Source organism: Columba livia, unplaced genomic scaffold, assembly GCF_036013475.1.
Source record: "Columba livia isolate bColLiv1 breed racing homer unplaced genomic scaffold, bColLiv1.pat.W.v2 Scaffold_134, whole genome shotgun sequence".
Classification (NCBI taxonomy): Eukaryota; Metazoa; Chordata; class Aves; order Columbiformes; family Columbidae; genus Columba; species Columba livia.
In genome coordinates, this window is record NW_027043030.1 from 1,114,355 (window position 1) to 1,185,791 (window position 71,437).

Here is a 71,437-nt window from a genome sequence, read left to right on the forward strand (position 1 = left end):
CTCTATGGTCTCTGTGGTCTCTATGGTCTCTATGGTCTCTATGGTCTGTATGGTCTCTATGGTCTCTATGGTCTCTATGGTCTCTAAGGTCTCTATTGGTCTCTATGGTCTCCATGGTCTCTATGGGTCTCTATGGTCTCTATGGTCTCTGTGGGTCTCTGTGGGTCTCTATGGTCTCCATGCTCTCTATGGTCTCTATGGTCTCTGTGGGTCTCTATGGGTACCTATGGTCTCTGTGGTTCTCTATGGTCTCCATGGTCTCTATGGGTCTCTATGGGTCTCTATGGTCCCTATGGGTCTCTATGGGACTCTATGGTCTCCATGGTCCCTATAGGTCTCTATGATGTCTATGGTCTCTGAGGGTCTCTATGGTCTCTGTGGTCTCTATGGTCTCTGTGGGTCTCTATGGGTCTCTATGGTCTCTATGGTCTCTATGGGTCTCTATGGTCTCTATGGGTCTCTATGGTCTCTACAGTCTCTATGGTCCCTATGGGTCTCTATGGTCTCTGTGGGTCTCTGTGGGTCTCTATGGGTCTCTATGGTCTCTATGGGTCTCTATGGTCTCTATGGTCTCTATGGTCTCTCTGGGTCTCTATGGTCTCTGTGGTCTCTATGGTCTCTATGGTCTCTGTGGGTCTCTATGGTCTCTATGGTCTCTATGGTCTCTATGGGTCTCTATGGTATCCATGGTCGCTATAGGTCTCTATGGTCTCCATGGGTCTCTATGAGTCCCTATGGGTCCCTGTGTATCTCTATGGGTCTCTTTGGCCTTGGGCCTTGGGGAGCTTGGGTCAAAAGGAAGGACAGACTGGTGTGGGTATGGGATCTCTTAAGTGTCCTGGGATTGCTTTGCTAATCACTCTGTAACGGTTCCTGGGCTATTCAGTCCATAGGTGCCCAGAGAGGCAAAACAGTTCATGAACCAACTTTCCAATTAAGGTTTCCTTCTTACAAAAACACACTCTTCCATTTTCTCATTGGCAAAAGACTGAAAGTGGAAGCTGAAGCAGCATGTGCCTCTTGTGAAAACAGGTAACAACAGATGGTTCCACTCAGTCGATCCTTAATTTATTCCTGCACAAGAAAATGGTCCATTAATTTAATCTCTGGTGTCCAGGCAGGTGTCCAGGCTGATGTTCCTGTGTCGCAGCAAGTGTGTGCATGTCAGGCTTCCTGCAGGTTTGTGACTGAGTTTTCCATTTTCCCTAACAAGGACAATCTTGCTGTGTGCTCCTGAAGTCTCCCATAAGCTGGTGGTTGAGAGAAGGATGGGGAGCTCCAGTGAGCTCAGGGAGGACCAGGCAGCATCACAGGCAAAGCAGACGGGAACTCGACTGTGTGAACATTAATGGAATTTATTGATAGAAGAAACAGGAACGTCTGCCCCATCTCTGGGCGGATCACCGTGCACCCTGAAGCGATACAGGCAGGTGTAGCCCGGGTGGCCCCAGTTGCTCGGCACTTGCAGCCTGATGTAATTCACGACCCCAGGGAGCTCGTTCTGCAATGACAAGAAGAAATGAGTCGCCTTTTCCTCTCTGGCCCGTGAGCACTGACAGAAGTGCCACAGCGACGGCCTCGATCAGCAGCTTCCTTCCTGCTGCCCTGCGGGGGCTTTGACCTGTGGTGGTGCAGACGTTCTTATCCTGGCCCAGGATGTTGCATCTAGGATGTTGTATTTTGGATGCTATATCTAGGAGGGTGTACCTGGGATGCTGTACCATGGATGCTATATCTAGGATGCTGTATCTGGGATGCTGTATCTAGGACGTTGCATCTGTGATGCTGTATCTAGGATGTTGTATTTTGGATGCTATATCTAGGATGGTGAACCTGGGATGCTGTATCTAGGATGCTGTATCGGATATAGTGTATCTGGGTTGGTGTGTTTAGGATGCTGTATCTAGGATGCTGTATCAGGGATGCTGTATCTGGGATGCTGTATCCAGGCTGCTGTATCGGGGATCCTGTATCTGGGATGCTGTATCTAGGATGTTGTATCTGTGATGCTGTATCTAGGATGCTGTATCTGGGATGCTGTATCTGGGATGATGTATCTGGGATGCTGTATCTCAGAATCTGTATCTGGGATGTTCTATCTAGTAAGCTGTATACGGGATGCTTTATCTGGGATGCTCTACCTGGGATGCTGTGTCTAGTAAGCTGTATCTGGGATGCTGTATCTGGAATGCTGTATCTAAGATGCTTTATCTAGGTTATCTGTATAAATATGTGTACCCTGGACCAATAAAGTCAACTATGCTCTGTCACTCACATTGAGTCGTCTCAGCTTTTTCCTCCGCCGCTCGCAAGCTTTGGTTTGGAAGACATCAGATTTGGAACGTTAAGGAAGCTGTAACTGCCTTGGTGTTTGCTTCTCCCCGCAGTCGCATTTCTGGTTCTGTCTGTCGAGTCCTGCTCCTCTCCCGCACCAGGTGCTGATCGTGGGGCTCAGGGGGAGGGGGGGCAGGGAGGGCGGGGGGTCCGTGGGGTTCAATAAATTTTGTCTGGGGTTTTTCAATCGCCTCTGTTGACACGTCGTATAAAAACTGATTGCTGCAGTGCTAATGAATGAACAGGAGGATGAGCAACAGACTGCAGAAATTGTTTGGGTTTTGGTTTATTGAAAAATTATGATTTAACTCAAAAGCAATAAGATCTTGCAGTGGTCTTCTGATACCTAGTGACAGCTTTTTAATGTACCGGTTTGGAACTTTGAGATGATTTTTGATATGAAGCGGCTGTTCCATTGTGGAATAGTGCAGGAGTAAACTCTTGCATTTCAGCATTCCTGGCAGATCTGCAGCTTGATAAAGACCTCAGGCTGCTTGGTTTAATCAGACTTTTGTAGATCCCACCTTCACTGGTCAAAGCACCAGCTGCCAATGTGTTTTCTGGTGTTGTCACTTCTTTCTGAGCAAAGACGGCAGAGGCAGCAGCTCTGCTGGTGGTGTCTGTTTGATTGAAACATGGGTATCTGCAGGAACTTTAACCTGAAAGCTCAGAAAGCTGTGGTCGGTGGTATATCTGTGTAATGTTTGTAGATTCTTCTGCAGATGTTCTTATGCCAGCGAGCACGGAACGTTTGTGAGTGTGACCTGCTGTGCGGTTAGAAGGAAGAAAGATGTGTGAGCTGCAGCAGCAGGAAGGCTGCAGCCGTGTAAGCCGGGGTGCAAACGGCACGAAACGGGCTGCAGCGGCGGAGCCCTCGGTCCCGGGCCGTCCCGGGCGGGCGCAGCCCGAGCGCTCCCGGCCCCGCTGCCGCTGACCCGCCGGGGCCGGGGCCGCGCTGCGGGCGGACAGCGGGGAGACTGGACGGGGCCGCCCCGGTCCCGGCTGAGGGGGGAGGCTGGAGGGGGAGGGACGGGCTGGGTTCGGCAGGAGGAAGGCGAGGGGCAGCCAGCCGCAAGAGCGCGGCCCCGGGCCGGGCCGGGCAAGGGGCGAGGGGGAAACACGCGGGCGGCTGTGAGGGAAGGGAGCCCCGGGCTGAGCGCTGCGCGGGGCTCGGGCGGGGCCGTGGGGCGGAGGGGGGAGCCCGCGGTGCCGCAGGGCAGAGGGAGGAAAGCGAGCGGGAGGGCGCAGCGCCGGGTCGGGAGCGGCGCAGGCGGGGCCGGGGCCGCCGTGGGGGCGCCAGGGGGCGCGAGGGGCGGGGGCGGCGCTGCCGCGGGGAGGGGCCGGGAACGGGGGGAGCGGCGGGAGCGGCGGAGGAGCCTGAGGGCGGGACGGCGGGAAGGAGCTTGGGCGGGAAAGGCTGAGGGAGCTCAGGGAGGGGTGACATCGGGGAGGCTTTGGCGGGAAAGGCTGAGGGAGCTCAGGGAGGGGGTGAAATCGGGGAGGCTTTGGCGGGAAAGGCTGAGGGAGCTCAGGGAGGGGTGACATCGGGGAGGCTTTGGCGGGAAAGGCTGAGGGAGCTCAGGGAGGGGGGACATCGGGGAGGCTTTGGCGGGAAAGGCTGAGGGAGCTCAGGGAGGGGTGACATCGGGGAGGCTTTGGCGGCAAAGGCTGAGGGAGCTCAGGGAGGAGATGGCGTCGGGGAGGCTGCAGTGGGCAATGCTGAGGTAGCTCAGGACGGGATGGCACTCAGCTGTGGTTTCAAAGGGAAATGCTGAGGTACCTTGAGGAATGGACGCTGGGCTGGGAACTATGAACACATCAGGTTGGTTCAGAGAGTGTTCATGACAGAAATTTGTGCAGTGAAGGATTCCAGCAAAGAGAGGGAGAAGAGCCAAACTTAGATCAGGCCTCCTAGGCCGCCTGCAGGTTTGGGGACAGGGATGACGAGGTTGTTAATCCGGTCCTAACTGTTTCTTTCTCTGTCCCTCTCTTGCAGCACCTGACTGAATGGAGGAGCAAGTGGACGGGAAGCTCCTGCGCCACACACAGATCACATTTGTTATAAATAAGAGCCAATAAATCGATTCTGAGTCGATCAATCGATTTTATTTAGCAAGCGGTAATTAGGCAAAACAGCGCTGGGTGACCGGGGGAAGCTCAGTTCCGCCAACAGGCACACCACTCAACTTTTCGTGTGTGCTTATATATGTTATACGCTCGTTCACACGCTGGGAATTTCCGTCTCTGGAACTTTGTTACCTGTGGCCCCATCCGGGAGTCCTGTTACCTGTGGCACCATCCGGGAGTCCTGTTACCTGTGGCACCATCCGGGAGTCCTGTTACCTGTGGCACCATCCAGGCAATCCAGGCATTGGCTTAACTACTACTACAAGGTTCTACAAAACATACTCAAACTTGCACAAGCGCAGTTACTGCTTACAACAATATGCATAATATAATTGAATCCTACTCGATTTGTTCAACATTAACAATTTTGGCCATCACTTATTCCAAGGGTGACCGTGCTGTTCGACACGGGGTTGTTCTGCTGAACAGCTCTGGGGAGAACTGGAAGGTTCTTTTCCTTCCCCCCCCTCGCCTTGTGAGGTAAACCGTGGGGAGCCAGTGGTTTCTGCAGCCCCTGAACTGTTGGCAGCCAGCGGATCTTTCACCCGTTTCTCTTGCAGGACATGTTCCCTGTGGCCTCATCTGCCACCCCGACAGGGAGCACATCCTGTACCCCCTGGGCTGTACGGTGCTGATTCAGCACCTGGACACTAAGAAACAGAGTTTCTTGCACGGCCACGCCGATAACGTGTCCTGCGTTGTCGTGTCCAGGGATGGGATGTACGTCGCTTCAGGACAAGTCACCTGCATTGGATTCAAGGTGGGTAATGCTCTGATTTTAACCGCTTAGTATTGACCAGAGAAATTGGAGTTGGCTTGCCAGTGGTGGGAACACCTTGTGTTTATTTTTTCTTTTGTTGGAAAATAAATATCTGCAATGGGAAGATGTTGAAGGGAATGGGAAATTGTAGTTACTCCGTTGCTGGATGTGCCTTTATGTTTTTGTAAAACATGAAGCAGTCTCCCTAGGATTGAGGGATTTTTAGTTCCAGTCCTTTTTTTCCAAAGTGTTGTGGGCGTGTGGCAGCCAAAATCTCATTGGACATTAATTAATAAATGCTGGTTTATTTCAAGTGAGACCTGAGTTCCAGAGCTGCTTAGGACTTTCAAAAGCCCTTGACAGGTACCTACCTGCATTTTCAGACCTCTGAAGTTCTTTTCGTTTTATTTTTGCCTATTTGAAAGACCTCAAGACACTTGGAAGGGATCAGGTTTTAGTGCTTTCAGTATTTTAAAACCTAAGTCAAATACTCAGTGTCTCAGGGTAAATGTAGGTGCTGAAATGAAGCAGAGCTACTCAAGTGCTCAGCTGGAATAATGCTTCTTACAGCACCCAGTCTGAAGCCTCTTTGTGTCAGGGGTGCCCAGGGCTGCAGAGAAGCTTGGGCTGGGCTCCTTCGAACAACTTTCCTGCCAGAGAACGTTGTTCTCCCTGATCCTGCGAGTTACATCTCATGCTCTGCCATCCCCCCCTTCTGCTTTGCCCCGCAGGCAGACGTCATCCTCTGGGATTTCCCAAAGCAGGAGTTACTTGCTCGGCTCTCGCTGCACGAGGGCAAAGTCGAGGGACTCTCGTTCTCGCCCAGAGGCATTTATCTTGTGTCCCTGGGAGGCCAGGACGACGGCAGGTAAGGATTTCCGCTTCTTGGCACAAGATTTTTGACAAGAATCAGATTCTATGGGCGGCCTGAGACGTTTTTCCAGGGAGGGTGGTGAGAGCCTGTCCCGGGTTGGCCAGAGAGGTGGTGGCTGAACCATCCCTGGAGACATCCCAGGCCAGGCTGGACGGGGCTCTGAGCACCCTGAGCTGCTGAAGATGTCCCTGTCATGGCAGGGGGGCACTGGGGAGCTGGGAAGGTCCCTCCAACCCAAGCTGTTCTGTGATTCTGTATGATTTGAGTCGTGCTCCGCAGAAGGAATCTGATAAATCCACGTAGCCTTGCTTCAGGAGCAGGGGATGTAAACTGCAATTCCACACTTTGGTGACAAGTTTTTTCTTGGGTAGAATCTCTACAAAGTTACTTCTGTTGTGTGTCCTGGTAGGAACAGACTGCAGGACAATAGGCTTTGTCTTGCTTTTGTTTTTTAGTAATTGACTTCCAAGCAATGTCAAAAAGCGAAGCTGTTTCAAGGCTTTCTTCTCCTGCAGGGTGATGGTGTGGGACGTCAGTAAGAGAGAGGCTGTGTGCGGGAGCCCGGCCTCGCCGCGCAGCGCCGGCAATGCCAACGTCGTCATGTGCTCCAGCTGCAGGGACGAGGTGTTTGTCACTGCTGGAAAGTAAGGGTTTGTTGAGAGGAACGAGCAGAGCGAGAGAACCCCTGGCCCTATTTCCTTTGACAAAGAGTCTTTATTGAACTACAAGGAGACTTAAGCAACTGTGTGCTTGTGTTGTTTCTTTTTACTCTGAATGGACTCATGAATACCCGTCAGGTTGTAGCTTTAAGGCATTTCTGCTTGTTCTCCATGTAACAAGATGTTTTCAGAGCAGCACACAGGGGCCCACGTGCGTCACTTCTGCTCCTGATAGCAGGATTTTGTACTCAGCATTCCCCGTGCGGTGTTTAACATATTTAGTTGCCAGTGTTTACACAAGAAAAGCAGTCAATGAGTGCCCCTGAACAATGGCTAATTAATGTCGAAACAGTGATGTCTTGCCGGTCGTTGGATGATCTCCTGTCCTCACCAGATGTGATGTACAGTTGGTCACTGGCTTGTAACAAAAGTCGTACAAAACGTCGCGTTTTGCAAGGATTTGCGGCAGCGCCCATATATCCAGGCTGACGTTTAAACGCGTTGAGGGCCTGCACCTCCCTGTACATCAGGGACGGCTTTGGATGCTCTTGGCTGCACTCGCACTTATGAGTGCTCGCCTTTGCAATTTTAGCACTTTGGTAAATGTAAGGGTGACTCTGCTTAAAGATATGACATCGTCTCTGACATCGTCAATTAAATTGCACTAGAAAAGAGTTGAAAGTGTCCTCATGTGTTTTTGCTGAAGCCTTAAGATTTTTGATTTCCCCGGAAAAAGTTTCCATAAGAGACTTCTCTGATATTGTTCTTTTTCTCCGTATTGAAAGATCAGAATAATGGAGCCTTGTGAAGGCTTTTTACATCTTGTAGTACTGAAAAAACTTGGAGGTTTCTGCATCTGTGGGTTTGATCCCACTCTATTTGTTCTTAGAGTTTCACCATTCGAGTGTGGGAACTCGACACAGCAACTAAAACAATCCATCCATCTGAATGCTACGCGGGGCAACTGAGAGGAATCACCGTGTGTGTTCAGGTACGTTTCAGCCAAGATGACTTTGCTAAACTAAGAAACTCTGTACAGACTAGAGAAAAACCACGAGTTTCTCTAATAATGCTGGAAATGTTGGTCCCAAGCGCGTGACGGCAGTGAAGTTCCTCAGCATTGGCCATGGCCGTTGATCTCCCACGGCCTCTGGGAAAGAGTGTTCTGGATGCTCCTCAAGAGAAGCAGCACGTATTACGGTCACGGGCTCCGGCACCCGGATTTTTATGCTTCCAAATATGATCTAGATTTGGTTAGAAAGTGTCTGGCGTTCAGCAGTGTTCTGGATCTGTGCGTGTGATGGAACAGAAACATTGGCTGGGTTCCCCCAGGTGAACTCTTGGCAATCCACTGAACTAAAGCTGTTGATGCAGCCCAGTGTCAGGCGTGGGACACGGGTCTCAGTATCCAGACCGTGATCTCTTTTTCTTTATGCTTTCTTATAGATGACAGACGATGATGGTGATTTTCATCTTGGCACGACGAGTGGAGATGTCCTGAGAGTGAACACAAGCAGCAAGGTGCTGACTGCCTGTGGGCCCCAGAAGATGAAGTTGAGCATGGTGAGTAGCAGCTCTGTGACTCCAATTCTGTCCTTGTCCTGCTCTTTGTCAGTGACTGAAGGTAGAGCAACCTGCGGGAGAACCATCACAAAGCGGATTCTCAGACTAACGCTTTTCCTGCGCTGTCAGTTCCTTGTGTCTCGGTCTTGATGCTGAAGGCTGAGCCCATTGTCCCGCCTTCGTTGAGCTTCATTTGGCTCAGAATTTGGGTTTTACTTGAATCTCGTGTGTCATCCCACAAACTCTTGTACAATTAATCTGGTAAACGTCATAGGAAGTGAAAAGCAGTAATAAAAATGGAGTAGTTCCTGACTTTTTTGCTTCTTTTAAGAAGATACGAGCTGGAGTGAGACAGAGGACGTTCCTGGGAAGGCTGGTGGAAGCGCTTGTTTGAGAGGCTTTCCCGCACTTACTGCTGTAAGGTCCTATAGTCAGATCTCACAAATGTGTTAAACTGTCTGGACTGAACTTTTCTTTTTGTGATTGTTCCCCATCCCATTCCCCCACTTCCCTTCGTCTTTTTGCTGTTCTGATTCTGCCACTGATGAGGCAGAGATCTTACTGAAAAAGGCAGTATAAATCATGTAATTCAAGAGTTTATTGTAATGCGTATGCACAATTTGGACAAAACAAGGTTGCACAGGGTACATTGATTCTATTGCTTTTTAACTTCTGAGTTCTTGACTTCATAACCCCAAGGGTTTTTTTGACTGAGCTTTTTTTTGTCTCTAATTGGGACTCGTGGGTCTGAGCATCCTCAAACAGGAGTTATCTCCTGAATAAGGAGCTTCTGACCTGTGGTCGTACAAGAATTCTGCGTGCAGGCAGCTGTAATGATAAAACAATCGGCACCAGCTAGAACACTTGTTGTTGATTTCTCGTTATTTGGTGCTAGAAAAGGCTTCTTGTAGCGTCTCGGTCTATCCCTTGCCTAAGCTGGGATGTGTTTTGCGGCTGCGTCAGCAGCACGCCCAGCAGCGAGCAGCAGGGGCAGCGCTGCCGCGGGAGGGCCGGCTGTGCTGGTGGGGATGCCGCGGGGCTGCTGTCCTGCGGGGCAGCAGATCTGCTCTGAGAGCAGCACAAGCCCACAGGGGCTGTAAGAGCAGTTCAGCAGTCAGCCCCAAAGAAAACGCTCCTCTGGGCTTGTTTCTCTCAACCTCCTGAACTTTGCTTGGACAGGTGCATCCAAACCATGTACGTGCCCCTTCCAGATGAAATATTTATTGCGTTACAAATGCAGGCCCATGTCTCTGGGATAACTTGGACCCACTGAATCCTTTGAAATACAGTTCAATGTTGATCTGTTCCAGAAGGGTGGAGAAGTTATTACTTGTTTTTCCCACTTATATTGTAGGAATGCAAGTAGTTTTTCTCTGTGTCCCTCTTAAAGGACAGGAATGGATGTGTTTTGTTTCCTGCTGGCAATGGTAAGTTCGCTGCAGGTGTGTCCCCGTGTGGGGACACCCGCACTGGCCGCGGTTGAGCCCCTTGTCCGGCTGCCCCCCTGCAGGGCTTTGCGTCCACGCAGGACCCGTGGCTGCTCTGTGCTGTCTCTTAGGCCAAGGTCTTGGTGACTGTCACCTCCCCTTCCAATGCCTGCGTGCTTTGAGTCCTTCTCCATCTCGCAGCACGTGCACCTCGCCCAGAGCCCCTGGTTGAAGCCACCCGAGGGCCTGAACTCCCTTGTCCTCAGGGCTGAGGGAAAGGTGCCAAATGCACTTGAAACAAAACTTCACCAAAAATACACTTCTGAGAGCACTGCTAAAGAAGCCGTCAGGCAGGGTCACGAGCAGGATGCTGTGCCGTTTGGGGGTCCAAAAGAAAAAGCCAAGGCTCAAAGCCAGAGCACAGTCCAGTGCGTACTGTGAGGGGTTTTATCGTAAGGCAGATCCATAGGAACGGCAGTTTGTGGCAGAGACCTTTGGAGCATCATGAGCTTCAGCTGACATGGCTTCTGAGAGTGAAAAGCTGAGGGCAAACAGGCCCCTTGACTGTGCAAGAGGCTGACAAGGTGTTGAGGAGAAGGGAAGATCCAGAAGTGGGTCTCATCACAGCCGCCTGCCAGCCTTGTGGACGAGCCCTGAGCTGGTAGGCGCTAATCTGGCTTCAGCTTGGGTTTGTGACTGTAATGTGGTGGCAGCTTCTTAGGATGTGGCACTGGTCGTTGGGGGAGCCGGGAGAGAAAAGGAGACATTCCCGTTGGATGGAAATAGCGAGGAGTCCTCCCAGTCTCCTCCTTTCCCCTCCCGCTTCAAACAGGCGTTCCTGTTCACAGGCTTTTCGGTCAGACGCGCTCAGCCCCGTCAGCCCTTCTCCTCTTGCTCTCTCCCTCGCTCTTCCCAATGCGCTTCCCTTGTGCCCGAGGAGGGGAATTCACCAGGGCAAACCCGTGTTGCTGCCGTCACTGGGAAGGCGCTGGGACGTTTTTCTCTGCAGTTACTGTCAGTGCCTCGGCCACAGATCCCCTCTCATACTTTCCAGCTCTCTTTCCCAGCTCCGTGCTGTGATTCCCTTTCCGCCCACCCCCTGCACATCTCTGCACACAAATCACGCCTTGTCACTGGACTGTCAACAAGTGCTCGCTGGACACACGTAGGATCTCGTGTTTTACGGCAGAAATTTCCAGTTGTAGCCTCACCTCCAGTGCCGAAAGAGGTATTTTGCAGATGTTTTTTCGAGTCAAAACCACAGCGTTTATCAAAACAAAACTATTTGCATCCTTGTTTCCACACAATTTAGTCCATCTCGTTGCTAACCAAGACATCTTGTGTGTCTTTCTTGAAAATGTACCTTGCATTAGCACTTGTACCAAAACTTCTCCCCTCCGGAGCCACGCATTGCAATGCTGTCTGTGTTTGAGAACAAACCTCTGCAACCCATGTTCACCAGTTGCACCGGGGAATTACGATCCGGTGGCAAAGCATGAAACTGCAAACCTGGAGTCCACAGCCACCCCACGCCGAGCACATCTGTAAAGGGTTTAGATACTGCGGGGTGAGGAGGCGATTCTATTGAAAACAAGGTGGGGCACCCTTAAAGGAACTTTGCCTTTAGATACATAAGAACGTGTTGATTATATAGACACGATCTGAAGATCTCTTGGTTTCTGTTTTGAAGAGGAGTGGCAAAATAGTTTGTTATGATGAAGCAACTTGTTTTCCATCTACCTGGAATGAAGTTTAAGTGCCTGTCTCTAAGGTGTATAAAGACTGGAATAAACAGCAGCATTAATTTTGCTCCCTGCCGCGGGCCTGAGGAGCTGTAAGGCACCCGTTGGAATGTGAAGAGGGATGTACAATTGCAAACGCATTTTCAGAAGTAGTTGGAGTGATTTGCATTGTAAAAAGAAATAAATATTGACAGGAGATGCGCTGGAAGAGTTCACGGAGCGCTCAAGAACTTTGCAAGAGATCCGAGTGGGACAAAGAGCAGGAATCCCTGCAGGAAGGGACCGGGCAGGCTGCAGTTCTGATGGGGTTTTTATTTATAGTCGTACTTGAAAGCGCTGGTTTCTTTGGGTGAGCAGTCAATAATGAACGGAGATATTTTTAACCTCCTACGTTAGACTCTGCATTTCACCTACAAGAGCACTGGCAGCTGTAATCAGATAAACTCCGTAGTCATAGGTTGCATTTGTAATGCTGCCACCTGCCATAACGCTGAACCCAAAGGGCGTCTGAGGTGGAAGATTTTACAGGCAAAACCGCAGACCAGGAGCTCAGCAGCCAGGTGATGGGCCCGTGATAACAGGGGACTCGCCAAATGCTGCCAGCGCCTCGGAGGAAGTTTCCAGAAGCATTGCTCAGAAACCGCTCTGCTTGTGGATCGTCTTTCTAATGCAAAAGAATCCCTTTGTTCTTGTGCGTTTGCTGAGAATATTTGCACGAAACCCGGCGCCGCTGCCGCTGTGAGAATGTGGCAGAAGATCCTCTCCGCAGGTCGTGTTTGTCACCCATCAGGAGACTGCGGATGTGCTGCTGCTGGAGCCGGCGAACGGGGAGCTCAGTGCTGGTGAATCACAGAGCGGGAGAGCGTGTGTCAGGTTCTTTTCTGCAGCCCATGGTTATTTGATCCTCAAGTTAAATCGTCTTTAAGCCGATGCGTAGGTAGGTGTGAGGCTGCCTGCATTGCCAGCGCTGGAATGCACAGTAACGCTTATGGTGATTTGGGGTTTTTTCCTTTAAAACGTATAAGCAAGCCTTTAAAAACAACCAATTGCTTCTATTTGCATGGATAATAGAAGCAAAGTAATTTTCCCAGATTCATCAGACCTCGCCTGTGGCTTTTTCCGTGTCCTTTCTGGGTCTAAACAGCTCAGATGTCCATTTTGTTTTCTCTTCTTTCTTCACTTCTTCTCTCTCCTTCCTTAGACCTTCAGTCCTTTCCGCGAACAAAACCAACACTTTGTGGCTTTGGTTTTTCTAAACCCTCTGAAGGTGTTAAATGCTGAACATTTCCCGGGCTTAGGCCAGATTAATGCTTGAGAAGCACAGGAAGGCTGGGGGTGCTGCTTAGATGTCAGACTTTGAATCCTAAAGCAGCGACATCTGTGTGTGTTCCCCAGTCACAAGTCAAGCCCACGACAGGGGTTTCTTCCTGGGGAATAAATACAGAATTACTCTGAGTCGCCTCTTGGTCGCTCTTTGAGAATTGACTTCTTGGTGCTTTCACAACACTAAATGCTGGAGCTGGGCATTGTTTTTCCCCAAAGAGCCACCACCAAACAGAAATTGTTGTTTTCCCATAATGGCTCGGGCTTAAAGGAGAAACAATCTGAACGTTGCGAACCTGCTGGTGGGATCCCAAGGGCTGGCAATGGTGCTTATGAACCTGGGAGCGGCAAATGCTGCTGGAGTCTGGACTGTGACTTGCGGTGTCAGTCCAACAGCTCCTGCCCATCCCTGCGGGTCTGTCTGGGCGGAACAGCCGCCGGCCACAGGTTCTGCAGGCGCCTCTGGGACGGGAACTTCGTTTTCAGTTCCAGTTTGGTGGCACAAAGCTCCTTTATTTCATGGTTTTGTCCTTTCCATTTCACTCATGCAGAAGTTCGCCCAAGCTCGTAGGGATATTTTCCCAAGTTAGAATATCAGGAGAGTCCAGCGTAGGGCAACAAAGATGATGAAGGGAGTGGAGCACCTCCCTTATGAAGAAAGGCTGAGGGAGCTGGGTCTCTCTAGTTTGGAGAAGAGGAGACTAAGGGGTGACCTCATTAATGTTTATAAATATATAAAGGGTGAGTGCCATGAGGATGGAGCCAGGCTCTTCTCGGAGACAAACAATGATAGGACAAGGGGTAATGGGATCAAGTTGGAACACAAGAGGTTCCACTTAAATTTGAGAAGAAACTTCTTCTCAGTGAGGGTGCCAGAGCACTGAACAGGCTGCCCAGGGGGGTTGTGGAGTCTCCTTCCCTGGAGACATTCAAAACCCGCCTGGACATGTTCCTGTGCGACCTCACCTGGGCGTTCCTGCTCCATGGGGGGATTGGACTGGATGATCTTCTGAGGTCCCTTCCCATCCCAAACATACTGTGATACTGTGATACTGTGATTTAACCCCACAGAAGTCATTTCACTCCTCTGGCAGCCTATCTTGGAGTCTCTTGGTGATTTTCAAGAATTAATCTGTTGTACATGGAACAGTAATATTACTTCACCGGTGGCAGAACTGAAGCAGATCTGACTCTTCTTACACTTGTATTTTGTGGAAGGCTGAGGACTGTTTTCATTTGTTTGGGTGTTTTTTGTTGATGTTGTTGTCATGCATTTTTTTCCTGTAGCCTGGTACTTTATCCACCGAACAGCATTTCTCCTTTTCCAGTGGCTGGCCTCCCGTTGATCTGCTCTGCTCAGTAACAGCAGAAACCCGTGTTGACCATGGGCTGACTCATTTCCAAAGCTTTCCTGTGACAAACGTATTTGATTCCTAATAGGTGGGAGATGGGATTGCATCTTTCAGGCAGAGAGAGAGGCCTGAGACGCAGAGGATCATCCTAAAAAGAGCTGTAGGAAAGACCATTGAAGCTGAGTTGTATCCTCTGTTGTTTTCGTGGCTGTTGGATGAAGGACACGCGGAAGGAAAAGCGCGAGTGCCGCTCCACGATGTGGGTATCGCTTGCTGCGATGAGGTCAGGCTCTGTACGTGGTCCCAGCTGCTCTGAAGAATCCAAGATAATGCTGTTTGCTCGCTCCTCGTACTGTATTAGTTCATCTAGACCTGCAATTAATAACTCTTTTCTCCCTTCTCCCTCTAGAGAGCCACTCTTTAGCCCAGGTCAGTGGCAAAACACTGACAAAGCCATATTGGAGTGAGATAAGCACCGCCGTCGGGAGCCCGGTAGAGACTCCGTTGTGCTGTTCAGCGTGGCTGCAGCAGCAAGGAGCCTCTGCTCCCATCCGATTGCGTTTTCATCCTGTTTTCTCCTAGGGAGTCACAGCTTTGCTTTTGCCGAAGACAGGAGGTTTAATAGTCGGCACCGGAGAAGGGACTGTAGCTCTCTGTACAGGCTCAGACTGCCAAGTAAAGAAGTGAGTTTGTAGATGGAAGAATCAGGAGGGGAGAGGTGACAATTCCTCCAAAAGGGTCACGGTATGAGAACCAGTCATTTCTATGGAAAGGCATAATCCAAGTCAGTCTCAGTTTTTCAGTCCTGCAGACACAATACACGGTCTGGTTCCAGCGTCATGAGGTTGGAGCAAACTGAAAATGACTGCGTGCGTTTGCAGGGAAGTGCCCTCTGATCCTTCCTTGGAAATGACTGTTGTTTCCTTTGGAGCAGTAGGAGTCAGATCCTAAACTGATGCCAAGCCAGACAGATTTGTTGAAGTCAATAGAATGATGCTTATTTACGCCGGGTGAGAAAGAGTAGTAGTTGCCATCTCCAAAAGGGTTTGTTGGGGGTCATGGGATTGTAAAGCAGGGCTCTGCTAATTTTATAGGCACGTGTCTGGAAGTGCTGGAGTATTTGCAAGGCTTTTTTCTGCATACCAGATAGAAAGCTGCAGGCGTCATTTCCCCATACGTGATTTGAAAATTGGGCTCACACCTACTCATTTGGCATTGCTTGAATATCCCCTTCAAGTGTACAGTTCTGCAAGCTTAGCTTTGTACGACTGAAACTATTCCCAGAAGGTCTAAACTGTCTGGAAATATCCTTGAAAGTGGGATATTGAGGTGCACTTGAGCAAGAATATCAACAAAGCTGTTGTTACCTTAGGCCCTGGTGCAGGAAATCAAGTCTCCAAAGCGCTGCCTGTGCCAGCCCTGGCAGAGCAGCAGGTGGGACGGGCAAGATCATGGGAAGTAGGAAACGTGACTGGGAATGGAATGTTAGTCCTGCCCATGCTCTTGCGTCTTGATATCACAGCCTAGTGCGGAGCTTTTTGGGGAAACAGCGACAGTCGAATTCTCGAGAAGCTGGAAAATGAAAGTTCCTCGAGGTCAATGTCGGGCCAAACCTTTGCTTTCTTTGCACAGGAGAATGCGAGTTGAAGGTGCTGTCGCTTCCCTGATGTGTAGAGGTCGGGATGACCAGTTCTTTCTAGGGACAAATAAAGGCCAGATGCACCGCAGTGCCTACGCTACATTTAAAGAGGAGCTGGTCGCCGTCTGTCACACCGAAGCCGTCAACGACATTGTTTTTCCTGAGTGAGTATAACGGGCTGGGCTGTATTTGGCTGGTGCAGAAGCTTGAGGAGCTGCCGCTGAGGTCAGGGTGCCTGTGTGCGCAGCTTTTACCACAGGAACCCAGAGCCTGGTACCATCTGTTGGGATGATTGATACGGGCGATGCTGTCACCTGCCCAAAAAACGCCGGGGGGACGGTGAGCAGCTGCTTCAAAGCAGAAGGCAGCAGTTCAGTTGGAGCACTGGAAAAATCACTGATCTGCAGAAAGGATGATAAGTAAAAAGACCTGAATTATTGATGTTTGGGCACCGGCAGGGATGGCAGCCTCCCCCTTTTGTCCCAGGGTCGCTCTGCATTTGTCTTGTGAACGCACAGCAAATGTCCCCTTCCTGGGTAGTAGCATCGTGACTCTTTCTTTTGTATTTTTAAACCCACAGTGGATCATCTCTCCAGATGGAAAATGGGATTTTGATGCAAATGAACATTTTTGGCGTATTTTTATTGCTTCGCTTCTCGGCCCAGCACAAAGGATCAGATGTCACCGAGGTGCAGGGAGTGCAGGGTGCAGGAAGCGCTCCTCCCTGCCTGCCGCCAGCCTCAAACCCACATCTTCTCATCTAATGAGAAAATCAGGTGGAGCTTTAGGGTGATGTGCTGCTGATACCGCTGATTGACACGCCTGTGTCACAGCCATTAGTGCTGACTGTAAGGACTACAGGACTACATCCTTGCGTAGATGTTTGAACTTCTTATCTGTTGCCTGCTCTTGAACAAAGCCTATTGCTGATGGGGAAATACGGGCTTAATTTCCCTGCTCTGGCTTATTTCAGAATCCTTCACTTGCTGATGTTATCCTGGTTGATAAAGCACCCGTGCAAGCTGGGCTTGAAAGAGGCCACACTTGTGTTGTGCCGGTTTTCTCTGTCCTGGTTCATCTTTCTGGGCATTGATGGTGCTGTTGAACAAAAGCTCGCGGTACCTTTCTAGATGTCACTTTCTGTTGCATCCCCAGGACGAGTGGCTTAGAGCTTATTTCAAAGCACTGTGTCCCATGGCTTTTGAAATGCTGCAGGTCTTGTTTTATTCCAACATTTATAACAAGTGTATTATGAACAGACTTTGCCATCATTTCTATTGCCTTCAGCGCTGTTGAATGGGAATCATCCAGTAAGCAAGATAACAAATGACATCTTTACAATGTGAGGCTGCTCTTAGTGGCTGATGTTAAACCTGGGCAGTCAGCACTTTTACACCCACTTTTGTGTCTATTCTATAGAACACATGAAGTTGTTTAGAGATTGAATATGGGGAATAAACGTCACAGCTTCAGCAGAAAGAGTTCTTTTAGTTTAACTTTAACTGTTCCTTAAAATGAATCTTTGAAGAGAACCCAAACCAGGGGAATTCCATGTGAGAAAGGTGCTCCTCCAAAAAAGGCCTTTGTCTTAGCCATGGGGATCCCTGTGGGGCAGATCCCAGCTGCAGGTTAGCAAAGCCGAGCTTTGGAGGCCGATTTGAGCCGTGACAAAGCAAGGAGCGTTTCTGTGTGCCCCTCCTCGTTACCTCTCCTCTCTGAACTCTCCAGGGGACATTGGGACTTGTTCGTTACCTGCTCCACAAACGACATTCGAGTGCGGTACACGCCGGAACGTCTGGAGCGGCTGCGAATCACCGTCCCCAACGTCACCTGCCACGCGGTCGAGGTGACGAGGGACGGCATGGTCATCGTTTCAGGTAATGGTCAGTCCAAAGCCGTGGTTGCTCAACTTAATAAACATCAGTATGTTAAAACGAAGAGGAGATTAAATTGGGAAAGCGTTTAAATGGAGTTCATGGCGACACCCAAAGGCCTCTTTGCTTGCAGCTGGTCCGATGGACTTTGCTGGCAGCCCCGCTGTCCTGGTGCTGCAGTTGCGGTGAGGGTAGAAGGCAAGGGCTGGAGACCTTGCTTTGGATCAGTGAATTCCGGCAATCCAGAAAGCGGTTCAGTCTTATTTAAATTACCTAATTCTAAAATATCAACCTTGTTGTGTGCAGCAGCTTCACCTGTGATGTATGTAGAGCACATTTGCATAAAGCCGCCGTCCATCGCCATGTGCAAGTTGCTGACACAGGGACTCCTGCAGTCCTAGAGCAGCCGTGCAGCCTCCCCATGGTTACCAAACCACTTTGTCCACAGCCAGAGTCCAAAAGCAATTACATTTCAACAGTGTGTGTGGGACCGTAGCTCTGCGGGCTCATCTGCAGTACAGTGGTTTTCACGGGTATGCTGGTGATCTAACAGCGTGGGCCTTATGTGGGAACTTCTTTATAAAAAGGGGTTGGTTTGGAAAGGAAAGAGCGACAACAGTGTGAGGAAAGTCTGTGCGCCCGGGCAGTCTCTTTCTTTCTGTTCATCAGCTTGGAATGACGGGAAAATCCGCGCCTTTGTGCCCTACGGGAGAGCCAATGTACGAGATCAACAACGCCCATAACCTGGGAGTGACGGCAATTGCTGCGACCAGCGACTGCAAACAGATCATTAGCGGAGGAGGTGACGGGCAGGTAATTTGTGCTTCAAAACCTGGAGCAGCTTCGTGCGCTCATCACAGGGCCTGCGAATTGCCTGGAAGTGCTCAGTCAGAACGGGAGCTGTTCTGAGCTGCCGCTTGAGCCAAGGGCTGAGTTCAAAGATATCAGCTTTTGAGATGTGCTGTTGTTCTCAGAGGGCATCGTGTAAAACAGTGCCCCGATTTCTTCTGGCATGGCAGTTTTGGAAATCCTTCTAATGCAGAATATGCTCTTAATCCTTTTTGTTCATTTGTCCCTCCCCTCTATTTGGCTGCATTTGTGCAGCTGAGACAGAATTACAACTAAAGGTTGGTTAAGCAGAAAGGAGAACCGCAGGGGCGCACTTGCAGTACTCGTTGGGAACACAAAAAAGCTGCTCTGCGGTGCTAATGGTTCTGTCAGAATCAGTCCTCAGGAAGCTGTGACTTCAGGGTTGCTGAAGGGATCGGGATGCTCTGAGCTTTGAGCAAGTGGCAACTGGACATCCAGATCCCTTCGGGAACTCGGCATCAGCCTCGAAAGCGTGGAAGGTCAGCTCTTCTCTGCCTTTGATGCCCGTGTCGAAATGTCTAAATTTTCCCTGGGATTTGGCCTTAGTGGAATGTCGAGGTGAACAGACATTGCAATGTTTGGCACTAGTGGGACAGGACGTGCAAGGTGTGAAGGATCAAGGCCTCAAAGCAGAAAGGTTTTTGCTGTTACCAGCACAGGGAAAAGAGGTGCTTTCAGGCACGTGTTTCACATCGAAGCTTTAAAGAGCTGTTCTGTATTTCCTTCCTGGCATTCTCTGTAGGACAAATAGCGGGTAGCTCCTTTCTATTCCATTGCAGCAGCTTTGTGCTTTGATCTTGAAAGCACCACTGGCAATAGATCGTGGACTGGGTGGTTTTTCCTGATCAAGAGCTGTGTAAAATGAAGCATGGGAGAGCGGGCACTTGGCAAAACCAAGGCCTGGGGTTTATGGCCACGAATTCCTGAAGCAAGTGGATTACACTGTGGAGAACTCAGTTGAGCTTCACAGGTCAGCTGCACCAATAACCCACAGGCCAATGGAGACGGTTGGGACTGAGCTGCTGTACGTGTTGGCAGAGAAAGGCAGAGTTCAGGAAAGCTCCTCCTGAGCTCCGGCAGGACCAGCTGGTACCAGAGCAGATGTGTGTTGCTGATTTTCAGGTGAGGATCTGGAATATTGGTGAGAAAACCCAGAAGCTGAGGGAAGTTCTGAAGGAGCACAGAGGTGCCGTGTCCTGCATCAAGACTAATAAGAACGACAAAGAGGGTGTCACAGCCAGCCTGGACGGAACGTGCGTCATCTGGGATCTTGAGCAAGGCGACAGATTAGTATTGCGAAGGCACTTGGAGTGCTGGTGATATCTGTAGGGTCACTGTGCCCGGTTTGGGACACCACAGAGCGAGGAGGAGGGGAAAAAGAGCACGAAGAGATAAAAACTTCTAGAAAGAACAATCGGGTCAGGGAATGTAGAACCTCCAATTCGAGAAGCTTTTCAGAAAAGCTCAGACAAACCTTTGTCTGCGGTTGTTTTCCTGTGCGGGATCCTGCTTGGCCAAGGTGGAGCGGGTGAGTTCCCAAGTCTCCCACTAGCTCTGTTTTCCAGAACTTTGTGACTCGTGTCGAGCTCTTGCGGATCTGCAGACTTTCTGCACTGGGGTAAGGCCGAGGACACCTTGGCATAGGGAACAGCACCTGGAAAGCATTCTGGGTTTAAACATTTCATTTCGTACGACAGCAGATCAAGAGTCCTACAGGGCAGCTGTGATGGAAACAGAACTGATAGCCTAACGGGCTTCATGGAACCCTGAACTCAGAGCAGTGCCTGAGAATATCCAAGGAGAGAGATCTGATGTACAGCACAGGCAGAGACGTTCCAGGCAGGCAAAGTTTGGGTTTTGACGCTGTTGCTCTGTCTCCTTTTGGGGTGTTTTGCAGGCGTTACGTGAGAAAACAAATGATCCTAGACAACACATTGTTCAAATGCGTGTGTTACCATCGCGGAGAGTACCAGATAATCACCAGTGGAACAGACAGAAAGGTGAGCAAAGCTGCAGGAACTCTGCAGTGCACAACACACGGTCTGGCGCTGGTTCTGGGGTGAAACTCCTGTCCCTGCACAGCAGGTTGTGTCCCAGGGCGGTGCTGAAACCCGTGTGCTGCTCACGGCCAGCTGAGCGCCCCGCTCTGCTCTGCTCTCTAGATCGTGTACTGGGAAGTGCTCGATGGCTCCGCAATCAGAGAAGTGCAAGGCTCTCTGTCGAGCTCCATCAACGGGATGGACATCACATCGGACGGGGCGTCCTTTTTCACAGGTGAGTGCGTGGTTGGAGCTGGAGAAAGGAGGTCGTCTTAAGACCAGGAAAAGCAAGGCAGTGAACCAAGGATCTCAGTACAGTGCGAAAAAGCTGAAAAAAGGGGTCAGCTAAAGGGGAAAAGAACATGAATCACCGAAGAAAAATACTGTGGTTCAGGCTGTAGTTCAGACTGGGAAGATGCTGCTGTAGCTCACTGGGATCTGCTGGTGAAGGTCCTGAGCCCTTCACTGGACACTGACCCCAGCAGCACAGAAGCAGTTTTTGCCATAATGCCCAAGAAAACATATCCTGCTCTTCCTAGGAACACCGCAGCGTTCCCCTGCCTGGGAGCGGGGAACGAAAAGCAGCAGAACTCGGTGTATCACAGTATCACAGTATGTTTGGGATGGGAAGGGACCTCAGAAGATCATCCAGTCCAATCCCCCCATGGAGCAGGAACGCCCAGGTGAGGTCGCACAGGAACATGTCCAGGCGGGTTTTGAATGTCTGCAGAGAAGGAGACTCCACAGCCCCCTTGGCCGCCTGTTCAGTGCTCTGGCACCCTCACTGAGAAGAAGTTTCTTCTCAAATTTAAGTGGAACCTCTTGTGTTCCAGCTTGATCCCATTACCCCTTGTCCTGTCACTGTAATCGTTTGTTCTTCCTCTGTGCCTGACGCAGGTGGTGACGACCATCTGGTGAAGCTGTGGGACTATAAGGAGGGCACGGTGACTCACGTGGGAGTGGGCCACAGCGGCAACATCACCCGCCTCAAGATCTGCCCCGCGAACAAGTACATGGTGAGCGTGAGTGCGGACGGTGCCGTCCTCATCTGGAAACAGCCCAGCTCGGGCTGACAGCCGGTGCCGGAGCTGCTGGGCTGCTGCTTCCCCGGCCGGCCCTGGAAATGCTCTTTTCTTACCACTCAGTTTGTTGTCAATCGTTTGTTCTCTTAGAGTAAACAGTATATTTCTACTCCCTGGTATGCATTTACCAGGTCCTTAGATACCCTTTCTAGCTCAATTTTTTTCAGGGGAGCTAAGAATTTGCTGTTTGTTTTGGATTCATCACTTCCGAAAATCACCTTGGCAGTTGTTGTAACAGTTTGCGTTGTTCCTGCCGCCTTTCCTGCCCGTCTCAGCATCATCTGCCTTGTACGTCTACTCATTTGTGGGCTCTCTCTTGCTTTCACATGGTCTCTCTCTTCTCTGCACTCTCCTGTCTCTTATTTAATGAATAACTTGTTGTTTCAATTCAGTCTGTTGTGTTTAGTGCAGACAGCAGTGCAGGCAGTGGTGCAGGCAGCGCACAGGCAGCGGAGCAGAGAGCGGAGCACAGGCAGCGCACAGGCGGAGCACAGGCAGCGCACAGGCAGCGCACAGGCAGCGCACGGGCAGAGTACAGGCATCTCCCTCAGCCACCGGCATCTCCCTCAGCCACCGGCACCTCCCGCACCCACCGCACCCCCTGCCCCGCACATCCCACCTGCACCCTGTGCCCCCCACACTCACTGGGACCCCCTGCTGCTCCCAGCACCCCCAGCTCCCAGCACCCTCTCCTGTGCCACGTCCTCCCCATGGGCCTTGCTCTGCCCTGCCAAATGCCCCCAGCCCCGCTGTCCCTCCAGCCCCACTGCCGTCACCCACCTCCTGCCTTCAGCTGAGCTCTGACCTCCCTTGGGTGGGCGAACTCACTGTCCCGGCCACCCTCACGGAGCCCAAGAGTGAGCGCCGTGCTGGTCTTGGTGGCGCCACCAGGGGATGGTGCCACCAGGGGATGGTGCCACCAGGGGATGGTGCCATGGGAGCCCAACCCAGTGGCCTCAGGCCCTGTGGCTGAGTGCATGTCACATCCCTGCAGGGCACAGGCCAGTGTGCTGCGGACCTGCATCCATTTCAGGGACAAGGACAGGACAGCACTTTGATCCTGGCGTGGCAGCCCCCTGTGCTCAGGGACACACGCCTGTGGGGTGACATTTCCCCAGGGACTTGCTGCTGCAATTAAACTGCTGCTGCCATGAAACTTTGCAAAGCGCTCAGAGGAGCTGCTGAGGGGCTGGACCTGCCCTGGTCAGGGTTTCTGGCGCTGCTGGGGGAGCTCATTGCCTTTAATTTCCCTGTAGCAAAGTCCCCAGCTCTTGCAGCACTGCGCACAGGATTTCCATGCCCTCTGCTCCCAAACACGCAGGTTCCTTGGGCACAGAGAGGCAAACAAACCCGACCAAACAGAAAAAAACACCCCAAACTTGCAGCCTTTGCTTTGAATTTCCTCCCTTCAGGTGGTTTTCTGCATCTGCCATGAACTGCCACCTGATTTTAATTTTATTTAACCTGTCTAAACAAGATGTTAAAAATCAGAAGCGAGTGCGTGGCTCATGTTGTTTGAAGGCCATCGGGGGTGGCCTTGCTCCCTCTGCTGCCAGGAGAGCGGGGCTGGGACAGGCGAGGTGGTGGCCAGAGGGGTCTTGGCTCTGGGGGGTCCCGGGGGTGCTGGAGCTCTGAGCCCTGCCCTGACGTGCTGGTTTGTGCTTTCTCTGTTGGCTCTGAGCAGCTGCTGCCAGCCCAGGCTTGGAGACAGGTCCTTGGGGAGCCCAAGCTCTGCCTTTTGGGGAGCTCCATGGGGAGATGGGGGCAGAATGCTCTGGGGAACCCTGTCAGCAGCTGGGGACGCCCTGAGGGGCTGGGGGGAAGGAGGAGAGGGGACAAGGAGGGGGCAGCCTCGGGGAGGGGGAGCTGGCAGGGCTTTGGGTGGAGGGGCAGAGCTTGGCAGGGCAGGCAGCACCCCAGCACTGTGTGGCAGAATGCAAACCCCCCTCCCTCCTTCAGTACGGCACATCTCCCCCTTTTCTCTGCTACTTGAGGCTAACAGCTTCTTTTGTTTGGCCCGGAGCACCCTGGCTCCTGGGCCATTGGGAGAGGGGAGTGCCGAGCCGCTGGGCGCCAGCGGCCAGGGTAAGGCTTCAGGGGCACCCGCAGCCAGTGTGGGGGTGCAGAGAAGCTTCTAGAGTGCCTACAGTCAGATCTGATCAGATAAAAACGGGACGCTCGTCGAGACCCGGCCCCATTTTGTGTGGGGGTCTCTCGGAGTACGAGCTCAGCCACTGCCGCCAGGAGAGCCCCCTCCCTGGGATGGAGACTCCGCTTGCCTCGCCGCTGTTAGAGTTGAATTGAGTGTTGTGGGCTGGGCTGTGTTTCTGATTCTGCAGACCATATCCAGGATTCCTACCTTATCGTAAAAGCTATGCGAGTTGTATACGAGCTCATATTGTAGAGAACTGAAAATTAGTCCTGTTAGTTCTCAGTAAGTTCTTATCTTATCTTGAAAGTGCTGAGAAGGTACATTTGCTATCATCCAAGAATTTGTATAATTTTATACGAAGTGCGCATGTGCTGTGATGAAAGGTGGAAAGTACACTAGTGATGAAGACTACTTACTTCATCCTGAAGACCCCCTGAACGACCACCAGAGGACACTGCGCGTGCTTAGAGTAGTTCCAAGGTGTTGCAACTGATATTGTGAAATAATTGTGTAACCTAATGAATATGCAATATACACGTTGTAACTTCAATGAATATGTATGTAACCAAATTGTATAGAATGGTGAAGTTTGAATCAGTGGTCGGAACCAGCTTTGGGTGCGAGCCCCTGGTTTCCCAGCGCTGAAATAAAGCACCGCATATAACTACGCCCGTGGTTATGTGTCCTGAATGCTGACACCGCCACGGTGTAAGTAAAACTTCTCGCAGGGTTGCGAGTATATTTATACTTTCCGTGCACATATGCACGTATAACTTTCCGCGCTCCATTTGAGCGCGTATAAATTGACCCTCTCCGAATCGCGGGTGTATTTTCCTCCCGTGCACATATGCACGAGTAACTCTCCGTGACACACTGCCCTTGGGGGGCTGGTGGGAACCCCCTGGCACGTGGCTCCATCAGGGACACGTCTGGTCCACTCCCCGGTCTCAGCTGCTCCGCTTCAGTTGGAGAGTGCAGAGTGCCAGCTCTGCTGGGCTGAGCATCCCCGGTTTTGGGATGCAGGAGGTTTGCTCAGGGGCTTTCCTCCTGCCTGTGCAGGCAGGGCAGGCAGGGCTGGCAGCTCCCCTGCCCACGGGCCACACTTTTGCTTGGCTGTATGAACAGCCCTTGTCTCTTGTAGGGCCTTGGGTGGCTGGGCTGGCACCGCCGGCATCGCCTGGCTGGGGAAACTGAGCGCCCATCAACTCGAGCTGCCCGGTGCTTTCCTGCGACTGCAAAGCGCTGCGACACGGCGGCTGTGGGCACCCCGGGGCGGGGCACGAAGCTGCTGCGTCCCCCCAGTTCTGGATCCCCCGACCCAGAGCAAAGCGCTCCCCTCCTCCGGCTGCCGACAGCCAGCCCGGCTTCTTGCACAGCCCCCTGGTTCCCCCCTCACCCCATCCCCCCAGTTAGTGCCAGGGGGTGCTTCTGAAGCCCATGGACACCTCAGCCCCAGCCGGGGTGCAGGATGGGCCTCTGCTGGCTCTGCCCTGGTGCCCACTGGTTTGCTCCCCGTGCTCCCTCTGGGGACCCTGGATACCACTGGATCCACCTGGGCACCCCAAAGCGCCTTTTTAGCACTTATTTTTCTCCTGGAAAAGCAAACACAGGGGGCTTTCTGCCATCCTGCCCCAGGGACCCCCACTCAGACCACACCGGCGCTTGGTTGCCCATCGCCATTTAGTGCAGCCGCTGCCTGCTCAGCGCCCGGGGCGGTGGGACCGGGGCCGGGACCCCCGTCCTGCCCGGCTGTCAGGGGGTTGTTTCGCTGCGGGGGGGCTGGATGGGCGGCAGCAGCTTCGGTGCCTGGGTGAGGCGTCCAGGAGATGAGGCTGGTCGGCGCTTCAGCACAGCTAACAGCAGCGGGGAGGCGGTGCCTGGGGGCGAGGGGCAGGGTCAGCCACAGACACCCACCAACAGGGTCCTGCCCCCACCCTGAAGCACACAGGCTGTTGTCCCACACTGCCCAGCACCACCCCACATGTCCCCCCAGCTCCCTCCAGCTCCACCACAGGGACCGGCTGCCCCAGCAGCCAGTGCTGCCCCCACAGCCCAGCCCAGAGCCCAGACCCCCGTCCAACCCTGCCCAGCTGTGGGCACAGACCCATCCCCCCAGACAGCGGGGTGTCCTCTGCCCCCCGGTGCCCTGACAGGGCCATACTTTTCTGGCTCCTCGAGGTCGAGGTCTCTGGGGTGGCCGTTGGTGTTGTGGGCAGCTGAGAGCCCCCCATCATGGAGAGCTGCTCGTCCTGCCGCTTCCCATCAGTGCCGTCCTGGCCCGACAGCTGCATCGCGTCCTTCTGGGAAGGGGAGAGCGTGTGACCCAAACACGGGGCCCCGTTCCGCATCCCCCAGCAACCCTCCCCCAGCCAGCTCTCCCCGGGGAAACTGAGGCACAGATCCCCCCGCAGGCTCAGCATCCCCCTCCCCACCTCTGCCATCCCTACCTTGTTGGGGCGGCGGGCGCTGGATGGGGACGGCCGTGGGGTGCTGGGCGGTTGGGGCTGGAAGCGCGGGGGCGTGACGGTGTGTGGGCCCCCGCAGCTCCGCGGAACAGTGGGGTATCTGGACTCGCCCGTCCGCTCCCTGTGGGACAGGACATGGGGGTGCTCAGTGCCCGGCAGGTGGCACCCCATGTGTCACTCGACGCCAGGGAGGGGTCGGGGGGTGCTCCCTGTTCGGGGGGCAGTTACTCACGGTCCAGGCGCCAGCATGTTGAGGGGCCGGTCACAGGACAGGCAATGGAAACCAGGCAGCAGCTGCCTGGAGGGGGGAGAAAAGGGCTGGGGAGCTCCTGGGGGGCACAGCCCCACCTGCACACCAGCCACAAAAAGCCTCTGCACCCACCCCCCAAGACTGGTTCAGGAGGGCTCCTCCCACACGTGCCCCTCATTGTGCCGCCTCTATCGCTGCGAAGCTGCAGCTGGCAGGAGCACAAGGCACAGCCACTTGCTCAGCATCCCCAGGGGCGCTGCCCACATGGCTCCCACGCCAGGTACCACACCGGCACGAGCCGGGACAGCCAGCAGGAACAGGGCCAGCACTGCCAAAGCCGCCACTGTCCCCATCGCACTCACTTCCTAATCCCAGCGGCATTGTCACGCTCTGCCTGCAGCGCCTTCTCCTGGAGCTGCCCGCTGAGGCTCTTCCACCGCTCCTCCTGCTGCTTCCGGAACGCCCCCAGCTCCCGGCGGTCCAGCTGTGGACGGGTGACACCCTCAGCCAGCTACCCCAGGATGGGACATGGCGGTCCCCGGGGGCACAGCCGGGAGGGGGGACCCTCGCAAGGATGCTGCCTTAGGCTGCCAGGCCCCAAGGTGCCAGTGCTGCGTGGAGGGGACGAGCCCTCACCTTGCAGTCCATCTGTCTCTGCAGCTCTTTCTGGAACTGGAGCCAGCCGTTCTCCTGGCCCGTCACCCGGCTCGTCACCTCCTCCATCATCTTGGTCAGCCGCTCCACGCACGCCTCAAGCTGGCTGCGACTGACTTTGTCAGCCAGGGCGGCTTTGTCTGCTTTCTAGCAACAGGGAAAGGCAGGAGAGCGGTGGGGACAGGATGCAGAGACAACAGGAGAGGGGAAGTGGCTACGTGGTCCTGTTCACCCCATCACCCCCGTGGCGTTGGTCCCACCAGCCGAAGGGACTCGGGGTCACAGAGGGACCTGGCAAGGGACCTGCAGCCGGGCTAGAAATCCTCCCTCCCCCTGGCTGGTTCTGCCAGCCGGCACCCAAGGGACAAGGGGTGTTTGTCACCCTGCCCGGGACACCCTTGACTGGCACCGGGGCCCCTTGAGCCCGTACCTCATCGATTCCCAGCACCAGCAGCTCCTCCTTGTCTGCTTGCTTCTTCTCCAGCCTCCCCAGGGCCTGGGACAGAGCCTTCCAAGGCAGACAGCAGCCCGTGATGCCACGGCAGGGTCGGAGCTGCCCCCGGCCAGCCGAGCACCCCCTGCCTCCCCACCCCATCAGAAACCTCCAGGAAAGGCATGGGGAAGCTGTGCAGGGCTGCGAGCAGGGTGGCAGGGGGACAGACCCCTTGGGGTCCCAGCCTGGGCTCTGCCTGCGCGTTACAGCCACCCACCTTGACGTCATTCTGCTCCTGCTGGCGATCCTGCTGCAGGTTTGCAAGGTCCGAGCTGAACTTCGCGTAGCCTTTTTGGAGCTGCACGATGCTGGTCTGGAGGCACTTGAGCTGCTCGTCCTGCTGCAGGGACTAAGAGGACAAGGCGGTGCTGAGCAAGGGGGTGGCTGCCCCACGGGGGCAGACCCAGGGTATTTTGGCTGATGGCCACGGGCCCTCAGTGCAAGCAGGACATTTGCTCCAAGGCTTTAATTCCCTTCCGTGCTGCTGACTCCGACAAGCCAATTAGGGGGGCAGCGAGGGGCTCCCCCACGTTAGAGCAAAGCAGAAATGCCTGGGGGTTCCTGGCAGCTCAAGCCCCCTACACTGCATCTCCTTACCTGTCTCCTCCACTTTGGATAATTGTCCACCTTGCCGCCCGCCTTCTGGGCCAGGGACTCCACCTGCTCCTCGAGCTTCTCGCAGCGCTGGAGGAGCTTCCCCAGCAGCACCCTGGTGTCCAGGCTGCAGAAGTGGCACCCTGCGTGCTGGTGTCCCCCGCTCTGCACCGTCGCCCTCGGCTCGTCCACCTGCTGGCAGGGGAGGAGGAATCAGCTCTGAGCCGGGCTGGGTGCCGCCCACAAGCCCAGGTGCCGTGGAGGCTCCATGGCCCCATCCAGCCAGGGGACGTGGCCGGGACCCCGCCAGGACTCCCCCCGAGCCAGCGGGGGCTGGGAGCGCTGCCCCCGGGCCTCACCTCTGCCTGCAGCTGCTGCGCTGTCTCCATCACCAACTTATTCACGTACTTGGCCGCAAACTGCTCCAGCTCGGCCTGGGTCGGCTCCGGCTGCTTCCCCAGCTCCTTCCGCTCTGCCTTGACCTTCTGTCCCTTGGGCCTGGCCAGCGAGATGGGGGCAGGGGCAGGCTTAGCCTTCGTGGGGGTGTCCCTTGGCCCCCAAACTGGGATGCTCCCAGACCCCAGGATCCCTCGCAGCCCTGCGGGGTAGGAAACCCTCTCCCATCCTTTTACCGCGGCTGTCGGGTCATCTGGCCGCTGCCGGCTGCTTTTCTGCCGGCTCCAGCCCCCCTCGTCTTTCTGGGAGCATCCTCCACCTTGCTGATCTGGGAACGGCAGTGGGGGCAGTGAGGGCACAGCCCCCTGTGTCATTCCGGCACGGGGACCCTTCGGCTGCCCCCTCCCTGCCCAAACTGGCATCCCCGCAGCCCCTCGGGGACTGCTGCCGGCTCACCTTCTCCTCCTCCCCGTGCAGGGCCCTGGCCATGTCTTGTAGGAAGGACACCTGGCACCTGAGGTCAGCCAGGATGCTGGTGATGCTCTCCCGGCCTAGAGGGACATGGTGCAAGGGGATGTGCTGTCGGTGAGGGGGTCTCTGAGCATGACGAGCCCCTGACCCAGGGTGACCCCACGCCAAACAACCCCCGCCAGTCCTCCCGTGCTCTCACCTCCCTTCGGGAAGAGCCGCCGCAAGTTCTCAAGATCCGCATGTTCTGCTTTGGTAGATTTAAGCTGCTCCACCTGCTCCTTCAGACCAGTGCAGAGGTGGCCGAGCTGCCCAACCTGGGAGAGAACCTCCCGCATCTCCGACTCGTAGCTGGAGGTGCTGGTGGAGCCCCAGGGCTTGGCCGGCTCTTGGGCATCCCCTGGGATGGTGGCTTGGGAGCTGGAGGACCCAGGCTGCACCCCAGGGGTGCTGGTGTGGGTCCCAGGGGATCCTGGCTGCATCCCCGAGGTGCTGGCCTGGGCATCAGGGGCCCCTGGCTGTGTCCCCAGGCAGGTCCTGGCCCGGGTGCCCCGTGATCCTGGTTCCAGCCCCGAGGTGCTGGCCTGGGTGCCCCGGGATCCTGCCTGCATCCCCGGGGTGGTGGCGCCGGCACCAATAGACCTCGTGTGATCAGAGGGAGCGCCTGACAACTTCACAGGGGTTGCTGGTTCCCCCTGTGTCCCTGCTCGCATCCCCGGGGAGCCAGACCCTGCAGTCCCCTTGCCGGTCTCCATCGCAGGCCGTGTCCCACGTCCCTTCGGCCCCAGTGCTGAGCTCTTCCTGGCCTGGCTGTCCATGGCCACCTGGGTGGGCTCAGCAGGGGCAGACTGGCCCCCACCGCCCTCCTGGGAAGAAGAGGCAAAGGGCAGCAGGTTTAGTGGCAGCTGGGCAGCCGTGAGGACAGACCCCAGAACCCCCCGCCATGTCCCCAGTCCCTGTCCCCAAACCACCATCTCACAGGGCCAAACTCGTGTTGAACATGAGAGCCCAAATGCAAAGGGATCACGGGGTCAGCCCAGCCATGGAGCTGGGGGGATGGGACACCCAGGGATGGGACACCCAGGGATCACTGCCCAGCACCCCACCCCACAGGCTGTGCCCCGAGGCAGGAGGGCTGGTGTCCCCGAGGGAGCGGGGGACGCAGCCGCCTCCTGTCCCTGCGCAGCCCGGCAGCGTCCTGGGGCTTCCCCTGGAGCTGGGCGAGGAGAGGGACACCCGTTCAGATGTGGGAGCGGGATTTAAAGAGTATCCCCAAATGAACTGGGGCAGGAGACAGAGGGACGCTGGGCAGGGCTGTGCCTGGGGGCCGTGGCTGAATTGCACGGGCAGAGCTTTATCTCCCCTCCTTCCCCTCCCCTGGATCTGTTTTGAGGGCTCTCTAGTTCAAAAGTGCCTTAGCGACTCCTGGGACACCCTTCCCACTCTTCCCTCCTGCTGCCCTTCACGCTGCTGACACCGATGGCCGTGGGGCACGGGCACAGTGTGACAGGGCAGCAGGAGCGGGGAGGGACGAGGGCCCAGCTCCCTCCCGGGGCACCAGGGGATGCTCACCAGGCCAAGCGTCTCCTGGATCTCCTGGATGTCCTCGGCCAGGCCGGAATGCGCCTCCTGCAGGGCATGCATGTCCTCTGCCAGGCCGACATGCGCCTCCTTCATCTCCTGGATGTCCTGAGCCATTCCAGAATGCGCCTTCTGCATGGCCTCTTGCATCTCCCGCATGTCCTCTGCCATGCCAGAGTGCGCCTTCTGCATGGCCTCTTGCATCTCCCGCATGTCCTGTGCCATTCCAGAATGCACCTTCTGCATGGCCTCCTGCATCTCCCGCATGTCCTCTGCCATGCCAGAGTGCGCCTTCTGCATGGCCCGCACGTCCTCTGCCAGGCCGCACTGCGCCTCCTTAAACTTGTTGATCTCCTCCCACAGGTGCTGGAGCGAAGCCCTTTTCTGGGAGAGCGGGTGGGGGGTGAGCCCAGGGGAGGGTCCCTGGGGACCTGGGCCCCGCTGTGCTCTGCTGCGGGAGCTCGGGCTTAACCCAGCCCTTGGGCTGAGGGCGGCACGACGGCAGCGCGGAGCCCGGAGGAGGGGGCGTCTCGTGGGGGAGCACCCAGGGACCAGCAAGAGCATCTACCTTGGAGACGGCTCTCTCCTCCTCTTCGGTTGTTGTTGGCATCAGCTCCTTGGCCATGGAGGAGACCTCGGAGTTGCTCCCGGTCCCCTCCAGCTGCTCCTCTGGTTTCCAGAGCTGCTGCCCTGTGCCCAGGGCTCCGTCCTCCTCCTTCTCCTGGCCAGGCTGGTCCTTGCTGTCCTGGTCCTTTGCCAGGCCGGGGGCCGGGCTCTGCCCTGGCTCCAGGACAGACAGCTGCTGCTGGCCCAGCTGCCCGATGATGGCCTCGAGCAACTTGTGAAGCGCCACGAAGTCAACAACCCCCAAACTGGGTGTCCCGATGGCGGCGTTCAGCATCTCCAGCAGACCGAGTGTGGCCATCGCTGCTGCTCTGCCGGAAAACACGGAGCCTGATGTGGGAAGACGGGAGCTTTTCTGTCCGGAGGTGATCTTGGAGGGATGGGCAGCCAGCAGCCTTTCTCCTGCTCCTTCTTGCCACAGAAAGCGATCAGTCACCAAAACAGATCCAAGTGCCGAAAGCAATCCGAGTGATGAAAGCGATCCGAGTGCCGAAAGTGATCAAACCACCAAAAGCGGTTCAACCACCAAAAGCGGTTCAACCACCAAAAGCGATTCCACCACCAAAAGTGATCCCACCACCAGAAGTGATGCAACCACCAAAAGCGATCAAACCACCAAAAGTGATGCAACCACCAGTAGTGATCCCACCACCAAAAGCGATCCAACTGCCAAAATGAGTCCACCACCACAGTGATCCCACCACGGCAAGTGATCCCACCACGGCCAGTGACCAAATGGGCGAGGGGCACAGGTGACAGGGGACAATATAGTGTCTCTGTTGCCCGGCAACAGCCGCCCCAGGAGCCAGCGGGCGCCGCCCTGGTCCTTTGTGATGAAGTCACCCACGGGATGGGAGATGCTGAGGCTCCCTCCTGCCTTTCCCACTTTACCACCCACAATGCAGCTGGTGACACCTCAAATGTTGTGGCAGGTCACTGCAGCCCGTGCCCAGATTCAAAAGACAGTCGCACAGGTCATGGGGAATGAAATCTCATTTCACTGAATTAAACACCCTCAGTTTTAATTGCAGAGAGAATGGCTTTATCCGTGTTGTGCACTAAATCAAACTCTCCCGACGTTTCACCCTTTCCTTTCCCCACGGCACAGTTGGCCTCGGAGGCGATTCCCCTTGGTGGCAGATGTGCAGCGACTGGCTCACGAGTGCACCAGCACTGGGAACCTGGGCTGAAAACAAGGTCAAAGTGCCTGGTTTAGGACGCCTTTCCCTGCGGTTCATCAAGCAGAAGGATGTCTTTTGAGAGGGAGCTGTTCTGAAGGGATTTCTTCTGCCTCTCTTGACCGTTGGTACAAGCCAGCGGCTGCTGACGAGGAAATGTGCTCATCGCTTGCTCCCTCATGAACACTGGCCTGGCCTTTGCAGCTAGAACGACATAAACCAGAGTATGTTTCCTGTCGCCTCTGCAAGGAGGTGGTTCAAATGCAAAGGCTGATCTTGCCTGTAAGCAGCACGAACTGCTCTAGAGACAGCTCTTTGCTGGGGATGGAGCTGCGAGAGAGGTTCTCCAGCTGGCACGGCTGCCTCCCTTTTGAAACACGGGCCATCTTTTGCTGGCATTCCCGTCCCTCAGCCTGATGGCTCTGACATCTCCTCTGATGCTTCAGAAACGCTGCTGCTATCTACACAGCCATTGCAAGATCCTTTTGCACGGAGAACTGAAGCTGCTCCATAGCTGAAAGGGAGACCCCAACACAGAAAGCAGGGCTGCCATGATTCCTCTGAGAGTGAACCCCACATCCCAAAGAAAGCCGGTCCTTGGAGATGGCCAAGTTTGGAGCAGCGCTGTCACACGTGAGCTGCGAGTCACACAAGGAAGAGTTCCAGAGGACGGAGCGTGTCCCCAGATGGCTTTTGCCAGCGCTGACTGAGGAAGAGGCGTCCTGTCCAGGGACCTCTGCAGAGACATCTCCAGGCAGAGCAAGACACTGGGGGGCAACAGCCCCTCTCAAACCCCAGTTTTGCACCCCAAGTGGCCGCACGGCAATGGGCAAGCCTTCATCCCGGGCCAGAGATGCTGGATCCAGAAGTCATGGCTTGCTCCCGGGAGGGTCCTTTTGTGTCAGAACCTCCTGTGTTTCGCCACGCATTTTTCACGGTCAATGACTTTCATTTCTTTTCCCTCTACGCTCTCCTCCGGTTTTGCCGTGGAGAGCAGATGCCAACAGTCTATTCCAGCCTTACGGGATCTTGCAGACTTCTCCTTTGCTGTCTGTGGTGCTGGTGATTGCCTTCTGCTGCCCCTGGTTCATGTTGAAGACTAATTCCTGGCAGACGTGGTTGGTGCTGCTGAGCAACACTCTTGGCTTTGTGCTGGTGCTCAGTAGGACACCGACAAGAAAGCAGGTGTCAAAAACCTCTCGGTTCTTGTGTTGAATGGTGTAGTGTATCCAGGAGTCTATTCCAGCAACCTTAATTGCGGTTAATGTGGTTAAGAGTACTTGATAGGGTCCGTCCCAACGTTCTTTTAAAGTTCCTTTATTCCAAGTTCTTGTATACACCGTGTCTCCATGCTCTGTATCATGTACCGGATTCTCAAGTGCTAGTGGGCGATTCCACACTAGTGCGGATCTGAGTTGATTCAGTGTCCTGCCGAGAGGCAACACAGAATTGTAGAAATCCTGATTACCTTTTACATGTACACTTGGATCTGGATCCGGTGCTTCCTATGGCTTGCCATACAGAATTCCGTATGGACTTACTGACATTCCGCTCTTAGGTTTAATTCTAATACACAACACCACTATTGGCAAGGCCTGAGCCCATTGAATTTTTGCTTCCTGACAAATCTTGCTAAGTTGCCTTTTTAGGATCTATAGGGCATGCCTGAGCTTTGCATGCCTTGGACTACTGGATGTATTAACCGAATAAAGCACAGGATCATACACGGCACAAACAGTAAACCCAGAAATGCACATGCTATCACAAACCCTGTTTTCTTCCACCAGGCTACCATTTCGAGACCAATATCCATCAGGTGGACCTGGGTACCAAGTGGGAGCAATAGAGGTATTTGATGAATTTACCCGCGACACTAGCTTACAAGAGGTTCATCCGATGTATCAGTCATTTGAGACCCCCCACATATCCAGCATGAGGTGACATTTAATTCCTGGGCTATTTTCCATAAGATCTATAAGCAGGGTTTTCCCTCCTGTGGGTAATTGTAATCCCTTGTCTTTTTGCCTTATTTCTTCTCACCAATCTTTGCTTTTCTGTAGTGGCAGAGCCCCCCCGCCCCGGGGGGATGGGGCTGTCGCCAGCCTGGCTGAGAGGTGAGGCCAGAGACAAAAGAAACTAAAGGAGCGTTGTTGTAAGGCGCGTGGACAGGGCAGCTTTGCTATAGAGCCAGCCCGCTCCGGCAATAAAGCGAACTCTGTGAACATCACATTGCTGTGTCAGGTTCCGTGTCTCGCATGGAAAGAGCAACATTTTGGTGACCCCGACGTGATACTTCGTATCGAAGCAAGATCGCTGGGACGTGAAGACGCCAGGAAAGGCACCTGGAGGGCGAAGTTAGCCCTGCGCTTGAAGAATAGCGGAAAGCAGGCCTGCGGAGAAGCAGGTGGCGTGGGAAACACGGCATCCACGGAAGAAAAAATCATAATGCAAAGTATTCTGCAGCTGGCTGCACGAACAGGAAGGTATTTTGAAACAGACGCGTTAAAGCGCCTGCTGCGATTCGCCCAGCGGAAGGCGTGTGTCCCCTTCGACGACGGATTTTTTTCTCCCGGTACACAGGAGGACACAGGGACCGAACTGTGGGACGCGGTCACAAGGGGCAGCCGCGAGGCTTGCGACCTCGCCGGGCCGTGGCGGGAGGTCAGGCGGCTGATGCAGGAGGTCTCAGCGGAGCCGGAGCTGTGTGCCGTCCCCCCGGAGCCGCCCGCCGCCAGCTGCCCCCCCTCCGAGGACTCTGAACAATCGATACCGCTGGTATGTCCCGTGTCAGATTTGGATTGCTGGGGCGGAGAGCAAATTATACCCTCTGCGCCCTTTGAGCCATCGCCTGCCTGCGACGAGCAACGGCAGCAACCAGCAAGGTTCAACGAGCCTGGACAGGTTGATCTAGCTGAAGTGCCGTTGCCGGAGGACCCGGTGGAGCACGAGAATGCAGCACCGCAGAATCGCCCTGGCTTCCAGGAGGAGAGTGTGGGAAACTACAGCGGGTCTGTGGAATCCTTGTCAGAAAATATGGGAGCAGAGATCAGCCTTGAAGATATTAAGATTTACCCTTGAGAAGGATGGGAGTAAAGGAGTATCCGGAGATATGGAGTTGTACCCGTGAGAAAGGAGAGATGTACCCATGAGAGAGAAGGGGATAGAAGAATAACATGGATGATAGCAAAATTAACCAGTGAGATGTTAGTGCTGTAACTTGTAACCAATAGTGAAAAGACACATGAACTGGTAGAACTGTATAAAAATGCACTTATAGCAATCAATAGCATCCATTCCTTTCATCTTGAAAGAACTTGGTCCATGTCGCTTGTCCGTCTCAACCGCGACAGGAGAGCCACGTGCAGAGCCCGAAGGACTTACTGAGACGGCAGGAGAGCCAGATGCAAGAAGTTCTAGACGCCGTGAGGCGACTAGATGGCGGTAACAGTAAAACTTGGTGGTTAAGAGCATATCAAAAGGCGTCAGATGCGATGAAGGACGGGCTGGAGGCAACTGGCAGGGGATGTGAAAAACGGGGAAAACAGGAAAGGGAGGGGGTGGAATTAGACCTCACTCCTGAGGAGCTCCGTATTAAAAGGGAGCGAACACAAAAATGGGCTAGACAAGGTGTTGAAGGTGGGATGTGGTCCGTAAGAGGAGCAGATGAATATTTGAGATCGTGGTATGGAAAAGGGCTGGAGACTGGGTTAGATGGGTTTGCAAATATGCGTCGACTTACTGATCCACAGGGAAGCACAAGGGAATTGTATAGCAGTGATAGTAATGATAATCCAAGGGTTTTGCAGCAAACGCAAGGGCTTGCTCTGGCAGCAGTGAGTTACCCAATATAGGTAACCCTGTGCCACCCTATTCTACAATAAAGCAGGATCCTGGGGAACCATATATGAAGTTTGTGGACCGTTTAAAAGAAGCCATAGATGCTTCTCCTAACCTGATTCCAGAGGCAAAAGCTGCTGTGGGGAAAGATTTGGCCATGATGAATGCAAACACCCAATGCCAACAGATATGAGCCGCTTTGGGAAAAACTGCTTCTCTAGCAGAGATGGTGGAAGCTTGCACACGGGTACCGATCACGCAACAGGAGGTAGAAAAGGCAAAACTACATGCTCAAGCCCACGCTGCGGCCTTGGCTGCAGCACTTAAGCCTGCGATGAAAGGCCGAAGCCCTTCTGTCCTGGTTTTGTTAAAACCAGTTTCTCTTTTAGTGATTTTGCCTGTCAGCTAAAGCTTCATATTAACTGCATTTTCCTGGAGAACCAGACACATGTTTTGGTAAAACTAGCAATGGAATGCTTATTGATAAGCACGGATGGACATCTCGCAATGCATTGCTAATGCATTTTTCTCTGTTCCTGTAGCAGCAGAGTGCAGGCCGCAGTTCGCTTTCACCTGGAGGGGCATCCAGTACACGTGGAATCGCTTGCCCCAGGGGTGGAAACGCAGTCCTACCATCTGCCATGGGCTGATCCAGACCACGCTGGAGCAAGGTAAAGCTCCAGAACACCTGCAATATATTGAGGACGTCATCGTATGGGGCGACACAGCGAAAGAAGTCTTCGAGAAAGGTGAGAGAATAATTCACAGCGAAACAAGTCTTCGAGAAAGGTGAGAGAATAATTCACAGTGAAAGAAGTCTTTGAGAAAGGTGAGAGAATAATTCAGATTCTTTTGGATGCTGGTTTGGCCATAAAACGAAGCAAGGTCAAGGGACCTGCCCGAGAGATCCAGTTTTAGGAATAAAATGGCAAGACGGCCGTCGTCAGATCCCAATGGATGTGATCAACAGAACCGCAGCAATGTCTCCACCTACTAATAAAAAGGAGACACAGACTTTCTTGGGCGTTGTAGGTTTTTGGAGAATGCATATTCCTGACTACAGCCAGATTGTGAGCCCTCTCTATCGAGTGACTCGTAAAAAGAACCAGTTTGAGTGGGGCCATGAACAGCGACAAGCCTTTGAACAAATGAAGCGTGAGATAACTCATGCGGTGGCCCTTGGACCAGTTCGGACTGGACTAGATGTTAAAAATGTGCTCTACACCGCAGCCGGAGATAATGGACTTACCTGGAGCCTCAGAAAGCACCAGGAGAAACCCGAGGTCGACCCTTAGGTTTTTGGAGTCGAGGATACAAAGGATCTGAGGCCAACTATACTCCAACTGAAAAAGAGATACTAGCAGCATAGGAAGGAGTTCGAGCTGCTTCAGAAGTGATCGGTACTGAAGCACAGCTCCTCCTGGCACCTCGACTGCCGGTGCTGAGCTGCATGTTCAAAGGGACGGTTCCCTCTCCACATCACGCAACCGAAGTTACGTGGAGTAAATGGATTGCATTGATCACGCAACGAGCTCGAATTGGAAATCCCAATCGCCCAGGGAGCTTAGAAGTGATTACAGACTGGCCAGAAAGTAAAGACTTTGGGATGTCTCCAGATGAGGAGGAGGTAACACGTGCTGAACAAGCACCACCGTATAATACTCTGATAAGAGTATAATAGACTGATAAGCAGTGTGCACTGTTCACAGATGGATCCTGTCGTCTTGTAGGAAAACATCGAAGGTGGAAAGCTGCTGTGTGGAGTCCCACACGACAAGTTACAGAAGCCACTGAAGGACAAGGTGAATCTAGTCAATTTGCAGAAGTGAAAGCCATCCAGCTGGCTTTGGACATTGCTGAACGAGAGAAGTGGCCAATACTTTATCTCTATACTGACTCATGGATGGTGGCAAATGCCTTGTGGGGGTGGCTACAGCAATGGAAGAAAAGCAACTGGCAGCGCAGAGGTAAACCCATTTGGGCTGCCACACTGTGGCAAGACATTGCTGCTCGGCTAGAGAGCCTGCCTGTGAAAGTTCGGCACGTAGATGCTCATGTGCCTAAAGGTCGAGCCACCGAGGAACATCTAAACAACCAACAAGCGGATCAAGCTGCTAAGATTAAAGTAGCTGAGGTGGACTTGGACTGGCAACATAAAGGTGAACTTTTCCTAGCCCAATGGGCTCATGATGCTTCAGGGCATCAAGGTAGAGATGCAACATATAAATGGGCTCACGATCGAGGGGTGAATTTAACTATGGACACTATTTCACAGGTTATTCATGAATGTGAGACTTGCGCCGAAATCAAACAAGCGAAACGGTTAAAGCCTGTACGGTATGGGGGGCGATGGTTAAAGTATAAGTATGGAGAAGCTTGGCAGATTGATTATATTACACTTCCACAAACACGTCAAGGTAAGCGTTATGTACTTACAATGGTGGAAGCAACCACTGGATGGTTGGAAACATATGCCGTACCTCGTGCTACAGCCCGAAATACCATCTTGGGGCTTGAAAAGCAAGTCCTTGGCGACACGGTACGCCAGAAAGAATTGAATCAGACAATGGTACTCATTTCAAAAACAGTATTACAGACAATTGGGCCAAAGAACATGGTATTGAGTGGGTATATCATATTCCATATCATGCACCAGCTTCTGGGAAAATTGAAAGGTACAATGGTTTGCTAAAAACTACACTAAAGGCACTTGGTGGTGGAACCTTTAAAAACTGGGATTCACATTTAGCAAAAGCCACTTGGTTGGTCAACACCAGGGGATCAAACAATCGAGCCGGGCCTGCCCAATCAGAGATTCTACGGACTGTAGGAGATAAAGTCCCTGTAGTACACATGATATCATGTTAGGAAAGGCAGTCTGGGTTAATCCTGGCTCAGCAAAGTCAAGCCCATTCGCGGGATTGTTTTTGCCCAGGGACCTGGCAGCACCTGGTGGGTGATGCTTAAGGATGGAGAAGTTCGGTGTGCACCCCAAGGGGATTTGAGTTTAGGTGAAAATATGCAATACTGAACTGCATGATGTGAATTGCCATGCTAACAGTGTTTAATAAGTGTTTTTCAGACCAAAACAGTGATGATGAAACCAGAGCTAGCTTCTTCGAGTGGCGCCTGACAACTTCTTTGAAGTTGATGTCTTTAACCGACAAACAGTGGTCATGAGATGCACTTGTACCATTTTTCCTGCCCTGGGAGACTGTCGTGACAAAATGAATTTAATGAACTTTTCAAAGGATGGTCCACTGATTAATTACTCCTGTGTATATATGTACATATGTATATATATATATAGTAGTAGTGAGTAATTAGATTGTATTGATAGATTGTATTGATAAGGTTTAAGTATTCAGTGAATGGCATATTATAAGGGGTGGAATGTCCTGGTTTTGTTAAAAAACAAGTTTCTCTTTCAGTGAATTTGCCTGTCAGCTAAAGCTTCATATTAACTGCATTTTCCTGGAGAACCAGACACATGTTTTGGTAAACCTAGCAATGGAATGCAAACTTATTGATAAGCACGGATGGACATCTCGCGAGAGGGGCGACGAGAAACAAGTGACCAAGAAACTGACCAACTGTGTATAACATTCGATTCACGTGAATACTTCATATAAAGTGGGAGATCACGAGGATCTCGTCCCTTTTCCCTTTTGCCTTTGCTTTTCCCTTCTGCTCATGGCCGACATTAGGAGAGGACCTTGCTAGTCGTCCCTGCGAACTGAGGCCAGTGAGAGACTGAATCCAGCTCCGGTTGGCTGCAGAGTCCAGTCCAGGACTTTGGGTGCCGGCTCTGCAGTTGCTGAGACTTTCAAGATTGGCTTTGTATTAACAACACATCTGCCAGGGTTTTATTGTCACCCCGCAATCTTAACCCTCGACAACATGAGACCTTAATAAAGCAAACCCTGGAGGCATTAAGAGGGGCCAAACAAATTGCAGTAGTTTACGTAAAGGGCCATCGGAAGGGAACTTCCACGCAAGTAAGAGGAAATAATTTAGCCGACAAAGAAGCTAAGAAAGCTGCGCTACTGGCAATAAAAGCAGTCGAACAGGACTCTGTACAAACTAGGTATGCTATGAGATTTACAAATCAGGAAAAGGAGAAATTGGGGCAAATGGGAATAGTCGAACAAGAGGGGAAGTGGTGGCTACCGGATGAGAGAGAAATGCTTCCGAAAGGAGTGGCTTGGCAAGTCCTGAGAGAGTTTCATAGACAAACCCATTGGGGAGTGCAGGCTCTGGTAGATCAATTCGCTAACAAATATATGGTTATGGGGGTGTATGATCTAGCAAAAGGAATTGTTGGAGAATGTTAAACATGTCAAAGGATAAATAAACAGCACCTTAGGGAGAGAATCCCTGGGGGAAGACAACGAGCCAAAAAGCCATTCGAAAGGATTCAGGTAGACTTTACGGAGTTACCAAAGGTAGGCAGATATAAATACCTTCTAGTTATGGTAGACCACCTAACTCACTTTGTTGAAGCCTTTCCGGTAGCTCGGGCCACTGCGAGGACAGTAGTAAAAATATTATTAGAGCATATCATACCTAGATATGGGATCATGTCAGTTATTGATTCGGACAGAGGAGCCCATTTTACTTCCAAAATAATTAGAGAAACGTTAGAAGCTCTGGGAACCAAGTGGGAGTATCACACTCCTTGGCACCCCCAGAGTTCAGGAAAAGTTGAAAGGATGAACGGAGAAATTAAAAAGCACCTGACCAAATTAATGATAGAAACCAGAATGAACTGGGTGAAGTGCCTCCCCTTAGCCCTCTTGAACATAAGGACACAACCGAGGGCCCATACAGGACTTTCCTCCTTTGAAATGTTATATGGAATGCCCTATGATTTGGAGAAGCCAATCGAACACCCTAAAGTGGAAGAAAAGATGTACAAGAATATCTTATAGAACTCATGAGAAGGAGGCAAGAACTGTTAAAGCGAGGCCTGGTGGTTCAAAGACCACCTTTAGATGTAGCAATACATAGTATTAAGCCGGGAGATCAAGTACTCGTAAAAACATGGAAGGAATCATCGTTAACCCCTCGCTGGGAGGGACCTTTCCTTGTTTTACTCACCACAGATACCGCAGTCCGCGCCGCAGAAAGAGGATGGACACACGCTAGCCGAGTAAAAGGTCCTATCCTACATACAGACTGGGAAGTCACCGGGAACCGGATGAGTTGAAGCTGACCTTCAGGAGGAAACAGACACGTGACGTATAGCCGTAGATACTAAGCTTCTTATGGACAACTGTAAGGAATTGCGGAAGTTACATATCGCATGTCCTGTATGCAAACAATGTAATCCTTGGGTATGTCGTGTGTGTAGCGGGTGCAGGATACAGCAGTGGGAAAAGTTTCCTTATGTTGAACGATGGTGTGATGAGTGTTTGGGAAAAACCATAAATACTGTGGAAATACTGTGGAAATTACTGGACGGGAAAATTGGCCAAATACGGACATTATAGAAGAGATTGGTACAGAACTGTTGCACAGTTAGGAGAGAAACTTATAGTTAAGAACATAGAGTGTAGTAAAAATATTCAGTACTTTCTGTATGACCCGTAAGTCCAGACATTTGGGAAATAACCAAGAGGAAGTGTAAGAAGCGTTTAGTAAAAATACGGGAATGTTCCAGACCCTGTGAGGATTCGGGACAGTGGCCAAAACCTGGTATTCAAAATAGCCCTGTTGGGTTGAGTATTGGAAAGTGGGTTGTGACAGAACAAGGAGAGGATTCAGGAGGCAGTCCCCTGAAGACTACAACTGCTGCCGAGAAGAAAACTTACCCGGCTGCTCTGAAGCAACAGAGTAGGCCCAGGGCAAGGCAGAGGGTGTCCTGGTTTTGCTAAAAAACCAGTTTCTCTTTCAGTGTATTTTGCCTGTCAGCTAAAGCTTTCATATTAACTGCATTTTCCTGGAGAACCAGACACATGTTTTGGTAAACCTAGCAATGGAATGCAAACTTATTGATAAGCACGGATGGACATCTCGCGAGAGGGGCGACGAGAAGAAAAGAGACCAAGAAACTGACCAACTGGGTATAACATTCCATTCATGTGAATACTTTATATAAAAGTGGGAGATCACGAGGATCTCGTGTTGCTTTTCCCTTTTCCCTTCTGCTTATGGCCGACATTAGGAGAGGACCTTGCTAGTCATCCCTGCAAACTGAGGCCTAGTGACAGACTGAATCCAGCTCCGGTTGGCTGCAGAGTCCAGTCCAGGACTTTGGGTGCCGGCTCTGCAGTTGCTGAGACTTTCAAGATTGGTTTTGTATATTTTGTATTATTTTCTCTATTCTTATTAGTAGCATTAGTAAAACATCTTTAATTTTTTCCAACTCTCTTCAATCTGTGCTTCTTTTCCTCCCAATTGCCTCTCCTTAGTGAAAAGGGGGAAGAGGGAGGGGGAAGTGGGGGTGGGGAGAGGGGGTTAACAATACATCTGCCAGGATTTTATTGTCACCCCGCAATCTTAACCCTCAACAGTAATTGGCGCCCAACGTGGGGCAAAAGAAAGGGGTAAATTTGAAGATTTTTGGCTTTTCCACTGCTCTGACGTACCTTTCAGTTTTCTTGGCACGGTGCCAACTCATAGAGTTGTGATACTCGCACGTCTGTTTGCTTTGGATAATATTTAGTTGTATTAAGGCAAAGTGAATTACACTGATTTAAAGATGTTATGGCAGAAGTTGTATCAGTTATTTTCTACATTGTGCTCACTGATTCCATATCTGTGTTGGGCTTTCTTTTTAAATCGAAGTATTCATTATATAACAACAAGGAACTGGACAATGGTCATGATGATGCTGTGTGGTTTGTCACTGGTTTATTTCATTATACTGCAGCCGCTAATGAATTTCTACTCGCTTCTGCTTTACCTTGAAAAGCCTCCAGGAGAGATTAAAGAGCAGTACGGCTCTGTGTTTTCTAATTGGTCAAGCGAATCTTTAGAAAGGCTGACTAACAATACTTTCATTTTTTCGCTAGGACAGTTCGCAAATGTTTTAGAGAGCTTTGAATATCCTTGGAGTTTTGATAGAACTGTGATGGTGTTATCTGGTTTGCTGAATGTGTGACAGTTTGTGCTTCTGTTAAGAGAAATGGCGTTCAACAGGAGGTTTGCGATTCTTTGTTGTCCTGAGATTTGCGGTGCGTCTTCGGAAGCTTTAGCAAAAAGCACTCCGAGCCGCTCGAGAAAGAGCAAAACAGCCAAAGCTGCCGCTGCAGCCACTGCCCCCACAACGGCGGCTTCGCAGGCTGAAGCTACAGCTCCTCCGCAGAGTTCCTCTGCCAAGGTCGCTGCAGACAACATTACTTCTCCAGCCTCAAAGGCTAACAAGGCAGCCCCCCCTTCTTCACACACTGGGCACTGTTGCTGCTGTAATCACTGTGACAGTCATTCAGACTCTGGAAATAAATCAAATGATGGTGAACCCATATCAGCATCAGTTGCTGGTTGTAAGAAAGTCACTAGAAAGACTACCCGTGCAGCAGATGATGGCACAGGGCCAACATCGACCCAAGGGGCACCATCAGGACAGGGAGGAGATGAAGTGACCACCACTCGGTCCTTTTCTCCAGGTGAGCTGAGAGATATGAGAAAAAACTTTAGTCGCCGTGAAGGCGAGAATATTTTAACCTGGCTGCTCCGATGCTGGGACAATGGGGCAGAAACAATTGAATTGGAAGGTGGTGAAGCCAGGCAGCTGGGATCTCTGTCAAGAGATTCCACCATTGATAGGGCAATTTCAAGAGAGTCTAATGCCACTAGTCTCTGGACCCGACTCCTGGCAGCTATGAAAGTAAGATTCCCCTACAAGGAAGATTGTACATCCAGGTTAGGGAAATGGAATACTATGGAGAGAGGTATTCAGTTCCTGAGAGAACTAGCTGTGCGAGAGATCATCTATTTTGGATCAGACAACCAAGAGGGGACAGACCCAGATAGGATCAATTGTACACGATCTCTGTGGCGCAGATTTGTACAAAGTGCACCCCCTGCATATGCTAGGTCATTGGCAGGAATGGTCTGGTCAGCTAGAGGTCAACAAGAGATTAATGAAATGATTGAGCAGCTTCGGAACTTTGAGGACAGCCTTGCTGGTTCTCTACGGGCTTGTGTCTCTGCTGTAGAGAAACTGTGTGAAAAATCTGGTGACCGATATGAAAAGATATTGCAAGAAATCAAAGAACTCAGAGAAGACACATACCATTCACGACCTGCACAAACCTATGTTTCAGCTATTAGGAAAAGGCGTTTCCAATCTCGAGAGAGAGGACAGAGGCAGCCCACAAAAAGAGGTTCACTGTGGTTCTTCCTACATGAGCAGGGAGAAAACATGAATAAGTGGCATGGAAGACCTACCTCAGAACTTCAGGAACGAGTACGTGAGCTAAAAGGAAAAACTCCTAGGAAGGTGGCTGCTCCAGTTTACAAAAGGAGCAGAAGAGATTCTGATGCTCTTGAAGGAACCTCTAATTCACACCCAGAGACTGTGCAAAACAGAAATTAGAGGTGCCCTGCCTCCAACCAGGTGGAGGAAAGGGATAACAGAGTTTATTGGACTGTCCAAATACGATGGCCTGGTACAACACACCCCCAGGAGTACAAAGCTTTAGTGGACACTGGTGCACAGTGCACGATAATTCCTTCTAATTATAAAGGAACGCAATCCATCAATATTGTTGGAGTGACTGGGGGATCCCAGGAACTGACTGTTGTAGAGGCTGAAATGAGCCTAACTGGAAAAAACTGGCAAAAGCATCCCATTGTGACTGGTCCAGATGCTCCGTGCATCCTTGGCATAGACTACCTCAAGAGAGGGTATTTCAAGGACCCAAAAGGGTATAGGTGGGCATTTGGTATAGCAGCTGTGGATACTGAGAAAATTGAACAGCTGTCTGATTTGCCTGGTCTTTCAGATGATCCTTCTGTTGTAGGACTGCTGATGGTTGACGACCAGCAGGTGCCAATTGCTACCACGACAGTGCATCGCCGGCAATATCGCACCAACCGAGACTCTTTGATTCCTATCCAGAAGTTGATCCGTCAATTGGAAAGCCAGGGTGTGATCAGTAAGACTCGTTCACCTTTTAACAGCCCAATCTGGCCAGTGCGTAAGTCTAGTGACGAGTGGAGACTAACTGTAGACTATCGTGGCCTGAATGAAGTTACACCACCACTGAGTGCTGCTGTGCCTGACATGCTAGAACTGCAATTTGAACTGGAGTCAAAGGCAGCTAAGTGGTATGCTACAATTGACATTGCTAATGCATTTTTCTCTATTCCTGTAGCAGCAGAGTGCAGGCCACAGTTTGCTTTCACCTGGAGAGGCATCCAGTACACTTGGAATCGCTTGCCCCAGGGGTGGAAACACAGTCCTACCATCTGCCATGGACTGATCCAGACCACGCTGGAGCAAGGTAAAGCTCCAGAACACTTGCAATATATTGATGACATCATCGTATGGGGCGACACAGCGAAAGAAGTCTTCAAGAAAGGTGAGAGAATAATTCACAGCGAAAGAAGTCTTTGAGAAAGGTGAGAGAATAATTCAGATTCTTTTGGATGCTGGTTTTGCCATAAAACGAAGCAAGGTCAAGGGACCTGCACGAGAGATACAGTTTTTAGGAATAAAATGGCAAGATGGCCGTCGTCAGATCCCAATGGATGTGATCAACAAAATTGCAGCAATGTCTCCACCTACTAATAAAAAGGAGACACAGACTTTCTTGGGCGTTGCAGGTTTTTGGAGAATGCATATTCCTGACTACAGCCAGATTGTGAGCCCTCTCTATCGAGTGACTCGTAAAAAGAACCAATTTGAGTGGGGCCCTGAACAACGACAAGCCTTTGAACAAATGAAGCGTGAGATAACTCATGCGGTGGCCCTTGGACCAGTTCGGACTGGACTAGATGTTAAAAATGTGCTCTACACCGCAGCCGGAGATAATGGACTTACCTGGAGCCTCTGGCAGAAAGCACCAGGAGAAACCCGAGGTCAACCCTTAGGTTTTTGGAGTCGAGGATACAAAGGATCTGAGGCCAACTATACTCCAACTGAAAAAGAGATACTAGCAGCATACGAAGGAGTTGGAGCTGCTTCAGAAGTGATCGGTACTGAAGCACAGCTCCTCCTGGCACCTCGATTGCCGGTGCTGAGTTGGATGTTCAAAGGGACGGTTCCCTCTCCACATCATGCAACCGAAGTTACGTGGAGTAAATGGATTGCATTGATCACGCAATGAGCTCGAATTGGAAATCCCAATCGCCCAGGGATCTTAGAAGTGATTACAGACTGGCCAGAAAGCAAAGACTTTGGGATGTCTCCAGATGAGGAGGAAGTAAAACGTGCTGAAGAAGCACCACCGTATAATACTCTTTCAGAGACTGATAAGCAGTATGCACTGTTCACAGATGGATCCTGTCGTCTTGTAGGAAAACATCGAAGGCGGAAAGCTGCTGTGTGGAGTCTCACACGACAAGTTACAGAAGCCACTGAAGGACAAGGTGAATCTAGTCAATTTGCAGAAGTGAAAGCCATCCAGCTGGCTTTGGACATTGCTGAACGAGAGAAGTGGCCAATACTTTATCTCTATACTGACTCATGGATGGTAGCAAATGCCTTGTGGGGGTGACTACAGCAATGGAAGAAAAGCAACTGGCAGCGCAGAGGTAAACCCATTTGGGCTGCCACACTGTGGCAAGACATTGCTGCTCGGCTAGAGAGCCTGCCTGTGAAAGTTCGTCGTGTAGATGCTCATGTGCCTAAAAGTCGAGCCACCGAGGAACATCTAAACAACCAACAAGCGGATCAAGCTGCTAAGATTAAAGTAGCTGAGGTGGACTTGGTCTGGCAACATAAAGGTGAACTTTTCCTCGCTCGGTGGGCTCATGATGCTTCAGGGCATCAAGGTAGAGATGCAACATATAAATGGGCTCGCGATCGAGGGGTGGATTTAACGATGGACACTATTTCACAGGTTATTCATCAATGTGAGACTTGCGCCGAAATCAAACAAGCGAAACGGTTAAAGCCTGTACGGTATGGGGGGCGATGGTTAAAGTATAAGTATGGAGAAGCTTGGCAGATTGATTATATTACACTTCCACAAACACGTCAAGGTAAGCGTTATGTACTTACAATGGTGGAAGCAACCACTGGATGGTTGGAAACATATGCCGTACCTCATGCTACAGCCCAAAATACTATCTTGGGCCTTGAAAAGAAAGTCCTTTGGCGACACGGTACGCCAGAAAGAATTGAATCAGACAATGGTACTCATTTCAAAAACAGCATTATAGACAATTGGGCCAAAGAACATGGTATTGAGTGGGTATATCATATTCCATATCATGCACCAGCCTCTGGGAAAATTGAAAGTTACAATGGTTTGCTAAAAACAACACTAAAGGCACTTGGTGGTGGAACCTTTAAAAACTGGGATTCACATTTAGCAAAAGCCACTTGGTTGGTCAACACCAGGGGATCAACCAATCGAGCTGGGCCTGCCCAATCAGAAATCCTACGGACTGTAGAAGGAGATAAAGTCCCTGTAGTACACATGAAAAACATGTTAGGAAAGGCAGTCTGGGTTAATCCTGCCTCAGGCAAAGGCAAGCCCATTTGTGGGATTGTTTTTGCCCAGGGACCTGGCAGCACCTGGTGGGTGATGCTTAAGGATGGAGAAGTTCAGTGTGTACCTCAACGGGATTTGAGTTTAGGTGAAAATATTCAATACTGAAACTGCATGATGTGAATTGCCATACTAACAGTGTTTAATAAGTGTCTTCCAGATCAAGACAGTGATGATGAAACCAGAGCTAGCTTCTTCGAGTGGCGCCTGACAACTTCTTCAAAGTTGATATCTTTAACCCACAAACAGTGGTCATGAGATGCACTTGTACTATTTTTTCTGCCCTGGGAGACTGTCGTGACAAAATGAACTTAATGAACTTTTCAAAGGATGGTCCACTGATTAATTACTCCTGTGTATATATGTACATATGTATATATATATATATAGTAGTAGTGAGTAATTAGATTGTGTTGATAGATTGTATTGATAAGGTTTAAGCATTCAGTGAATGGCATATTATAAGGGGTGGAATGTCCTGGTTTTGTTAAAAACCAAGTTTCTCTTTCAGTGAATTTTGCCTGTCAGCTAAAGCTTCATATTAACTGCATTTTCCTGGAGAACCAGACACATGTTTTGGTAAACCTAGCAATGGAATGCAAACTTATTGATAAGCACGGATGGACATCTCGTGAGAGGGGCGACGAGAAACAAGTGACCAAGAAACTGACCAACTGTGTATAACATTCGATTCACGTGAATACTTCATATAAAAGTGGGAGATCACGAGGATCTCGTCCCTTTTCCCTTTTGCCTTTGCTTTTCCCTTCTGCTTATGGCCGACATTAGGAGAGGACCTTGCTAGTCGTCCCTGCGAACTGAGGCCAGTGACAGACTGAATCCAGCTCTGGTTGGCTGCAGAGTCCAGTCCAGGACTTTGGTTGCCGGCTCTGCAGTTGCTGAGACTTTCAAGATTGGTTTTGTATATTTTGTATTATTTTCTCTATTCTTGTTAGTCGCATTAGTAAAACATCTTTAATTTTTCCAACTCTCTTCTCTCTGTCCTTCTTTCCCTCCCGATCGCCTGTCCTGAGTGGGAAAAGGGGAGAGGGAGGGGCACAAGGGGGAAGTGGCCGGGAGAGGGGGGTAACAACACATCTGCCAGGGTTTTATTGTCACCCCGCAATCTTAACCCTCGACAACATGAGACCTTAATAAAGCAAACCCTGGAGGCATTAAGAGGGGCCAAACAAATCGCGGTAGTTTACGTAAAGGGCCATCGGAAGGGAACTTCCACGCAAGTAAGAGGAAATAATTTAGCCGACGAAGAAGCTAAGAAAGCTGCGCTACTGGCAATAAAAGCAGTTGAACAGGACTCTGTACAAACTAGGTATGCTATGAGATTTACAAATCAGGAAAAGGAGAAATTGGGGCAAATGGGAGTAGTCGAACGAGAGGGGAAGTGGTGGCTACCGGATGAGAGGGAAATGCTTCCGAAAGGAGTGGCTTGGCAAGTCCTGAGAGAGTTTCATAGACAAACCCATTGGGGAGTGCAGGCTCTGGTAGATCAATTCGCTCACAAATATATGGTTATGGGGGTGTATGATTTAGCAAAAAGAATCGTTGGAGAATGTTTAACCTGTCAAAGGATAAATAAACAGTGTCTTAGGGAAAGAGTCCCTGGGGGGAGGCAACTGGCCAAGAAGCCATTTGAAAGGATTCAGGTAGACTTTACGGAATTACCAAAGGTAGGCAGGTATAAGTGTCTCCTAGTTTTGGTAGATCACCTAACTCACTTTGTCGAAGCCTTTCCGGTAGTTCGGGCCACTGCGAGGACAGTAGTAAAAGTATTATTAGAGCATATCATACCTGGATATGGGATCATGTCAGTTATTGGTTCGGACAGAGGACCCCATTTTACTTCCAAAATAATTAAAGAAACGTTAGAAGCTCTGGGAACCAATTGGGAGTATCACACTCCTTGGCACCCCCAGAGTGCGGGAAGAAATCCCATCAGAGTTCCAGACCCGAGCAGACGGAGGAAGAAATGCAGCCGACTCAATATGAGTGATAAAGCATACTTCAACTTTATTGCCCGAGATAGCACGCATTTATACCAAATACCATAATTATGCATACTTGTTTCTATCTAATAGGCTAAGCACTAAAAGGTTACATTTACTTACTCCACCTACTTGGGTTTCGCTAGCTATGCGCATCCCGCATTCTTCTGACTCTTATCTCTTCAAAAATATCCTGACCCTGCCTTAGTCAGTACTTTTCCGTTCCCCCCTTTCCCACGGCCTAATAGACAAGCTAACTAAGGCCTACTTATGTCAACTAAAATGGTCTCTGCTCGTACAGTTGCTTGGTGGACTCATGTCCGTGCTCCTTGAGCCAATCCCCGACATCTCCCCCCTTTTCTTTTTTTAATGAGCAGAGCCTGCCCAAGTGTCTGCTCTAAAATCTTCTTAATACATGATATAGCACAACTCAAGCATATTAATGCAACTACTACTATGATTAAGAGAGCCAGAGCACTCTGCAAAAGCCCTTTTACCCATCCTCCTAGTCCAAACCAGTTCATGAGGCCCTCTAAGCCAAAGAGGCCTACATCCTCTCTGATCTTCTGTGAATGGTCCGTAAGTTGTTTAATCTCCTTGTGGATGGATCTCGACTTATTCTGTAAATCCATACAGCACATTCCGTCAAATTCCTCACATCCATGGCCATGGGCTAATAACAAAAGTCTCCTGTGACTGTATTCTGCAGTGTAGCATGTCTTACAGAATCTACATCTAACAAAAGTCCACTTAAAGCCTTAGAAGTTCTGTTTATTTGCTTAACTAGCCAGCATCCTAATTTTTCTAAAGTATTTAAAGCTTTAGTTGTGCCAACACTAGATACAAGAGATCCTAAAACCCTTAACCCTGATCCTCAATAATCTACATTATCATCACATTTTGACTCATATACACGCAAAAAGTGTTTTTCTCGTCTTGCTCTTCTGTGATCTATTATCATAGATACATTGGGCGTTAAGAGAGTTAATAGTCCCAAAATACACAGTCCTCCAACAGCGTTAGAAGGAATTCCTGGTCAGGCTCTATCTTCACAGATCAAGAATACACCATACAGGAGGTTTTAGGGTCGCTGTCAATAACATCCCTTGCATTCTTCTGTGAAGCATTACACCGTCGAGTTTCATTTCTGTAGTCACCAAGGGTAGCATTAACATTTTGTAGTTTTGTCCATTCATGTTCTTGTATACTGTTCTGACACTTTTCACAAACCGGCTGAATACAAGCATCCATGGGCATAGATGCCAGCAATTCCAGTTCCTGTGGTTCGACGTCTGCTTCCAGGTGGCAATTAATCCAAAGTGCCGTGTTAGTATTATTACAGTTCGTTGCAATGCCTCTGCATCAACCACTATTTGAAACAGTCGTGTGATGCTGCTGTAGTCATCAAGGAAGACACCAACCAAGCATGTGTGGAACGTTTTTTCCAGAGACATCGTAGTTAGGCATATAGATGGTCAGTCATGTTGGCTAAAGTAATCCACATGTTAGTCTTTGTCTGTGCAGGCATCCAAAACACAGCAGCTGCAACAATCATTGTCAGGAAGATAACACAGGTTTCACGTTTCGTGCTGGCAACCATTGCAGCTCTTGATCTGTAAAAACATAAGCATAACCTCTCCCCCAGGTTATCAATTGGTGTGGCCTTTTCCATTGAACGTTAACTAGTGATTTGACCATAACTAATGCAGGTTCTTTCTGATTTAGCATGGTTTTGGGTCATAGTTACAAAGTGTTTCATAGACAAATCTGTAAGTCCAATCAAATGCAATCATCCTGTAAAGTTGTCATAAATTCATCCCTCAAAGTTTCTAACTCCATTTTGGCTGTCATATTTATTGGATATTGTTTTCCCTTACCGGATTGAAGTCCTGTTTCAGATCTATCAGTGTAGTATTTGCTTTATCAAAAACATTGGCTGTTAATACTAGTGGAAATACAGCATTAAAAAATTCCTTGAAGATTTCTCACTTGCACAAGCAGATCTGCACCATCCAAGCACCTTCTTGTAGGATATGCAACTAAACAGAATTCTCAGAAAACGTTATTTGAGCTTACAATTTACTTAACAAATCCTGACCCAAGAGAGGTATAGGACTTTTAGGCAAAATACAAGAATTCATGTATTAAAACTTTGTTCCAAATCTGGCATTCCGTTTGTCTCAAAAAACGGCCTTTCTTTCGTTGTCTCCCATGTCCTCAAAAACTAGCATGGTGAATTTACTAAGAAGTCTCGTACAATTAATTACCATAGGATAAGTCTATCAACAAATTTTTTGTTTAATTGTCCAGTTTCATTAGAACTACGGGTCTGCTCAGGATGCCTTTAAACTTCACCCTCGGACTGCTCCATTCTATTACATCGCTGCAGTGGGGGGAGAGAGAACCCCCCTTTCACTGCTTTAAAAGCAGGCAGCCAGGTTTTTCCAGTTGTTTTTTCTTTCTGTGCAGTGTAGATATAACCAGGGTCACGCAGCTGGCAGAATGGCTGGTACGAAGTAGGAGGCTCTGGGAAATTTCTCAGTTACAATGAGCTGCACACAGGCCTGGGATATTTTGCTCTTTTGTTTTCCCATTTCATTCCAGCCATAATACACTTTATATGCAATTTCAAGTAGCTCAGCAATAGTCACATTCCTTAGCTTCATTTACCTTTTACAATTTAGAGATGTCAAAAAAACAGTATAAACCAGTATAATAAACATAAATCCATTATTCTATTGTCCTAGATCCAAATCAGTTCACATTCCAGCAACCTTTAAATACAACTTCATAACTTCATACAATACCCCAAGTTCACATCTATCATAGTATTTTAACAATTTAAATGCTTTTCTAATAATATAAGCGATTACTTTAATGTGTAAGGATGCATCCTAAGGGGGAGCAAGGTGGAATTTTAGCAGTGGAACCGGTTCCCATTTTGTAATTATCTCCCCAAACAAGATTCTTTTGGTACCGAATATGAATATACAAACTAAAATACTGAGCTCAGATACGAAAACCATATACCAAGTTCAAATAAGCAGATGGATCACACTTACACCAATTTAAGACAATATCTCAATTTTTTGCATTGCACCTTGAACCGCTTACTGCTCAGCCAGGTGGAGATACCTCTGGGTCTCCCTGACAAAATGAAATGGGTCAGTGCGCGCTGGAGGCCCATTTGGCATCCGCCCCCCCCCGCAGCAAGCTGGACTGGGCAAGGCCTTTTATTAGTGTCTCATCTGGTGCGCTACAACTGTTATTCTAAAACCATGATTCTTCACTTGATGTGCATACAAAAAGGCCAAATTTAGCACACCGAGATGAGAGACAGCCTGTCACAGAGTTGCGCAAGTCTGGATATTGGAATAAAGCTAGTACTCTAGGAAAAAATATAACAGCTACTACACATAAAATCTTAACATCACGTTCACACAGTAAGGAACTAAATTACTCATGATCTTTTATACTATCACAAAACGTACCTTTTGAGTCAACCGATTTTCATGAATCTCTGTGAACCTACTGTACCATATAACAAAGACCTACCAAAATTGCAACATGCTTAAACAGATACCCACAAAGAAAACAGGCTAATAAGGAAAACATTGTGCAGACTTCAGCAAGTTTACTGTGACCTGCGTGTTATCAGTTAACTCTCTCTCAGCTGTCTGAAATGATTTAATGATCTCTTGTGGGGATTTATTTTGTCTTACTCTTCTCGCCCTAAAAACAACATTAATTGCAACAAGGTGTTATACTTCAAGATTCTATTCCCCGGACACTTTTCCCAATCATTTAACTTATACAGCAGCCACCATTAATTACAATATTTTACAAGATCTTCTTTCCTCATATTTCCAAGTGCTTCCCTATGTTTTGAAACACCTCCCAATACCGATTTTTTATGAACACGACTGAAAACAGTAATTTCTGACCCCACGGAAAAGCACAGGGCTGCTTGCAGCGTGAGTGGGAAAAGTGGAGAGAAAGTTTTACGGTGCGCTTATACCACAAAGAAACAATTCTAACAACAACCAGTAAAACAATTAACTCACATTCCTGACAAGCTGCTTGACTTTCAGAGAGGCAATAAACAGCAGCACATAATATGCACTGTAAAACTCGCAAATAACATGTTGATAGCAAACTTTAGCATTCCCTACTGCCAATTCCAAAACCAGTGCTTCCTTAACTTCTAAGTTTTATACCCTGAGTCCCCAGAAGCACCCCCTTTCCCGTCACGATTATCATGACCACATTGCCGACTGTCAGATTCACTTGCTGTTAGCTGATCTAATCTGTCACACAGTTCTGTTGTCCAGTTCTATTTTCAGTGACTTCTTCTGTTCTATTGTGGAAGTTAGAGGGTTAAAATGCAGGAAAAGCAGATTGGTAAAATTGGTAAAAGGACTGATAGTACACTTGTTTACGACTTTAGCATTCTCAGCTTTCACAGGTTCTTTGAGTAAGCTGTCTGACACCAATCCTCTGGACTTGCTGTTCTCACCCAAAGTTCAAGTTTTGAGTCACTAATGCTCGTAACAGTCTTTTCAGGTTTTAATTGCTTCACTGTAGTATTTATCAGTTTCCAGATGGTTACAAGGCCGAGAATATATCTTTCGCGGTGACTAATTGCCTTCCACAACACAGTTCCCATCTTTTTCCAAGTCTCTATTTGAAAAACTCCTGACAGGTCAGCAGGATACCTATTGCCTCTGCACCAAGTTAATAGTCTTTTAAGGTTCTTCGCTGATAACGCAGATATGCCCGTTTCCATCGGCGGAGCGGAAGGCTCCATTTTGCCGAGTTTCTGTGAAGCTACCGCGGCTAAATTCTTTTCCACTTTAAGACGCTTAATATTATTAATTACTTCCCTCCACAGTTTCTTCAGTTTCTTAGCTGTTTTATCCTCGTCTATGACCATATCCCACAACACATCCCCCAATTTCCTCCACTCTCCTTCATCAAACAATAAATCAGGATCCTGAAAACACCCCTTAGTTTTCCCCGTTGCTACTAGACCAGCTAGCTGTTTAACGCAACTATGATCAACCCCCCGCTTTTCTAAAAAGCTTTGTAATAAATCTAGGGCTACGTCTAAATCCATTTCTTTGTTATTCATCATTTTAATCCATTTCTCCGTTATTCATCATTTTAATCCATTTCTCCGTAATTCATCATTTTAATCCATTTCTCCGTTATTCATCATTATAGTACGGTACCTCTTGCTAAATTAAGAGACCTCTTGCAGCCCTTGTTTCCTGTAGCCCAGCACTGGCGAACTTCAGTCGGTTCAGGCTTCGGAGTCGACACACCGCAGCACAGTGTTCGGTCGCTCTTGCCCGCCGGTCGCTGCTCTCCCGGCGCCTTTTGCTTCTATCCGCCGCTTCAGGTCCCCTGTTCGGGCGCCAATTGCAGAGAAAAGTCCCAACAGAGTTCCAGACCCGAGCGGATGGAGGAAGAAATGCGGTCGACCCAATATGAGTGATAAAGCATACTTCAACTTTATTGCCCGAGATAGCGTGCATTTATACCAAATACCATAATTATGCATACTTGTCTCTATCTAATAGGCTAAGCACTAAAAGGTTACATTTACTTACTCCACCTACTTGGGTTTAGCTAGCTATGCGCATCCCGCATTCTTCCGACTCTTATCTCTTCAAAAATATCCTGACCCAGCCTTAGTTAGTACTTTTCCGTTCCCCCCTTTCCCACGGCCTAATAGACAAGCTAACTAAGGCCTACTTATGTCAACTAAAATGGGCTCTGCTCGTACAGTTGCTTGGTGGACTCATGTCTGTGCTCCTTGAGCCAATCCCCGACACTTACTAGATACAGCATCCTAGATACAGCATCCTAGATACGGCATCCCAGATACAGCATCATAGATACAGCATCCCAGATACAGCATCCCAGATACAGAAACCTAGATACAGCATCTCAGATACAGTATCCTAGATACAGCATCATAGATACAGCATGATAGATATTGCATCCTAGATACAGCACCCTAGATACAGCATTCCAGATATTCATCCTAGATACAGCATCTCAGATACAGCATTTTAGATGCAGCATCACAGATGCAGAATCATAGATATTGCATCCTAGATACAGCATCCAAGATACAGGATCCCCAATACAGAATCCCATATACAGCATCCTAGATACAGCATCCTAGATACAGCATCCCTGATACAGAATCCCAGATACAGAATCCTAGACACAGCATCATAGATACAGCATCCTAGATACGGCATCCCAGATACAGAATCCCAGATACAGCACCCTAGACACAGCATCCTAGATACAGCATCCTAGATACAGCACCCCAGATACAGCATCCCAGATACAGCATCCCAGATACAGCATCCCAGATACAGCACCCTAGATACAGAATCCTAGATACAGCATCCTAGATACAGCAGCCCAGATACAGCATCATAGATACAGCATTATAGATACAGCATCCGAGATACAGAATCCCAGATACAGCATCCTAGATACAGCATCCCAGATACAGAATCCCAGATACAGCATCCTAGATACAGCATCTCAAACACAGCATCCTAGATACTACATCACACATACAGAATCATAGATTTTGCATCCTAGGTACAGCATCCAAGATACAGGATCCCCAATACAGAATCCCATATACAGCATCCTAGAAACATCATCCCAGATACAGGATCCCAAATACAGAATCCCAGATACAGCATCCTAGATACAGCATCCCAGATACAGAATCCTAGATACAGCATACTAGATATAGCATCCTAGATACACCAGCCCAGATACAGCATATTAGATACAGCATCCTAAATACAGCATCCTAGATACAGCATCCCAGATACAGCATCAAAGATACAGCATCAAAGATACAGTATCCCAGATACAGCATCCTAGATACAGCATCCTAGATACAGCATCCTAGATACAGCATTACAGATACAGCATCATAGATATTCCATCCTAGATACAGCATCCCAGGTACAGCATCCCAGATACAGCATCCTAGATACAGCATCAAAGATACAGTATCCCAGATACAGCATCCTAGATACAGCATCCTAGATACAGCATCCTAGATACAGCATTACAGATACAGCATCATAGATATTCCATCCTAGATACAGCATCCCAGGTACAGCATCCCAGATACAGCATCCTAGATACAGCATTTCAGATACAGCATCCTAGATACAGCATCATAGATATTGCATCCTTGATAGAGCATCCCAGATACAGGATCCCCAATACAGAATCCCAGATACAGCATCCTAGATACAGCATCCGAGATACAGCATCCCAGATACAGAATCCCAGATACAGCTTGCTAGACACAGCATCAGAGATACAGCATCCTAGAGATAGCATCCCAGATACAGTTCCCAGATACAGCATCCCATATACAGCATCATAGATACAGCAGCCCGGATACAGCATCATAGATACAGCATCATAGATATTGCATCCTAGATACAGCATCCTAGACACAGTATCCCAGATACAGCATCATAGATACAGCATCCTAGACACAGCATCCCAGATACAGCATCTCAGATACAGCATCCTAGATACAGCATCATAGATACAGCATCATAGATATTGCGTCCTAGATAGAGCATCCCAGATACAGCATCATAGATACAGCATTATAGATATTGCATCCTAGATACAGCATCCAGATACAGGATCCCCAATACAGAATCCCAGATACAGCATCCCAGATACAGCACCCTAAAGACAGCATCCTAGATACAGCATCCCAGATACAGCATCCCAGATACAACATCCCAGATACAGCATCCTAGATACAGCATCCCAGATACAGCATCCCAGATACAGCATCCTAGATACACCATCCTATATACAGCATCGCAGATACAGCATCCTAGATACAGCATCCCAGGTACAGCATCCTAGATACAGCATCCTAGATACAGCATCCCAGATACGGCATCCCAGATACAGCATCCTAGATACAGCATCCCAGATACAGCATCCCAGATACAGCATCCTAGATACAGCATCCTAGATACACCAGTAGATACAGTAAGTTTTGTTTGGGGTTTTTCAATCGCCTCTGTTGACACGTCGTATAACAACTGATTGCTGCAGGGCTAATGAATGAACAGGAGGATGAGCAACAGACTGCAGAAATTGTTTGGCTTTTGGTTTATTGAAAAATTATGATTTAATTCAAAAACAATAAGGTCTTGCAGTGGTCTTCTAATACCTAGTGACAGCTTTTTAATGTACCGGTTTGGAACTTCGATATGATTTTTGATATGAAGCGGCTGTTTAATTGTGGAATAGTGCAGGAATAAACTGTTGCATTTCAGCATTCCTGGCAGATCTGCAGCTTGATAAAGACCGCAGGCTGTTTGGTTTAATCAGACTTTTGTAGATCCCGCCTTCACTGGTCAAAGCACCAGCTGCCAATGTGTTTTCTGGTGTTGTCACTGTTTTCTGAGCAAAGACGGCAGAGGCAGCAGCTCTGCTGGTGGTGTCTGTTTGATTGAAACATGGATATCTGCAGGAACTTTAACCTGAAAGCTCAGAAAGCTGTGGTCGGTGGTATATCTGTGTAATGTTTGTAGATTCTTCTGCAGATGTTCTTATGCCAGCGAGCACGGAACGTTTGTGAGTGTGACCTGCTGTGCGGTTAGAAGGAAGAAAGATGTGTGAGCTGCAGCAGCAGGAAGGCTGCAGCCGTGAAAGCCGGGGTGCAAACGGCATGGAACGGGCTGCAGCGGCGGAGCGCTCGGTCCCGGGCCGTCCCGGGCGGGCGGCGGAGCCCTCGGTCCCGGGCCGTCCCGGGCGGGCGCAGCCCGAGCGCTCCGGCCCCGCTGCCGCTGACCCGCCGGGGCCGGGGCCGCGCTGCGGGCGGACAGCGCCGCTCTGCGGCCGCCGGCGGCTCCGGGCCGGGAGGGGGGGCGGGGCCCGGTGGCGGGCGCGGACGGGATTGGCTCCTGCGCGGGATGGGCGGGGCCACGCTGCAGAAGCGCGCGGGCCGAGGAGCGCGTGCCGGCGGTGCGGCGGCGGGAGCAGCGCGCGAGGAGCGGCGGGGCCGGCGGTGAGCGAGGGGCGGGCGGACAGCGGGGAGACTGGACGGGGCCGCCCCGGTCCCGGCTGAGGGGGGAGGCTGGAGGGGGAGGGACGGGCTGGGTTCGGCAGGAGGAAGGCGAGGGGCAGCCAGCCGCAAGAGCGCGGCCCCGGGCCGGGCCGGGCAAGGGGCGAGGGGGAAACACGCGGGCGGCTGTGAGGGAAGGGAGCCCCGGGCTGAGCGCTGCGCGGGGCTCGGGCGGGGCCGTGGGGCGGAGGGGGGAGCCCGTGGTGCCGCAGGGCAGAGGGAGGAAAGCGAGCGGGAGGGGGCAGCGCCGGGTCGGGAGCGGCGCAGGCGGGGCCGGGGCCGCCGTGGGGGCGCCAGGGGGCGCGAGGGGCGGGGGCGGTGCTGCCGCGGGGAGGGGCCGGGAACGGGGGGAGCGGCGGGAGCGGCGGAGGAGCCTGAGGGCGGGACGGCGCGGAAGGAGCTTGGGCGGGAAAGGGTGAGGGACCTCAGGGAGGGGGGACATCGGGGAGGCTTTGGCGGGAAAGGCTGAGGGAGCTCAGGGAGGGGGGGACATCGGGGAGGCTTTGGCGGGAAAGGCTGAGGGACCTCAGGGAGGGGGTGACATCGGGGAGGCTTTGGCGGGAAAGGCTGAGGGAGCTCAGGGAGGGGGGGACATCGGGGAGGCTTTGGCGGGAAAGGCTGAGGGACCTCAGGGAGGGGGTGACATCGGGGAGGCTTTGGCGGGAAAGGCTGAGGGAGCTCAGGGAGGGGGTGACATCGGGAAGGCTTTGGCGGGAAAGGCTGAGGGAGCTCAGGACGGGATGGCACTCAGGTGTGGTTTCAAAGGGAAATGCTGAGGTACCTTGAGGAATGGACGCTGGGCTGGGAACTATGAACACATCAGGTTGGTTCAGAGAGTGTTCATGACAGAAATTTGTGCAGTGAAGGATTCCAGCAAAGAGAGGGAGAAGAGCCAAACTTAGATCAGGCCTCCTAGGCCGCCTGCAGGTTTGGGGACAGGGATGACGAGGTTGTTAATCCGGTCCTGACTGTTTCTTTCTCTGTCCCTCTCTTGCAGCACCTGACTGAATGGAGGAGCAAGTGGACGGGAAGCTCCTGCGCCACACACAGATCACATTTGTTACTCTCGCCCTCAGAGACCCGGAGATCCAAACCGTTCGCATGGTGCCTTGAAGCAGCCTGTGCTCATGCGCTTCTCCCAGGGAGAAGGCGGAATGGCAGTGACTGGCTACGTTGAGCCACAGGGTGCACACTCTGCAGCTGTCAAGCCCAGCTCTGCGTCAGCTCACACCTGCGATTTTGCGCCGCACACGCGGATTTGAGTTGTCGCTGGTTGTTGCAGCGTTTGGCTTTGGTGAGGACAGCGTGTGTTTGTCAGCAGTTGGTGTAGGTGGAATCTTGAGGAGATTTGTACTGAGCTGTGACATCTCTGACCCGTGACATTGGGGTCCAGCAAGTACCAAAGAGCAGGTGAGGACCATGGGCATTTGTACTGAGCTGTGACATCTCTAACTCGTGACATTGGGGTCCAGCAAGTACCAAAGAGCAGGTGAGGACCGTGGGCGTTTGTACTGAGCTGTGACATCTCTAACCCGTGACATTGGGGTCCAGCAAGTACCAAAGAGCAGGTGAGGACCGTGGGCATTTGTACTGAGCTGTGACATCTCTAACCCGTGACATTGGGGTCCAGCAAGTACCAAAGAGCAGGTGAGGACCGTGGGCATTTGTACTGAGCTGTGACATCTCTAACCCGTGACATTGGGGTCCAGCAAGTACCAAAGAGCAGGTGAGGACCGTGGGCATTTGTACTGAGCTGTGACATCTCTAACCCGTGACATTGGGGTCCAGCAAGTACCAAAGAGCAGGTGAGGACCGTGGGCATTTGTACTGAGCTGTGACATCTCTGACCTGTGACACTGGGGTCCAGCAAGTACCAAAGAGCAGGTGAGGACCGTGGGCATTTGTACTGAGCTGTGACATCTCTAACCCGTGACATTGGGGTCCAGCAAGTACCAAAGAGCAGGTGAGGACCGTGGGCATTTGTATTGAGCTGTGACATCTCTAACCCGTGACACTGGGGTCCAGCAAGTACCAAAGAGCAGGTGAGGACCGTGGGCATTTGTACTGGGCTGTGACATCTCTAACCCATGACGTTGGGGTCCAGCCTGAGCAGGGCACGTGCGGAAGCTGTGCTGCAGGGAGGGCAGAGCTGAGGGGAAGGGCTGTGCGAGGGGCTGGTGCCAAGGCAAGGTGGGCGCGCTGTGGGGTGTGGGGAGGTGTCAGCCCCGGACTCAGCCCCTGTCTGACTGTAGTGCCATTGGGCTGGTGTAGCTCAGTCCTCCGTGTGTTTCTCTTCAGGGGAGCAGCGTGCAAAGGAAAAGCAAGGAAGGAGGTGAACCCGTGAGTAAGAGTGATGGATAAAGAGGATTGGAGCGCACCTGCCAGTCAAGAGGGATCAAGAGAGAAGACACCGGTGGTGGAACCGCAGGTCAGGAGAGCTCAGGTCAGGAGAAAGGGGATTGTGGCCATATGGGTTTTTCTAGCTCACACACCAATGAAAACAGTTTGGATAATAAAAGAAATGTATGCAAAACCAATAATGAAAGGCAGAGAATGTTTATATGCTATGTATGGGATAGACCTGAAGGTATATTTCTTCCTGCAATGAAGGAGAATTCGCAATAAATGCTGCTGTCAGCAACGACCAGTAAGTGACAAGACTGTATTTACTGATGCCTCTGGTCGCTCACGTAAAGTTGTAATGACGTGGCTGAACTCAGATACCCAGTGCTGCAAACACAAGGTAGAACAAGAGACCAAGAGTCAAACAAGTTCTTGAGCTGACAGCTGTTGGGATCGCTTTGAGGTGTTCTGTAACAAACCTTTGAATGTTGGAACTGGCTCATATTATGCAGCTGGCATCCTTAACCGCCTGGAAGCTTCTTTTCTTAAGGAAGAGGATAATCCTCTTTTGATGGCTGAATTTGGAATGCTATGGTTTCTAATAAATCATAGACATCATGGTTATTATGCAATGCACACCCGCTCTCGCACGGCCCTTCCAGGACCTCTTGCGGAAGGCAATAGGAGGGCCGATGCACAAGCTGTGCTGCTCACTGTGCCTGAAGCCTTGCAGCAAGCTAAATGATCACATGAATTCTTTCACCAGAGTGCAAAGGTGTTAAAACGACAATTTCAAATGACAGTGGATCAGGCCAGGAGCGTTCTTATGTCCTGCCCTGATTGCCAACAGTTGGCACCCGTGCTATCCAGAGAGGGTGTGAATCCAGGAGGGATTACTGCCAGTGAAGTACGGCCAGTGTTAAAGAGTCTCTTTGCCGACTTTTCGGTATCATTTTCTGGCGACGAGGATGGGATGATCTGCCTGAGCTCCCGTGGTCCCCAGGATCTCTGGGACCTTGTGCCGGCACCGGGGAATTCCCGGAAGGGACCACAGATCCTGGGACCAGCTCGGGACGCGGGTGAAACCCCATCAATGAGATAAGGCACTTTCATTGTCTGGTTGGGTTGGCACGCTGCCTGCGCGAGACGTGGGCGACACCAGCGCCTTGGGTCTGCGCATTCGCGTCTGTGCATTTAGTCCAGTACTTACGGTTCACCAATTGTCTGTTATTGTGATTGTGAAGTAGGTAGTGGATAATCGACAGGAGGATTCGGGAGAAATCCCCCCCGGGCTGTATTTTCTGACATTGGAAAAGGATCTTTTGCTGTTCAACAGGGAGTCAACCAGGGAGAATCTGATTGAATATTGTAATTAATGGTGACCACTGTAAATAATATTAATATGCTGCACAGGTCTAGGTGGGTATACTTTGAGATGTGTAGTATAATAATGCGCTACATGTAATATATAATAATATATCTATTTTAAATCATATATTGCATATTACATAAGGCATATTACACAATACATAGTGTTAATTATGCATTGTATTTATCCCCTTCGGATCCATTTGTTTTGAAAAAGGATAATGAGGGAAAGAAATGGAAACCAGTCAAAGGTTTGTTGAAGAACAGCTATTGGTGTAGAATACACAGAGAACATGAGATCAAAATTGTCCCTCGGTCAGTCCAGGGTGGACGATTTAGACTGTATTTACCGTTGTAAAAACAAAGCTTTCCCCCCTTCATTTTTGTCACGTGTTGTAATTAGAATTAATAGAGATATTGGAGCCCGTCCTAGCTAAACTGGAAAAAAGACAGCAGCCATGTGTATTTTTAAATAAAGACTAAATCAAGTCTGCTGGCTCATTATCTTTCAGTGTTTTACTGTGATCTCCTCCCTCCCAAGGTTTTGTGTCTGTGGTATCAAGGCCTGACACCCACGGCCACAGTGGATGAATCACCATGGGCACAACACCAGGAACCCGCCTGTTTGTGTCCAGGATATCCACTCCAGCAGACACGTTGTAGTAAAAGAGCACATCATGGAACTGAAAAACCCTCTAATTGTGTCATTATACACAGTCACTGCTCTTTTTTCTACTTTATAGCCATTGTAGGTTTTTAAAATTAACCAGTTTGAAAAGGGTTTCTGTTTTGGCTCTGCACACGGAGCCTGATTTTCCTTCTCTAGGGCCTTTTACCCGGTTCACCGCACTCGTGTGATCATTGTGCTGCACGTGGGCAAAATCAGCCGTGCCCTGTGTTTCTCCTGTAAAATAGTGAGAACGCTGATATAATCGTGCCAGGAACTGCCTGCACAGGGTATATTTGAAGGAACCCACTGCTAATGTATTTTTAATTGGTACTTGCGTTACGGATTAGATGCAACAAAAATCCATACTTTCTTTTATCCTTTGCTATACAGGAGGTGGTTGAACTGTTCTATAGCAGATTCGATCACTTGTTGTAAAGCAATGAAATAAATAACTTAGGCTTTTTCTATGGAGAAACAACGTTTAATCCAATTCCTTAATTGTATTCCTTAAACATGTTCATTAGAGCATAAGCAAAACAGCGCTGGGTGCATGGGGGATTCGCTCTGCCCAACACGCACACCTTGAAACAATAAGAGGTGTGCTTAAATACAGTAAGGTGTTACATATTCACAATGACCCCAGGAAAGCCTGTACATATTCATAACCTTTCCCGCTTCTTATTAAAATGAGTCTCAGAGAACCGTTTCCATAGTCTCCTCCTTGACCCTCCCCTGTTGCGCCTGCGCAGTGTCACTTGGTGGCTTTGAGGAGGAGTCTCTATGGTCTCTATGGGGCTCTATGGTCTCTATGGGTGTCTCTGGGTCTCTATGGTCTCTGTGGGTGTCTCTGGGTCACTATGGTCTCTGTGGTCTCTATGGGTCTCTATGGTCTCCGTGGGTGTCTCTGGGTCTCTATGGTCTCTATGGGTCTCTATAGTCTCTGTGGGTGTCTCTGGGTCACTATGGTCTCTGTGGTCTCTCTGGTCTCTGTGGGTCTCTCTGGGTCACTATGGTCTCTGTGGTCTCTATGGGTCTCTGTGGTCACTGTGGGTGTCTCTGGGTCACTATGGTCTCTGTGGTCTCTATGGGTCTCTATGGTCTGTGTGGGTGTCTCTGGGTCTCTATGGTCTCTGTGGGTGTCTCTGGGTCTCTATGGTCTCTGTGGTCTCTCTGGTCTCTGTGGGTGTCTCTGGGTCACTATGGTCTCTATGGATCTCTATGGTCTCTGTGGGTGTCTCTGGGTCACTATGGTCTCTGTGGTCTCTCTGGTCTCTGTGGGTGTCTCTGGGTCACTATGGTCTCTATGGATCTCTATGGTCTCTGTGGGTGTCTCTGGGTCACTATGGTCTCTATGGGTCTCTGTGGGTGTCTCTGGGTCTCTATGGTTTCTGTGGTCTCTCTGGTCTCTGTGGGTGTCTCTGGGTCACTATGGTCTCTATGGATCTCTATGGTCTCTGTGGGTGTCTCTGGGTCTCTGTGGTCTCTATGGGTCTCTGTGGTCTCTGTGGTCTCTATGGGTCTCTATGGGTCTCTATGTGTCTCTGTGGTCTCTATGGTCTCTCTGGTGTCGTGTGATCATTGCGCTGCACGTGGGCAAAATCAGCCGTGCCCTGTGTTTCTCCTGTAAAATAGTAAGAACGCTGATATAATCGTGCCAGGAACTGCCTGCACAGGGAATATTTGAAGGAACCCACTGCTAATGTATTTTTAATTGGTATTTGCGTTACGGATCAGATGCAACAAAAATCCATACTTTCTTTTATCCTTTGCTGTACAGGAGGTGGTTGAACTTTTCTATAGCAGATTCGATCACTTGTAAAGCAATGAAATAAATAACTTAGGCTTTTTCTATGGATAAACAACATTTAATCCAATTCCTTAATTGTATTCCTTGAACGTGTTCATTAGAGCATGAGCAAAACAGCGCTGGGTGCATGGGGGATTCGCTCTGCCCAACACGCACACCTTGAAACAATAAGAGGTGTGCTTAAATACAGTAAGGTGTTACATATTCACAATGACCCCAGGAACGCCTGTACATATTCATAACCTTTCCCGCTTCTTATTAAAATGAGTCTCAGAGAACCATTTCCATAGTCTCCTCCTTGACCCTCCCCTGTTGCGCCTGCGCAGTGTCACTTGGTGGCTTTGAGGAGGAGTCTCTATGGTCTCTATGGGGCTCTATGGTCTCTATGGGGCTCTATGGGTGTCTCTGGGTCTCTATGGTCTCTGTGGGTGTCTCTGGGTCACTATGGTCTCTGTGGTCTCTATGGGTCTCTATGGTCTCCGTGGGTGTCTCTGGGTCTCTATGGTCTCTATGGGTCTCTATAGTCTCTGTGGGTGTCTCTGGGTCACTATGGTCTCTGTGGTCTCTCTGGTCTCTGTGGGTCTCTCTGGGTCACTATGGTCTCTGTGGTCTCTATGGGTCTCTGTGGTCACTGTGGGTGTCTCTGGGTCACTATGGTCTCTATGGGTCTCTGTGGGTGTCTCTGGGTCTCTATGGTTTCTGTGGTCTCTCTGGTCTCTGTGGGTGTCTCTGGGTCACTATGGTCTCTATGGATCTCTATGGTCTCTGTGGGTGTCTCTGGGTCTCTGTGGTCTCTATGGGTCTCTGTGGTCTCTGTGGTCTCTGTGGTCTCTGTGGTCTCTATGGGTCTCTATGGGTCTCTATGTGTCTCTGTGGTCTCTATGGTCTCTGTGGTGTCGTGTGATCATTGCGCTGCACGTGGGCAAAATCAGCCGTGCCCTGTGTTTCTCCTGTAAAATAGTAAGAACGCTGATATAATCGTGCCAGGAACTGCCTGCACAGGGAATATTTGAAGGAACCCACTGCTAATGTATTTTTAATTGGTATTTGCGTTACGGATCAGATGCAACAAAAATCCATACTTTCTTTTATCCTTTGCTATACAGGAGGTGGTTGAACTTTTCTATAGCAGATTCGATCACTTGTAAAGCAATGAAATAAATAACTTAGGCTTTTTCTATGGATAAACAACATTTAATCCAATTCCTTAATTGTATTCCTTGAACGTGTTCATTAGAGCATAAGCAAAACAGCGCTGGGTGCATGGGGGATTCGCTCTGCCCAACACGCACACCTTGAAACAATAAGAGGTGTGCTTAAATACAGTAAGGTGTTACATATTCACAATGACCCCAGGAACGCCTGTACATATTCATAACCTTTCCCGCTTCTTATTAAAATGAGTCTCAGAGAACCATTTCCATAGTCTCCTCTTTGACCCTCCCCTGTTGCGCCTGTGCAGGGTCTCTATGGGTCTCTGTGGTCTCTGTGGGTGTCTCTGGGTCACTATGGTCTCTGTGGTCTCTATGGGTCTCCCAAGTTGCCAAGTCAACTGAAGCCAGACTGGCCCCCTTTTGCTGTCCATCTTGGCTGTCTTGTCTCCTCAAGGTTACAGCTGGTGCTGTAAAACTTCTGATCTCGGCATTTGATGAGGTTCTGGTTTTTCTTAACACAACTGGTTACATGTGGCTCTAAACTAGATACTCATTATGTGCCTTCAAGTGTTAGTTCGTTAGCAGGCCCTTCTTATGTGGTTGGTTAACCCTGAAAATGTTAGCTCCCTCTATCAGTATAACCTCACAAACAAGTTTCAGAACTTTTTACATAGAACTTACCCACCTTTTCCTTTTTGCAGGTTCAGAGCCCGAGCCTCATCTGGTTGTATCTGTAAACATCAAACATCTCAGCACGAATCACAACTGCATTTCTCACGACAGAAGTGCCTGAACTGCACAGCTTGCCTGGCAGTGCAGAGAGCAGGAAGTGTGGTGAGTCCTGGGCCCTTGGGGACATTTCCCCCTGTTTTGTGTCCCAGTCCCTCCCTGCTCCCTCCTCTTTCCTGCTGTGCCCTTCTTCCTCTTCATCTCTTCTCCCTCTGTCCCTCTGCTGCTTCCTCACCTATTCCTCCACCCTTCTGAATCTCTGTGCAGGGTTTCTCGTGTCTCCCTCTCCGTCTCCACCCCTCTGTGTTCTCACCATCCCTGGTTTCTCTTTGTCGTCATTCTGGTCTGTTGCTCTGTCCTGCTCCGTGCCCCATCATTTCTCACTGTATCCCTCTGTCCTGCTCCCTGCGCCTATTCCTGCCCCTCTTCTTTTTTACTCCCTCTCCATCTTGCTGCCCACCCCAGGATTTTTTCCCAATCTCTATTGTACACCCAACCCTTATTGTTCTTTCTCTCTCCTGCTCCCTCTCCGTCTTTCTGCCTGTCTTCCCTTTCCCTGCTGCTTCTTTCTCCATCTCTGTCCAGATTATTGCCCCTTTTCCTTCTTGATGTCTTTCTGTCCCGTTTGTCTTTCTGTCTTCCTTGCCTGTTCCCGGCCCCATCCCTTCTCACTATATCTCCCCTGTCCAGCTGGCTCTGCCTTTTCTTTGTCTTCTCTTCCTCTTTCCTGCTCCTCAGCCCTCTTTTCCTCTTCCTCCAGCTCATTGCTGCGTGTTTCCCCTTTCCAGTCTCTTCATTTTGATCTGAACTTTGCTTTGTTTCTCAGTCCCTTTGTTCTGTTCCCTGCCTTTCTTTTTGTCTCTCCATCTGTACATCCCCCTCCCTGTCTTTCTCTACCCCCTTCCTGCTTCTCCTCCTCCCCACTCCCCATCCCTCTGTCCTGCTCCTCAGCCCTGCTGTTTCTTCCTCCCTGTCTCATCACGGCTCCTTGTCCCTTTTTGCCTTGATCTCTCCATCTCTCCATCCTTTTCCCTGTGTGTTTCTTTCTCTCTGGGCTCCTCTGTCTTCTCTCTTGTCTCATTTGTCTCTTTCTTGTCCTCTGTCCTTCTCCCCAGCAGCTTCAACTGAATGACCAGGTGTCCGTGCACTCTGGTGTTTCCTCATCCCTGCCCTGGGGAAGATCTGTGTCTGTAGGGCTGGGGATCATTTAGGAGCTGGTCTCCTTGTGCAGACGGCAGAGCCGGGTGCAGTTGTGGCAGAGGTTGTTCTCAGCTGCTGCTCTGTGCAGCTTGGTTCAAGAGCCAGCTGGGGGCTTCTTTGGAAGGGAGGTTTCTTGTTCTGTGCTCACTGCTCCTCGGGACCCTGCACAGGAGCGCTGTTGGGGTCTGCAGGGACGGGTGGGACCTGCTGTGAATGTGAATGTGAACTCAACTTGTCCTGATGGCCTCGAATGAAACCAGACTGACTGTAGGTGGTTTTCTTGCCTGTTTCAGTTCCAAACTACACGTTTGGCACTAAAAAACATGAGACTTCGTGCTGTTTTTCGGACGTCAGTGGCTGCGGATCAGCTGAGAACATCACTGCCTTAGGTACCAGGGCAGGTGGTCTGTGATCAGGGCTGTGGACTTGAATGGCCGTGCTTTCATGAACATTTTCTGGTCTTGCCATTTCACAGCCCTTCCTTCTCCTGGAAATTTAAGCCAGCATTTCTTATCCTGAGGTTCAGACGGGAGTTGGACTTACTGTTGAAGGGCTGATATAATGTGCTCCCTGAGGAGCACATCTTGCTTTTTTGTTGTTGTTTTCCAACACCGTCTGAACTTTGGTCAGCAAGAGGAAGAGTGGTGACAGAGTCTGTTATCTGAGAGTAACGTGTTCCTGTACCTTTCCCGTCATTCTGTGGTGAAGGATTCCTTCCCTTGCAGAGAGGACTGCGAGACCCGCTCCTGTCAGAACTGAACCGTCTGGAGAACCTGCCTGTGAGAGTTTGCCACGGAGAAGCCGTGTGCCCGAGAGTCGGTCCAGTGAAGAACCCGATCGAACAACCAGCGGGGGGGATCAAGCTGCCCAGGTTAAAGTGGCTGAGATAGATTTGCACTGGCAAGATGAAGGTGAATTATTGGTGGCTCATTGGGCCCCAGGTCATCGAGGAAGAGATGCAACACACAGATGGGCTCGTGGTTGAGGGGTGGACTTGACCATGGACTTAACAGGTTATCCACCATTGTGAAACATGTGCTACGATCAAGCAAGCCAAGCAGTCAAAGCCTGTGTGATATGGGGGATGATGACTGAAGTGTCTATATCACAGAGCCACAATCTCACCACGGCGAGAGCTCTGTGCTTACACTTATTTAGCAGGGAGAGCTCACAGTGGCTCATCCAGGCTGTTGTGAATGAAGTGATAGACTCGTAGTCACATTGCACACAGTAGGAAAAGTGTCTGAGACTTGTGCGCCCACAAGTTCCTGGTGTTCATCTGCTCTTCTGCTTCCCTGTGGGTCTCCTGGCAGGAGTTCTTGGCCTGGGTACGGCTCAGGCCCTTCCCTCCTCCGGAGCCTGGACCAAACTGCTGTGGGTTTGGCCGGGGGTGATTGGGGGATCGAGTGCATCTGCCACCCCTGGCAGCCCAGAGAGAACTGAGCCAGACAACGGGACTCCTTTCCGCAACATCCCCATAGATGGATGCTCCTGGAGCAAGGAGATGGCATTGAGTAGGTCTGTGACATCCCCACCATGCACCAGCCGCTGGGAAAATGGAGCAGTGCGATGGACTGTTCAGGACTATGCTCAGAGCAATGGGTGCTGGAACTTTTAGAAATGGATTGAAACTTGAATCAGACAGGTGGCCAGGGCTGAGCTGGCCTAAGCCTCCCAAGGGGACCTCCTGACCCTCCCCACCCAGGCACAGGGTCACAGTGGGGCCCTTTGTGACCTCACTTGGTGACACCCACTGCCCCGCATGTGATCGGTGCAGCTGCGGGCCCAGCCCACACTGTCCGACAGGACGGTGACAGGACAGGGTGCGAGCACGGAGCTGGCGAGAGCCCCGAGCGTAGCCCACGTCTGTCAGAGAACCAGAGAATCTTCTTGGTTGGAAGCGACCCTTAAGATCATCGAGTCCAACCACAACCCAGCTCTAGCTGCCCCCGGCAGACTCTCTGCTGCCCCTGGCAGACTTGGAGCAAGGAGCTCCTGAGCTCACGTCTTTCCCCAACGAGAAGCACACGAGCGCAGCCCACACCTTTCATCGCTGCCTCTGGCAGAGCTGCAGCACCAAGGCGTTTTGCAGAAGCATCCGCCTTCCCCATCCTTAGTGCTAGCCTTTGACTGCAAAATGGCGGAGAGACCCCCCAGCCGCCCCAGGGTGGCTTGGCAGGAGGAGGTTGGGGCTCCCCAGGAGCTCAGATCTCCACTGGACCCCAACCAGGTGGATGTGGTCCAGCCACTGCAGATCGGTGAGTGAGGGGCCCTGATTGTCTGGCCAGGGTGGGGCCCAGCTATCGCTCTCTGCTCCACACCGGGATCACGGTTCCCCACACGCTGGCAGGGGGTTCCATGGGTGGTGACTATGCTGCCTGAAGCCCAGGGCTGCTCGGAGCTGGGAGCCGGCCCCAGCACAGCCTCTGCGGGCAGAGGGGACCCAGCTCCTGCTGCAGGGCACGGGCAGCGAGAGGCAGCTGGGCGGGCAGGAGGCAGCCGTGCTGCGGGACGGGGACCTTTCCTGCCCGTCTGAAGCGAGTTCCTCACCCGCTGCACTGGGCGCTTTCCCCGTCCTGCCTGGCTCCAGCATCGCAGCCCGTCTGCCGGGCACCCTGCAGCCCTGACACGCACGGGGAGACTGTGCCGGGGCAGCGGGCACTGGGATGGACATGGGGCAGAGCTCCTTCTGCTCTGTCCTGCCTGCAAACCCTCTCTGCAGCCCTCCCTGCTCTCCTCCTTTATTAGATGCTGGCTGGTTACCCGTCTACCAATTCGAAAGGAGACGCATGGACTCCATCGTGTCCTTTGTCAGCAGCCCAGAAAAGGTAACCATGGCCGTTTGGAAGGCGGCTGAGCCGGTGTCTGCTGACAGGGGCTCTGCTGCGGGTGCTGGAGGGTGCTGGCTGGGCAGAGCTGCTGCTCCCAGGGCGCTAATTGGCACTGCACCCCCATGCTGTGGTGCCGCTGGCTGTGTGTCCCCATCTCA

At 50.8% G+C, this 71,437-nt stretch overlaps 1 pseudogene; it reads left to right on the forward strand.

Moving 5' to 3' along the window:
• Positions 1-4,098: 4,098 nt before the first annotated feature.
• LOC135577704 (cilia- and flagella-associated protein 52-like) lies at positions 4,099-21,656 on the forward strand (annotated as a pseudogene).
• Positions 21,657-71,437: the final 49,781 nt, after the last annotated feature.